General features: G+C 37.0%; 1 protein-coding gene and 1 long non-coding RNA gene across 2 annotated transcripts; both read left to right on the forward strand.

Annotated features, from left to right (window-relative positions):
• Window positions 1-22,875: 22,875 nt before the first annotated feature.
• On the forward strand, window positions 22,876-23,770 carry LOC145804203 (uncharacterized). The gene is made up of 3 exons (XR_014345831.1): window positions 22,876-23,004; window positions 23,214-23,287; window positions 23,725-23,770. It is a non-coding gene; the product is annotated as an uncharacterized LOC145804203 (long non-coding RNA).
• A 6,022-nt stretch (window positions 23,771-29,792) lies between these two features.
• Window positions 29,793-31,756, forward strand: LOC145803694 (uncharacterized). Its single transcript, XM_082897009.1, has 2 exons — window positions 29,793-29,819; window positions 31,238-31,756. Exons 1-2 carry the CDS (start codon window positions 29,793-29,795, stop codon window positions 31,754-31,756), a joined length of 546 nt encoding a protein of 181 aa, XP_082753135.1.
• Window positions 31,757-72,089: the final 40,333 nt, after the last annotated feature.

Raw genomic sequence — 72,089 nt, forward strand, 5'->3', positions numbered from 1 at the left:
GCCTCCCACGTGCCAGCAATACGGCCCCTCATGTATTTCCACCACTGACCCGCACTCCCTTTAAGCTGGAAGGCTGCCAAGGTCACTTTCAACGCTCCGTCCTCGATGCCAAGCATCTCGAACGTCTTACTCATCTGCTCTAACCAGTCGTCCGCCTTCAATGGCTCCTTCGGATCCCCAATAAACTCGTCCGGGTTAGACCGGAAGAACTCCATTTTCAAGAAAGAAGGCCCTGCCTCAACAACCTGGGCCTGAACTGGAGCTTGAACTGGATTCTCAGCTTGGAAAATACCCACAGACTCCCTCAAAGCATCGGCTATCCCTCGGGCTAAAGCGCCCATAGCCTCTTGACCTGCTGGCTCAGCCACATTGGCTTGGCCAACCCCCTCCTGTTGTGCCGGAATATCATCCGGTAAAGGCATCTCCTGCCTACCACGTCTGCCACGTCTACCACGTCTACCGCGTCCTCGTCCTGACATCCTAATAAAGGTAACGAAGAACGTCAGCATATTCATAAGTGTGCCAAAACTAAACACTCGCGTCCTAATACATGGACAACTGTAATTCACTCCACGTAAGCACATAAACACATAAGCACTTACGAATTTCATTTCCGGATAATGATAGTCCCGAGGCGTTACTAGAGTTCCGGTTAGAAACAGCATTGATCAAGTGTTTTTCCAACAAGACTCACAGAAACCCAAGGATCCAATCAACATCCTAGAAACTAAATCCCATACCCAAGTAGTCACATAAACATGTTATCAAATAAACACATAACGTCACAAATAAGTCTCTAACAAGCGAGACAAACCCATTGTGATACTAATCACTTCCCACGTACCCAAAGTATTCGAACCTGGTACGCTTTGATATCAAGTTGTAACGCCCTCAAAATATTAATATTTAAACCCAACAATTTAGACATGCATTGGTATAAAAGATAAATATTCTTCTAATCATCAGAGTAGTTCTTTACAAAAGTATTACATGTTAACAACAAAAGCAAATGCCCTACGGGCTTACAGCTTTCCAAGTTAACACTTGGTTACAAAAAAGAAGAGTACTAACTCAATACATATTAAGTCCTTGGCTTGAATTTACATGTAATACATCAAAAAAAAGAAGCAAATAACGAGCAGTCAGTCTGCCTCTAGCTTCCCAAGCTATGTCCTTGGAGGTGGCATGCTACCTGAACCTGAAAATGATGTCCCATAAAGGGTGAGCCACAGCCCAGTAGAAATACACTAAACCAGCCATGAACAATGACTAAAATGCTAGCAGTTGATAGATGGTCAACACAGATACATCCACATATATCACATTTCGATTTCATGACATTAAGTTCATGTTACATTTCATTTCTCATATCTTTTCCAACTTTGAGTTTGAAAACAAGGCTCAACACCTAGCCAAATAACTTAATGAGATTTAGACTCATCTTAAAAACACTTTCAAAATTTCTGAGGGATACACATTTTAATGCTGTATTAATAACACTTAAACCATTCCTACACTTTGCGAAAGATACACATTTCGGTGCTGTATCAACATAACATAGAATCACTTCTATACTTTACAATTAATAACGATATACATTTTAGTGCTATATCAAATCAATTCAAACACTTCCATAATCAACACTTGATACACATTGTAGTGCTGTATCAATGTCACACAAAATCCGGTTTAGAAGTCTATCCCTTATCTGCCCCTAAACCGTAGAGTACATCCCCTATCTCCTCCCACACAACACATGTATATAAACATAGGTCATATACATTCAATCAATACATAGAATTAATGTATTATTCCAGTTACTATATTCAATAGCATACTCAATCGATTAGTTTTAGTTTGCCTAATCATCATGCAGTGTCTACAACAATCAAGACTATCCTCCACCGATAGCCCAAAGCAGTTATTTCTATACTGAAAATAAATGCACCAAATGGATATATAATCAATATTTCAACTAGGTGAGCTATGAACGAATCAAACTACACCCTTTAATCCTATACACATCCAATTCCAACATTCTCGATTTAATTCTTCTTTCCTTCAAATTAATTATCCCAATTAATTTATCAATGTAATTAGAGCATTTCTCATGATTAACATCACAACCCCAAGGTTCCATTTTTTACCAATAAACCAATATTGATCTCATTTCTCTATGCCAAACATGCATACAAGTTCATATAAACAAAACCTCAACTTTTGTAAAATTACACAAAGGCCCAAACTTTCTCAAAATTACCCACTAACCCCCAACTCATCAAAATGCTAAAATTTAAAGACAAAACTCATGAGAAGGACTAGGATATCCCTACCTCGAAGTTAGAGCTCAAATGGGAAAGGAGAAGAAAGTGAAAATGCTCCAAACACCACGATTCTCGGATCAAAACGAAGCCCTTGACGATCAACACACTTTTTACAAAAGCCGGAGGATAGAGAGACACTCTAACTAGATCAAACCCTAGAGAGAAGGGAGTTTCTAGAGAGAGGAGCTCTCAAAATAACTTTTTAGAAAGTAAGAGAGAGAGAGAGAGAGAGAATGTAAAAAGTGATTTTAAAATGCCCAGCTGCCAACTGATATACGACATTCCCGCTCGAGCAAAGAACACAACGCTCGAGCGTCATGAACAAAAAACTAGGTATGCTCGAGCGCAAGAAGGCCCGCTCGAGCGCCAAGACACAAGAATAAAGTACATCCGCTCGAGCGCGAAAACCAGTCCGCTCGAGCGTAGATTTCCCCTTCCCAGAACTTACACCAAAAAGTACTACCCGCTCGAGCGCCAAAGCACCCGCTCGAGCGCTACCACTCGAGCGTAAAAATCACACCTGCAGAAGTTTTGCAGGGACATGAAAAACTGGGAGTGTGCAATCTCCGCTCGAGCGCAACAAGACCCGTTCAAGCGGAACGACCAAAAACCTGGCAACAAGATTTTAGACCAAGGTTCAAACCACCTGTTCAAAACATGCCCAACACATCCTAAAACTCAAGCAAATGGAATTAAAGGACGACAACAAGATAGACACAACTACCAACTCCATGGAATCGAGTCCGGAATACAACAGAACAGTAAAGGGACAACCGGGATTGCTATAAAAATGGTATTCACAAGTCAAGATAATTATTAATAATTTTGAATTGGATGTTATTGCCTTAATTGATACTGGTGCTGATCTTAATTGCATTCAATAAGGATTACTCCCTACTAAATATTATGAAAAATGTCATGAGAAATTAACTTATGCTAATGGTTGTAAGATGCATATTAAATATAAATTACCCAAGGTTCATATATGTCAAAATAATGTCTGTTTTAAAACCTCATTTGTTTTGGTTAAAAATATGATTGATAAAGTTATTTTAGGAACTCCATTTATATTTTTATTATATCCATTTACTACATCTAGTGAAGGAATAACTACACGTGTTTTAGGACAACCTGTTACTTTTAAATTTTTATCTCCTCCTGAAATGTTAGAATTAAATCAATTAAAAGATTGTTCTATTTCTCATATTATTAATAGATTAACTCGACATTTTAAGTTTCTTAAAGAAGAAGTTAATTATAAAAGAATTGATCACCAATTAACTGATCCAGTCCTCATTTCTCAAATTAATGATTTTAAATTAAAATTAGAAACAATTGTTTGTTCTACTCTACCTACTGCATTGTGGCATAGGAAAAAACATGTAGTTACATAACCATATATTAAGAATTTTAATGAATGACAAATTCCTACTAAATCTAGACCTATTCAAATGAATCATGAATTACTTGAAATGTGTAAAAAAGAAATCAATGAATAATTAAAAAATAGAATAATTAGTCCAAGTAAATCACCATGGTCTTGTCCTGCTTTTTATGTTAATAAAAATGCTGAATTAGAATGAGGTGTCCCTCGCTTAGTCATCAATTATAAACCATTAAATAAAGTGTTAGAATGAATTCGGTATCCTATTCCTAATAAAAAAGATTTGATTAAACGACTTAGTCAAGTTGTTATATTTAGTAAATTTGATTTAAAAAGTAGCTTTTGGCAAATTCAAATTCATCCTAAAGATAGATATAAAACTGCTTTACTATACCTTTTGGTCACTATGAATGGAATGTAATGCCATTTGGATTAAAAAATGCTCCTAGTGAATTTCAAAATATAATGAATGATATATTTAACCCATTTAGTCATTTTTCTATTGTCTACATTGATGACATACTAATTTTCTCAAAATCACTTAGTGAACATTGGAAACATTTAACTGCATTCTTTTACACTATTAAAAGTCATGGTCTCGTCATTTTTGCTCCTAAGATTAAATTATTTCAGACTAAAGTCAGATTTTTAGGTTATGATATTCACCAAAATACTATTTTACCAATTAGTCGCTCCATTGAGTTTGCGTCTAAGTTTCCTGATGAAATTCTTGATAAAACCCAATTACAACGGTTCTTAGGATCACTTAATTACATTGCTGAGTTTTACAAAGACCTTAGGAAAACTTGTCAACCCTTGTTTGACCGGTTGAAAGATAATCCTCCTCCTTGGTCTTCTGTTCATACTTCTATTGTTAAACAAGTTAAACAATATGTCCAGTCTCTTTCTTGTCTTGGTAGTCTTACTGAGAATTCCTTTAAAATTATTCAAACTGATACTTCTAATATTGGTTATGGTGGCATTCTTCTTCAGAAAGTCACTCTTCAATCATCTGAACAAATTGTTCGTTATCACTCCGGTGTCTGTAATAATGCACAATTAAATTATAGTACTATTAAAAAAGAGATTTTATCTACTATTTTATGTATTACTAAATTTCAAGATGATATTTTAAATCAAAAGTTTTTACTTCGTGTTGATTGCAAATCTGCTAAATATGTTTTAGAAAAAGATGTTCAAAATCTTGCTCGTAAGCAAATTTTTGCCCGATGGTAATCTATATTAAGTATTTTTTATTTTGATATTACTTATATACCTGGTTGTCAAAATTCCATTCCTGATTTTCTTACCCGGGAATTTTTACAGGGGGGATAGGGATGGCCACCCCATTTATTACTTACCATAAATCCCAAATTACCAATTACCAAACCCTGATTAAACAACTTGCCTATCGCATTACCCGACTCAAATTAGCCAAAAAAACTACTAAGCGTGCTCAGTATATTAATTACCACCAGATTCAAGCTCGACGTCATTTACTTGCAGATTATTACAACTGTTTGGATTATCATCAACAATATCTTGATCTTCTTAGCAGTTGTTAACCTTTGTTACTAACCTTTGCTTCTATTAAACAAATGTCTCGTCCCAGGCCTCCTTCCAAAGCCCTGGTCTCTTCTAGTCAACCTTTTGTTCCTCCTTTGGAGTTAGTAACCCAATACCATCCAATTGAAAAGATAAACCGTTACCAAGTCCTTGGTAACATTCCTAGACCACCTAGTTACACATCTGCTTTGGCTACTGATCCTTTTGCTTCTTCCAGCCAAGCAGTTACTCCATACCCTCCTAATCCTATTAAAATAGCCCGTTCTGATTATGTTAAATCCACTACTACTAATCTATTCTTCAAAGAACCCAGTCATCCCAAGAGTCAGTCTGTTAATGATTTGGCTAAATCTTATTTTCCTCCTGGATGGCATTTTGTTCCCATGCGTCCAGAGAAAACAATCACCTTTTACAAAGACATCCTATTCAACCATCAATCAATTGTGATTAAACCTATCTATGATCGTACCTACACTAATAAAGTTGTCTACCATTCTCTCTATATCCATAACATTGTTTCCTTAGCTGAATGGGGTTCTCTTTATCAGCTTCGAGATTTACCTGATCACTCCCTTCAATATAGTTATTATGACAACATTGATGCCTGGTTCAAAATATTCCTCTATCAAACTGATACATTTAGTCACTCCTGGTTTCTGCAATTTGATCAAAAGTTTAAATCTGAATTACCTTCATGGTTTCTGCGATGGTGGGCTCATTATGGCGCCATTTCAAATATTTTCCCAGCTATTATGCTGAAACAGGCTAACTATTTTTCAACTGTTTTCTCATTCTCTCCACAACAGAAGAAATTTCCTAAATTGCTCATTTTTATATCCAAATACAAGGTCCCTTGGATATTTAAACGGCACTATGGCATTTCTGATGATGTGGTTCAAATGATACATTTGGTTAAATGGTGGGATAATTACAAAGTTTCTCGTATTGTTGAAATTGTTCAAGCTGAGTTCCCGATTAATGTTTATGCTCCTACACCTGCCATGGTTAAAGCTCAGTAGAACCCAACTGCTTCAATCACCCAAGGAAGCCAACTTCCTACAGTTAACCTTGGAAGCCCAACTTCAAGTTCTTCCAAGCCCAAGTCATCCAAGTCAAAGGTTAAACCAAAGGATAAATCAAAGCCAGCAAAGCCCAGCACTATTAAGCCCAAATCAGAGGATAAATCCAAGTCAAAGGGCAAGCCCAAGTCCAAATCATCTAGAGATGAGTTGCTTAAAATGGCTCGTCTACTGGTGGATCAGGCCGAAGCCCAAACAGACTCTGATAACAGCAATTCAGAAGAGGATTCAGACAGTTCAAACTCTTCTGAAGGTTCAACTACTCAAAACCCATATGGACTCGAGTTTCAAGATGCTCAAGACCCATATGTTGTTTAACTCTCTGCATTGGATTCCATATAGATACAAATTTGCTTCAATCAATACTCTTTTGAGAAAAGCTGCCAATTTGTATTTATATTGATTCCTTTATTAAAGTGTTTTCACTGAAAGTAATGAATAGTAAAAAGTCACTATTCACTTTTACTGTTCATCACTCAATCAATCTGCTAAAAGCTGCATCAACTTTCAGTCAATCAACCGAAAGCATCCGACAGCCTGCTTTTGTCCATGTGCTGCCAGCTGCTCTCCTTCTCAACCAAGTCACATGCTGCATAGTTAATTTTCTTTTCTATAAATTGTAATGGTTAATTCATTTGTGCTTAGAGGTTAAGAAAAAACAGAGCGAAAAAGAAGTGTTCTTCTGTTTAAACCCCTGTTTTCTGATTTACAAGTTATGTATTGCGAAGCAACTCTCTGTAGTTTTTTCCATTAATCAATTGTAAGTTATTTTGATTAAAATTGTATGTTTATTTAGTTATTTTGTGTGCATATTATTCCATCTTGTGTTTATCATTATGTATTCTTCTTCTTCCTACGCATCGCTTCCCCTTTATCATTCTACTGTTAAAGCTATAAAACAATTACTTACTAAGTTAACTCCGTCTGAAACTGCTTTACCTTCCAATAATAAAAGTCTTACTGTATTAAATCAAACCATTGATACTACTTCTAATCCATCTGATTCTGACACTACTGATAATGAAATTAGTCAATTAGCTCAACAATTCCAAACCTCTACTCTTAATAAAATTCATTATCCTAAAGTTAATCCTCAAACTACCAAAAATTGGTATTCTAGACCTACCCCTTCTGATCTTCAATATGAAGAAACTAATCTTTCTAATCAATTTTCCGTATCTGCTAAAAAGTTATATGAATGGAATATTGATGGTCTCAGTGAAGATCAAATACTTCAAAAATTAAATCATTTATCTTTGGTTACCAATAGTTATCTTAGTAACTACCTAGAATATACTCAAGCTGAAATTGTTTTGTTAATTACTTCTGGTTTTACTGGTATGCTCAAATCTTGGTGGGAAAAATACCTTACTGAAGATCAACGAGAATCAATATTATATGCTAATCAAAAAGATGAAAATGATCTCCCTATCTTTGATGAAGCTATTGGCTATTACAAACCTGATGGTATTAATACTTTAATTTATACCATAGTAAGACATTTCATAGGTACCCCTACTAATATATATTCTCGCATACATAATCAACTTAGTAATCTTACTTGTCCAACCTTAAGTGATTTTAGATGGTATAAAGATGTATTCATCTCTAGAGTTATGTTAAGAGAAGACTGTACTAAATCTTTTTGGAAAGAAAAATTCATTAATGGATTACCTAGTCTTTTTGCTCATAAAATTAGAGATGTTCTTAGTCAACCTACTGGTGTTATTGAATATGATAATTTAACTTATGGAGATATAATTAGCACTATCCAAAAAGAATGATTAAAAATGTGTATTGATCTTAAACTTAGTCAAAAAGTTGCTAAAGATAAGCACAAGGCTAAATACGAATTAGGAAATTTCTGTGAACAATATGGATTACCTCCTGTTGCCCCTTCTCGTAGATAAACACATAAATATCCTAAACATAAACATAAATCATCTTACAGATATTCTAATAAATATAAAAAAAATTATTCACCCTCAAAATCAAATGATCAATTCTATACTAAGCCAAAAAAGAAATATTATAAGAAATCACATCCAAAATCTAAATCTAATAAGGATATAACCTGTTATAATTGTGGTCAAAAAGGTCATTATTCTACTAAATGTAAAGAAAAGCAAACGCTCAAAGATAAAGTTAATCAACTTCAAATTAATGATGAATAAAAAAATCAATTATATGAAATACTTCAATTAAACCAATCTGATAATCATTCTTCTTCCGACAATCCTAGTACTTCATCTGATTATCATTCACCTAGTACTGATTCTGATAATAATATTAAATTATATTGTAATGATGTTTGTTGTAAACCAGTTAAACAAATTACTGTTTTTACTAAACAAAATCAAGAAGAATTTGCTCTTATTGAATTAATTAGTCGGTTAGATGATCCAGAATTAAAAAAGAAATATACTGATAAACTTAAATCTTTACTCACCAATCATGATAGAAAACCTAAACCTAATAAACCCATTATTAGTTTATCTAAAACATTAGAAAGGTTTAAAAATAAACAAAAAGAAGTTACCTTACAGGATTTACAACATGAAATCAATCAGATTAAACAAATTATTAAAAATTTACAAAGTAAAGATAGAGCCTTAGAAGATGAAATTATTACATTAAAACTTAATAAAAGTTTAGATAATTTTCACGAAAATAATAATGAATCTCCTCATGAATTTGATCATGATTCTGATCCTACTAATACTGAAAATCTCTTATTTGATAATAAATCTCATCATTCAAATCATTCTGAAGATAAAAGATTAAATCTTATTTGTAACGCCCTCAAAATAACAACAATAAACCCATCAGATAAGACATGCATTTACATATAAACTAACCACACTCTTTTATTCATTAGAGTTTCATTACATAAGTATTACATGTTACTATCAAAAACAAAATGCCCTACGGGCTTACAGCTTTCCAAGTTAACACTTGGTTACAACAAAAGAGTACTAACTCGTTTACACATTAAGCCCTAGGCTTGAAGTTACATGTAATACATCAAAAGTTAAGCGACCAAAGTATGTCCGCCACTAGCCTCCCAGCTATGTCCTTGGAGGTGGCATGCTTCCTGCACCTGAAAATGATATTCCCATATAGGGTGAGCCACAGCCCAGTAGAAATACACTAAACCAACTATGGACAATGACTAAAATATTAGCAATTGATAGATGGTCAACACTGATACAATCACATAAATCACATATTTATGTCTTACAACTTATGAGTCTAAGTTACCTTTCATTTTCCCTTTTTCAACAGATAAGTATGCTAGCTCTATCATCATTTCCACAGATATGTATAAAAACTATATCTCACATTCAGATAAGCATAAAAGCTATATCCACATTCTCAACAGATATGTATAACAACAATATCCCACATTCACAGATAAGCATATAAGCTGTATCCACACTTCACAAAGATAAGCATATGAGCTCTATCTTCACTTCTCTAGACAAGCATATGAGCTGTGTCTACGGAGTTCATCCCCTATCTCCTCCCAATACCTATCCAGTTTAGAGGTACATCCCCTATCTTCCCCTAAACCGCGGAGTACATCCCCTATCTCCTCCTCTACACATAACGTATATAAACACATTGGTTCTATATACAATCACCCAATACATACAATTAATGTATTCTATCAACCGTCAAGTTCCATGACACATTTCATTGATTAGTTTCAGTTTACCTAATCATCATGCATTGTCTACAACAATCACGACTATCCTCCACCGATAGCCCAAAGCAGTTATTTCTAAACAGAAAATAAATGCACAATGGATATTCAATCAACATTTCATTTCTTCATTCTTCTCAATTAATTATCCCAATTAATTAAACAATGTAATTAGGTCAATTCCCATAATTAACATTTCAACCCTTAGGTCCCATTTTCATCAATGATTCAACAATCATTCCATTTTTTTCATGCCAGACATGCATCTAGGTTTATTATGAATAAAACCCCAACTTTTGTAAAATTACACAAAAGCCCCAAACTTTCACAAAATTACCAAACCAAGCCCAACATCTCAAAATACCAAAATTTAAAGACAAAACCCATAGAGAGGAGTAGGATATCCCTACCTCAAATTCAGAGTCCCAAAGGAGAAGACGACAAAACCCAACGTGCTCCAAAACCCGAGATTTTCAGATTAAAATGAAGCCCTCGACGATCAACAACTTTTTGTAAAGGCCAAAGGTGAGTAAATCACTCCTACTAGATCAAAACCTAGAGAGAAGGTAGAGTCTAGAGTGAGAGGCTCAACAATGGTGATTTTGGAAAAGTAAGAGAGAGAAGATAAAGTGAAAAAGTGATTTGAAAAGTCACAATTTCGGGACTTTAACCCAGGTCTCCGCTCGAGCGTAAAACACCCCGCTCGAGCGGCCACTCACAGACTTCCGCTCGAGCGGCCAACCGCCCGCTCGAGCGCAGAATGCACTCGCCCAGCACTTTTGCAGAACCAGGCCTCCGCTCGAGCTCCCAACCCTACGCTCGAGCGGCCACTCACACAGATCCGCTCGAGCGGCCAACTCCACGCTCGAGCGTACAACACTGCACAACAAATACTGGATGGGTGTATTACCCGCTCGAGCGCCAACACCTCCGCTCGAGCGTACAGGCCAAAAATCTGGGCAACTAGTTTTGGTTTCTAAACTCAACCAACCTGAAACAAATCCGCCCAACACATCCTATAACTCAAATACGAAGTAAAAGGATGTAAACAAAATAATAAACAACTACCAACATCCACGGACACATGTCCGGATCACGGTATAACAAGGGTAAACCCGGGATCGCTATATTATTAATAAAATTCATATTCAAAAATAGTATTCAAAAGTTAAGTTAGTCATTAATAATTTTGAATTAGATGTCATTGCTTTAATAGATACTGGTGTTGATCTTAATTGTATTCAAGAAAGATTACTCCCTACTAAATATTATGAAAAATATCATGAAAAGTTAACCTCTGCTAATGGTAGTACAATGCATATTAAATATAAATTACCCAAAGTTCATATCTGTCAAGATAATGTTTGTTTTAAAACTTTATTTGTTTTAGTTAAAAATATGATTAATAAAGTTATTTTTGGAACTCCATTTATATTTTTATTATATCCATTTACTAAATCTAGTGAAGGAATAACTACTCATGTTTTTGGACAACCTGTTACTTTTAAATTTTTATCTCCTCCTAAAATGTTAGAATTAAATCAATTAAAAGATTGTTCTATTTCTCAAACTATTAATAGGTTAACTCGTCATTTACGATTTCTTAAAGAAGAAGTTAATTATAAGCGAATTGATCAACAATTAACTGATCCAGTTATTATTTCTCAAATTAATGAATTTAAATCAAAACTAGAAACAACTGTTTGTTCTACTTTAGCTACTGCATTCTGGCATAAGAAAAAACATGTAGTTATTTTACCTTATATTAAACATTTTAATGAAAAACAAATTCCTACTAAATCTAGACCTATTCAAATGAATCATGAATTACTTGAAATGTGTAAAAAAGAAATTAATGAATTATTAAAAAATAGAATCATTAGTCCAAGTAAATCACCATGGTCTTGCCCTGTTTTTAGTTAATAAAAATGTTGAATTAGAAAAAGGTGTCCCTCGCTTAGTTATTAATTATAAACCATTAAATAAAGTCTTAGAATGGATTCACTATCATATTCCTAATAAAAAAGATTTGATTAAAAGACTTAGTCAAGTTGTTATTTTTAGTAAATTTGATTTAAAAAGTGGTTTTTGGCAAATTCAAATTCATCCTACCGATAGATATAAAACTGCTTTTACTACACCCTTTGGTCACTATGAATGGAATGTAATGCCATTTGGATTAAAAATACTCCTAGTGAATTTCAAAATATAATGAATGATATATTTAACCCATTTAGTCATTTTTCTATTGTTTACATTGATGACATATTAATTTTCACAAAATCAATTAGTGAACATTGGAAACATTTAACTGCATTCTTTTATACTATTAAAAGTCATGGTTTAGTTGTCTCTGCACCTAAGATTAAATTGTTTCAAACTAAAGTCTGCCTTTTAGGATATGATATTCACCAAAATACAATCTTACCTATTAGTCGCTCTATTGAATTTGCGTCTAAGTTTCCAGATGAAATTCTTGATAAAACCCAATTACAAAGGTTCTTAGGTTCACTTAATTACATTGCTGAGTTTTACAAAGATCTTAGGAAAACTTGTCAACACTTCTTTGACCGGTTGAAAGATAATCCTTCTCCTTTGTCTTCTGTTCATACTTCTATTGTTAAGCAAGTTAAACAATATGTCCAATCTCTTCCTTGTCTTGGTATTCCTACTGAGAATTCCTTTAAAATTATTCAAACTGATGCTTTTGATGTTGGTTACGGTGGCATTCTTCTTCAGAAAGTCACTCCTCAATCATCTGAACAACTTGTTCGTTATCACTCTGGTGTCTGGAATAAAGCACAATTAAATTATAATACTATTAAAAAAGAGATTTTATCTACTGTTTTATGTATTACTAAATTTCAAGATGATTTTTTAAATCAAAAGTTTTTACTTCGCGTTGATTGCAAATCTGCTAAATATGTTTTAAAAAAAGATGTTCAAAATCTTGCTAGTAAGCAAATTTTTGCCCAATGGCAATCTATATTAAGTATTTTTGATTTTGATATTACCTATATACCTGGTTGTCAAAATTCCATTCTTGATTTTCTTACCCGGGAATTTTTACAGGGGGGATAGGGATGACTACTCCATTTACTACTTACCATAAAACCCAAATTACCCAATACCGTGATCTAATTCACCAAACTGCTTACCGCATTGCCCGATTAAAATTAGCCAAAAAAACTACTCAACATGCTCAGTATATTTACTACCACCAGATTCAAGCTCATCGCCATTTACTTGCTAATTATTACAACTGTTTAGATTATCATCAACAATATCTTGATCTTCTTAGCGGTTGTTAACCTTTGTTACTATCCTTTGTTTCTATTAAATAGATGTCTCGTCCCAGGCCTCCTTCCAAAGCCCTGGTCTCTTCTAGTCAACCTTTTGTTCCTCCTTTGGAGTTAGTAACACAATACCATCCAATTGAAATGATAAACCGTTACCAAGTCCTTGGTAACATTCCTAGACCACCTAGTTACACATCTGCTTTGGCTACTGATCCTTTTGCTTCTTCCAGCCAAGCAGTTACTCCATACCCTCCTAATCCTATTAAAACAGCCCGTTCTGATTATGTTAAATCCACTACTACTAATCTGTTCTTCAAAGAACCCAGTCATCCTAAGTATAGCGATCCCGGGTTTACCCTTGTTATACCGTGATCCGGACATGTGTCCGTGGATGTTGGTAGTTGTTTATTATCTTGTTTGCATCCTTTTTACTTCGTATTTGAGTTATAAGATGTGTTGGGCGGATTTGTTACAGGTTGGTTGAGTTTAGAAACCAAAACTAGTTGCCCAGATTTTTGGCCTGTACGCTCGAGCGGGGATTTTGGCGCTCGAGCGGAGATTACACCCTTTCAGTATTTTCCTGTGCAGCGTTGTACGCTCGAGCGTAGGGTTGGGAGCTCGAGCGGGGGTCTGGCTCTGCAAAAGTGCTGAGCGAGTGCATTCTGCGCTCGAGCGGGAGGTTGGTCGCTCGAGCGGAAGTCTGTGAGTGGCCGCTCGAGCGGGGTGTTTTACGCTCGAGCGAAGACCTGGGTTAAAGTCCCGAAATTGTGACTTTTCAAATCACTTTTTCACTTTCTCTTCTCTCTCTTACTTTTCCTAAATCACCATTGTTGAGCCTCTCACTCTAGACTCTACCTTCTCTCTAGGTTTTGATCTAGTAGGAGTGATTTACTCACCTTTGGCCTTTACAAAAAAGTTGTTGATCGTCGAGGGCTTCTTTTTAATCTGAAAATCTCGGGTTTTGGAGCACGTTGGGTTTTGTCGTCTTCTCCTTTGGGACTCCGAATTTGAGGTAGGGATAACCTACTCCTCTCTATGGGTTTTGTCTTTAAATTTTGGTATTTTGAGATGTTGGGCTTGGTTTGGTAATTTTGTGAAAGTTTGGGGCTTTTGTGAAATTATACAAAAGTTGGGGTTTCATTCATAATAAACCTAGATGCATGTTTGGCATGAAAAAAATGGAATGATTGTTGAATCATTGATGAAAATGGGACCTAAGGGTTGAAATGGTAATTATGGAAAATGGCCTAATTACATTGTTTAATTAATTGGGATAATTAATTGGTGAGAAATGAGGAAATGAAATGTTGATTGAATATCCATTTGTGCATTTATTTTCTGTTTTAGAAATAACTGCTTTGGGCTATCGGTGGAGGATAGTCGAGATTGTTGTAGACAATGCATGATGATTAGGTAAACGGAAACTAATCAATGGAATGAGTCATGGAACTTGACGGTTGATAGAATACATTAATTGTATGTATTGTGTGATAGTATATAGAACCAATGTGTTTATATACGTTATGTGTAGAGGAGGAGATAGGGGATGTACTCCGCGGTTTAGGGGAAGATAGGGGATGTACCTCTAAACCGGATAGGTATTGGGAGGAGATAGGGGATGAACTCCGTAGACAGAGCTCATATGCTTGTCTAGAGAAGTGAAGATAGAGCTCATATGCTTATCTTTGTGAAGTGTGGATACAGCTTGTATGCTTATCTGTGGATATTGTTGATATACATATCTGTTGTGAAGTGTGGATATTGTGGTTATACATATCTGTTGTAGAGTGTGGATACAGCTTGTATGCTTATCTGTGGATATTGTTGATATACATATCTGAGAGAATGTGGATATAGCTTTTATGCTTATCTGAATGTGAGATATAGTTTTTATACATATCTGTGGAAATGATGATAGAGCTAGCATGCTTATCTGTTGAAAAAGGGAAAATGAAAAGTAATTGGGACTTGTAAGTCGTTGACATAAATATGTAATTTATGTGGTGGTATCAGTGTTGACCAACTATCAATTGCTAATGTTTTAGTCATTGTCCATGGTTGGTTTAGTGTATTTCTACTGGGCTGTGGCTCACCCTATATGGGAATATCATTTTCAGGTACAGGAAGCATGCCACCTCCAAGGACATAGCTGGGAGACTAGTGGCGGGCATAGTTTTGTCGTTTTACTTTTGATGTATTACATGTAATTTCAAGCCAAGGGCTTAATGTGTAAACGAGTTAGAACTCTTTGTTGTAACCAAGTGTTAACTTGGAAAGCTGTAAGCCCGTAGGGCATTTTATTATGAGGTTATCATGTAATACTTATGTCTTGGAATTCTAATGAATGAAAGGAATGCGGTTAGTTTAAATGTAAATTGCATGTCTTATCTGATGGGTTTATTGTTATTATTTTGAGGGCGTTACACTAAGAGTCAGTTTGTTAATGATTTGGCTAAATCTTATTTTCCTCCTGAATGGCATTTTGTTCCCATGCATCCAGAGAAAACAATCACCTATTATAAAGACATCCTATTCAACCATCAATCAATTGTGATTAAACCTATCGATGATCGTACCTACACTAATAAAGTTGCCTACCATTCTCTCTATATCCATAACTTTGTTTCCTTAGCTGAATGGGGTTCTCCTTATCAATTCGAGATTTACTTGATCACTCCTTTCAATATAGTTATTATGACTATATTGATGCCTGGTTCAAAATATTCCTCTATCAAACTGATACATTTAGTCACTCCTGGTTTCTGCAATTTGATCAAAAGTTTAAATCCGAATTCCCTACTTGGTTTCTGCGATGGTGGACTCATTATGGCACCATTTCAAATATTTTCCCAGCTATTATGCTGAAACAGGCTAACTATTTTTCAACTGTTTTCTCATTCTCTCCACAACAGAAGAAATTTCCTAAATTGCTCATTTTTATATCCAAATACAAGGTCCCTTGGATATTTAAACGGCACTATGGCATTTCTGATGATGTGGTTCAAATGATACATTTGGTTAAATGGTGGGATAATTACAAAGTTTCTCGTATTGTTGAAATTGTTCAAGCTGAGTTCCCGATTAATGTTTATGCTCCTACACCTACCATGGTTAAAGCTCAGTAGAACCCAACTGCTTCAATCACCCAAGGAAGCCAACTTCCTACAGTTAACCTTGGAAGCCCAACTTCAAGTTCTTCCAAGCCCAAGTCATCCAAGTCAAAGGTTAAACCAAAGGATAAATCAAAGCCAGCAAAGCCCAGCACTATTAAGCCCAAATCAGAGGATAAATCCAAGTCAAAGGGCAAGCCCAAGTCCAAATCATCTAGAGATGAGTTGCTTAAAATGGCTCGTCTACTGGTGGATCAGGCCGAAGCCCAAACAGACTCTGATAACAGCAATTCAGAAGAGGATTCAGACAGTTCAAACTCTTCTGAAGGTTCAACTACTCAAAACCCATATGGACTCGAGTTTCAAGATGCTCAAGACCCATATGTTGTTTAACTCTCTGCATTGGATTCCATATAGATACAAATTTGCTTCAATCAATACTCTTTTGAGAAAAGCTGCCAATTTGTATTTATATTGATTCCTTTATTAAAGTGTTTTCACCGAAAGTAATAAATAGTAAAAAGTCACTATTCACTTTTACTGTTCATCACTCAATCAATCTGCTAAAAGCTGCATCAACTTTCAGTCAATCAACCGAAAGCATCCGACAGCCTGCTTTTGTCCATGTGCTGCCAGCTGCTCTCCTTTTCAACCAAGTCACATGCTGCATAGTTAATTTTCTTTTCTATAAATTGTAATGGTTAATTCATTTGTGCTCAAAGGTTAAGAAAAAACAGAGCGAAAAAGAAGTGTTCTTCTGTTTAAACCCCTGTTTTTTTATTTACAAGTTATGCATTACGAAGCAACTCTCTGCAGTTTCTTCCATTAATCAATTGTAAGTTATTTTGATTAAAATTGTATGTTTATTTAGTTATTTTGTGTGCATATTATTTCATCTTGTGTTTATCATTAAGTATTCTTCTTCTTCCTGCGCATCGCTTCTGTCACGACCCAAACCCGGCCCTATGGGTTTAGCACCGTAACCGGCCAGTAATCCGAGATTACCGAAGGCCTGCTTAACAGAAATACAGTAAAACAGAGTACAGGGCCTGGCGGAAGCCAATACAGTAATTAAACAATGTCCAATGAGCTGTGACAGTCTGTATGCAAAAGATTTTCCATGCAATCATACATAAAAGGTACAGAACAGTATGAACAATATTCACATCCATTCAAACTAGGGACTCAACCCTACAGAACAGTACAGAAAACATTCCGTCTGTACAAAACAGTACGGTCTATACAAAATTTACAGTCACACAGTACAGGGACCTAATCCCTGTATAACAGTACAGTCCTGTATAACAGTACAGTGAACAGTCAGTCTATACAGAACAGTAAAACAGTACAGAAGGGGGGGGGAAAATCAGACAAAACACCCCCAAGCCATAGCATGGCAACTCGGAACCTCGCAGTGAGGCACAAAGGCTAGCTTGACAAAACTGGAGTAACCCTGACGCCTCTAGCTGCGGTCTGGTGCCTGTACACCTACATATATATATGAGCAGTGAGCTAAAGCCCAGTGAATAACATAAAGCGTAAAGGGGTTTAGAATGAATGTCCTTACAGTAATGAAAACAGTTCAATTCAATCAGTATTTCGGTCGTTCAGTACAGTAAACAGTCATATGTGGTACATCCATTAGCATAACAGTACAGTAGGTCTTGAAAGACCGAACAGTAATGATGGCCATCAGTCAGTAAACAGTAGTGGTTCCACGAGGGAACCGACAGAGATCTCTGTAACAGTAACAGTAAACAGTAGGTACTAAGGATGCCACAGTACAGTTCAGAAATAAAGGACATACATTCATTCAGTAATACCAGTAATCAATTCAGAAAACAGTACAGTTCAGTTGTTCAGAAAATAATCATTTGTGAACATATCTTTACACAATCGTTACTCACAGAGTTTGGGCTACAGTAGGCTAGAGCGTGTCCCCCCAGTTGCCAACCCTACACAGTTAACAGATTGAACACACTAAGCTACACAGTTGGGAAATATCATAACTTAATCCCTAATTTGCCTTGGTGTGTTCTACAACGATATCCTCATCTAAATGTCTTAAACTAGGCCTAAGAATGCCTAGGATGGGATGAGGATGCAAAAAAATACACTTAGAAAACATTTCGCAAACTTTGCTGAAAATAGGGGCTTCGCTCGAGCGAGACTTTCTCCGCTCGAGCGTAAGTCCAAAATCAAAGGCTTCGCTCGAGCGAGGAATCCTTCGCTCGAGCGGTCTGCAAAACAGTAAAAGTACTGGATGCTGAGATTTTACGCGCGATGGTCGCTCAATGGTCGCTCGAGCGGAGCCCTGGACAAGGGTTCTCGCTCGAGCGGGGAATCCTTCGCTCGAGCGAGGAAGCCAAATCTGGAATTTCCAGATCTGCCTCCCAAGCTCAAACCAAGCATTCTACCACTCCAAACTCGACCTCTTGGGCCCAAATTCTGGAAAACATAACTAAATTCAATGTATAACAAGTTTCAAAGCTCAATTTGTGAATTCAAGACCCAAAGGTGAGTCAATTAAAACCACATTCAAACCCATTTTCAAGAACAACATTCAAACATGCATGAATGAGTTTTAAACCAAATTTGAAGCTCCAAAGCTTGCTCAAATGAGCTCATTTCTTTCCAAAACCAGATGAAAACATGGTCTATAACAACAATATGAACATGCATGCACTAATGTCCATGTAATCAACCTCAAAATGCAACAATACCGACATACATGCAAGAAATGATCTTCAATCCATCATTAATGAACCAAATCATAACTTAGCTCTACAAATTAACATGAATCATGCAAGAATGAACTCAAGAACAGCAACAAGAAGATGGATGTCCTACCTTAGTCTTGTAGAATTAGGAGTGAGGGAGCTCAAATATGCAGATACACTTCAATTACCAAGCAATTCTTCAAGTTTCCAAGGAATTCAAGGTGAATTCACTCTAACTCCCTACCTCCCTCTCTCTAGTCGGTGGTGTGCTCAAGATGAGCTGATGAAATGTGTAAGTGTGAGCATAATGAGAATCAAAGATGATCCAAGTAGTGGGCCACTTAAGTGGCAAAAAGGTAATTAAGTCCAACTCTTTAATTAGCTTAATTTAATCTAATTTAATTATACCTAATCAATTTTCAGATACTTATACCATAAAATCACATTAAATATGAGGGTCACGGAACATCAATCGGTTTCTAGTTTGGCCGCCGATAAGGCCTTCAATTAGCAGTTTAAACATATAAACATGAACAGATAATCAGACAATCAAACAGATAGAATGCAATTAACTAACATATACTCAGTCAATTCAGTTTCAATTTCAGTCAGTCAGTTCAGTATTTCATTCAGTTCGATTATCAGTCAGTTATCAGTCATTATTAGTTTCGTTTAACAGTAATCGGTCAGTCATTAATCAGTAAACAGTATGAGGGTTGTTACAGTCTCCCCTCCTTATAAAGAGTTTAGTCCTCTAAACTCGAGTTACCTTCATTCTGGAAGAAAACAGGATTCAGTGGAAACAGTTCAGGATATCGTTTGGCCATGTCATCTTCCCTTTCCCAAGTGGCGTACACGCCACCGTGGTTTTGCTAGTCAACTTTCACTAACGGGATCTCTTTGTTCCTCAGTTTCTTGATTCGTCGGTTTACAATCTGTATAGGCCGTTCCTCGTAAGTGTAGTCATCTCCCAACACTATCCGAGTAGGCTCAATCACATGGAAGGGATCCCGGAGGTAATCTCTTAACATAGAAATGTGGAAGACGTTATGCATATGCTCCATTTCAGGAGGAAGCGCAACTTGATACGCCACCGGATTGATTTTCTCAATGATCTCATATGGTCCGACGTATCTCGGTGCTAACTTGCCTTTGACTCCAAAACGAGTCTGGCCTTTCATTGGTGTCACTTTCACAAAAACGTGATCACCCACTTCATACTCTCTGTCCCGTCTTTTGACATCTGCATAACTTTTCTGTCTACTCTGTGCAGTTTTCAGTCTTTGCTGTATCAGTTTCACTTTTTCAGTTGTTTCATACACAATCTCGGGTCCAAGCAAAGGCCCATCTCCAACTTCTGCCCAGCAGATTGGAGATCTACATTTTCTGCCATACAATGCCTCAAAAGGCGCCATTCCAATACTCGAATGGTAGCTGTTGTTGTAGGCGAATTCAACTAATGGCAAATGACTTTCCCAGTCTCCCTGAAAATCAAGGACACACATTCTCAGTAAATCCTCCAGAGTTTGGATGGTCCTTTCAGATTGGCCATCTGTCTGAGGATGATAGGCACTACTCAGTCTCAGTTCAGTACCCAGTGCAGTTTGTAGGCTTTGCCAAAACCTCGATGTAAACTTCGAATCCCTGTCGGAAACAATAGACACAGGCACTCCATGCAGTCTAACAATTTCATCAATATAGATAACAGCCAATTTGTCCGCATTATAGATTGTCTTGACAGGTAAGAAGTGAGCAGATTTGGTTAGTCTATCAACAATAACCCAAATTGAATTCATACCTTTTCTGGAGCGAGGTAATCCGACGATAAAATCCATCGTGATATGCTCCCATTTCCACTCTGGTATGGGTAGGGGTTGCAATAGTCCGGCAGGTCGTTGATGTTCAGCTTTGACCTGTTGGCAATGAAGACATTTGGATACAAAATCAGCAATTTCTTTCTTCATTCCCGGCCACCAGAAATTCTGTTTCAGATCTTGGTACATTTTCGTATTCCCCGGATGGATAGACAATTTCGAATTGTGGCCTTCTTGCAGAACTCTTCTTTTCAGTTCAGTATCATTCGGTACACACAGTCTTTCTTGAAATTTCAGTACATTATTCTCAAATTTGAATCCCGGTCTCGGTTTAGATTCTCTTTCCTCGATGATCTTCTTCAAGAAATCATCCAGTTGCTGTTTCTCTTTAATCTCTTCAATCAGCGCCGGTTGAGCAGAAATAGCAGCTAAGGTTCCACCTTGTTCTCTCAAAACAATTTCTATTTCAGATTTTTCAAGGTCACAAAGCAACTCTTTCTGTCCTGTAAGCAAACAGGCTAAGTTTCCAATCGATTTCCGGCTCAATGCATCGGCAACGGTATTGGCTTTAGCTGATTTTTGACTTATAAATTAAGCTTCTCCTCCCCCACTCAAAGAATAAGTTGATTTTTGACTTACAAAAAGCTATAATCTGTATTGTTAAGCTAAACCAAACATATAAAAATAGCTTAAATTAAGCTAAAAACTTAAATAAGCTGGAAATAAGCCCTACCAAACAGGGCCTGTATATGGATGTGAAGATTCTATCTAGCAAGTGCTTCTTGTTTTGATTTTTTCAAGATCTTGAGCTTAATTCTCATTAGAGTGAGCTTACTTCTCAGAAGAGTTGGGTCCCCTTTTCTTTCCAAAGCCAACAACTACAAACAATTGTGAGAATATATTGTATATATGGCATAATTGGTTATATTAGGAATTAGTTTGTATTTCCTTTTTCAATAATAGATTTAGGGCTAATTCCTAATATAACCAATTATGCCATATATACAATATATTCTCACAACAACATGTACATAAGTCATCAACAAATTATAACACTGATTGTTGCTGAGAAAAAAAAAGAGTTGAATAGGGAATATATATATAGATATATATATAATAAAATTTAATCTCAAATTTTCAATATTTTGGGTTTTAGATTACAAAGTTCCACCCCTCTCCCTCTCTCGCTCTCCATGAAGCCCTCAAATTCAATCTCTTTCTCTCTCTCTCTTTTTGTCTCTCCATGAAGCCCTCAGATTCAAACTCATCACACAAACCTGGCTCTATTTCATCTATGTCTCAATCTCAACTTGTGGATTTAGCAAGGCATAATCACCAGAGGTTCAGGACATCATTGATGCGGAAGCTCAAGAGGTACCTGACATGTTATAAGCCAACAGAGCTAGGAACCAAAGAAAAATACAAGGGGAAGATGAGAATGGATTACAGCGAAATGAATGAAGAGGAGAGGAGATGAATGAGAAGCTGACATCTACCATTAGCTACTGCAAGGTTAGTGAACATCAGTCTCCTTGGTGTGTTAATATTGAAAAAAATATTTTGGCACTGTTTGGTTGGAATTTCTAAAATATTTTTTGACCAGCCAAAGAAAAATGAAGCAATTTATCTTCTGTTTAGGTTTATTTTCTTTTTGATTATTCTATTAACCAAAAATCAAAAGCATACCATCCTAATTCTTGTTTGGCGGTTTGTTTATTTCATCTTCCTATGTGACTTAATTGCTTCAAACTCTTAATATGTTCTATATGAAAGAGTTGTCAGCGAAATAGACTACATAAATTGCATTCTTAGTTAACTGCAATGAAGCAATGCTTAACTCATATGGTTTCTCTTTATTATTTGATGTTATTGTAGGGTGACGCAAAAGCAAATGAGACTCCTATTGAAGAGCCGAAGACTAGAGCCAAGGTTCTCGATATACCAAGCTCATGCTCCATGGATATTGATTCTCAAACTAATAATCAGTTACCACAAGTGATCAGTAAGTGCGCCCACTGTTTCTTTAAGTTTAGTTTTGGTAAATCAAGAACAATGTTTGGCAACTCTCAGTTATTAAAACCACTAGTATATTGGATTCCTTCGTGCTTTGTTGTTATTTCATTGCATACTGATGGACCGCTGATCTTTAACATGTCAAAAGTGCCAGGGCTTGTTTAGGTAGTTAATATGATCTGACCTGTTCTTGTGCAGCTTCAGAAGAAATTTCAGCTGCTGTCTGTGATGATAAACCTGATCGCTTGGAAATTGCTCGGCTTTATAATGAGGTAAAATTCATATGTTGTGCTATTTAGATTTTTAATGCTCCTTTCACATATTCCCAGATACGTTCATATACTTTCTTATATATTGTAGTGCAGTTTTTACACATATATTGAGACAAATGAATATGCAATAACTAACAATTGTTTCTTTTGCAGGATTTTAAATAGTGCCCTATACATAAAGTTCGTATAAGCTTGTGTTTGGGCTATTATTCCAACATGGGTTAGGGGGTCTTTTGCAGGATTTTAAATAGTGCCCCATACATAACATACGGACTAATATGTATCGGGATTTTAAACTTTTGATATATTTACTAGTATTGTTCGATATCAACTAATATATAACTGTACCGTCAATATCATACATATTTTGCTACAAGTGAGGCTGAAAATTGTAATATAACCTTTCTTCATAACTTTTTTTTTTTTTTTTTTGGCAGAAATTAGATGTCAATGAACCTACTCATGAGCAAACAGAACCTAACACCACTGGTCATTAGGAAGAAAAAGAGCTAGTCAGCAGAGATGGCCAAACAAAGCTCAAAGACAATAGTCAACTCTCAACCAGTGTGTACTGTGTGTTCACCTCAAAATTTGGGCTGCGTGTTCAGAAATTCAACAGTTTGGGCTGCGTGTTCAACTCTCAACCAGTGTGTGCTGTATGTTCACCTCAAAATTCGGGCTGCGTGTTCAGACTTCAAAGACAGTGAGCTGCGTGTTCAACTCTCAACCAGTGTGTGCTGTGTGCTCACCTCAAGATTTGGGCTGCGTGTTCAGAAATACAACAGTTTAGGCTGTGTGTTCAACTCTCAACCAGTGTGTGCTGTGTGTTCACCTCAAAATTTGGGCTGCGTGTTCAGAAAGTCAAGTGTTTGAGCTGTGTATTCAGGCTTCAAAAACAGTGGGCTGTGTGTTCATCATCAAAGTGTGAGCTGTGTGTTCAACATCAAAGTTTAGGCTACGTGTTCAAATTTCAAAACAGTGGGCTGTGTGTTCATCTCAAAGTTCAAGCTGTGTGTTCAGACTTCAAAAACAGTGGGCTACGTGTTCATAATCAACAAGTTTGGGCTGTGTGTTCAGATTTCAGAAAATAGTGGACTGTGTGTTCGCCGTCAAATAGTGGGCTGTGTGTTCATCATAGAAGTGTGAGCTGTGTGTTCAGAAATTTGAGTGCTTGAGTTGCGTGTCAACTTAACAAAATATTGTGCTGTGAGCTGTGTGCTAGAATAAGCAGAAGTATGGTGTGTGAACGCGTTCAGAACGAGCTGATAAAAAATACATAGCAAAAGTATGAAATGCACGGAAAATGCATAATACATTGCAGAAAATGTAAAAGTGAAGTATATACCTCTCGCGCCTGATAAGAGAGGTGGGACTCTGGCTCCCGTAGTAATAGATCTACAGGTGCTCGCTCATTAAAGTCGATGAAGTGGTAGAAAACGGCCCGAGGAAGGATGTGCGCCGGAGGGTCATACTTCTCGGGAATAAATGGCCGAATCCTCAGCGGTAAAGACATAATGTCTGGCTCATCCCCGGCACGGACCTCCGTCCTGAGGAAAATGACCTACCATTTCGAGAAATCTGCAAAAACGAGCAAAAATGAGCAAAATGAGCCAAAATTGAAAAAAGTCAACAAAAGTCAACTCTCAGGAAATGAAAAAATCAACAAAAGTCAACTCCCGAGAAAATGTTCCAAATGTTGAGACAAACTTACCTCAAGTGGCGAAAATGGGGAAAGAAGCTCCAAAATCAAATTTTAATCGGTCCAAAGTGAAGAAAACTGAAAGATTTCACGAAACAACTTTGCGTGGGGCATTGGAAAACGCGTATAGAGCGCAGATCTGAGGGAGAAAATGGTCTAGGAAGGAAGAGGAGCTAATTTTGGACTTGAATTTGTGAGCAAAAAGTGTTTGGCCAAGTATATTTAAAGAAACAAATGCAAAAGTACCAAACTGCCCCTGTTTTTGGATAGGTGGTCGGCCGACCACCTTTTCTAGTAAGCCAACCACCCCTTTCACTAAACCTTGTCGGTGGTCTCCAAACCTGGTCGGTAGCCCTCCCAAGGTGGTCTCCAATGCCTCTTTGAGCTCCCTGCAAATTTTGGTGGTGATCGGAGTCCCCGACACTCGAGAAAGTACAAGGAAAGTGCACTTTTCAGCACGAAATCCCTCCGCGGGAACTTCAACTCCAACTTTCGATGCGTGTTTCATCGTTACTTGCCGAGAGCAAGGTGTATCCTTTTTGAATACGTTGTGACCCTTCCGGGAGGTAAACTGGAGGTCACGATTTGAGTTGTCCTCGTCGAAGCTTGCATTTCTTTGCTCAATGTTTTGTTTTAAACATTCTCGTAAAGTCGCACTTATCCAGCATTGTTATGCATGCCGCTCGCATTGTTATGAACATCGCTTACATTGTGGTGCACGTTTCACCGGTATTGTCATACCTCCATGCTTAACTTGCGTTGTCACGCGCGCTTCTCTCGCATTGCGATGCACTTTCCCATCGGCACCATGTTTGTCTGCATTCGATGTAGTGTTGAACATGTGTTGCTAACTATGTTATTCTTGTCAAGTTTCTCTCTTTTGCAGGCACGATATTGTATGTACGGTTCATTTGAAGCTAGTGCGACCAGACGAACCGTGCAGATATTGTATCTTCTCCGTGTGAGACGTAGCGAGAATTGTGATTCTCTTACATTCTTATTGCATGAAATGTAGTTGTTGCTTTGCATTCTTGCTTAAAACTGTTGCATCTATTGTGAATATTTGCTTCATTACAGTTTACTGCCTTGCATGATCATGAGTTATGTTCGACTTGGTGCATATCATTTTGCATTTTGCCCCCCGCCTGCGGGCATGCCTACGGGTGCATCTTTTTTATCTTGCCTGTTTGTCTAAGTCTTCGGCCTTGTCAAAAATGGGTCATCTCTGGGCTTTGACTCACTCCCGTCACTTATGACTTTCGAGTTCTGTCAAAGAGGGACAACTGTAGACACCCCATTTTTGACCGACCTTAAGACTCAGACGTCACCAACTGAGCGCTCGATGATGTTGCATATTGTGCTTGTTCTGAGGTTGCAAAGTCTCGGCTGAGAGCCTTGCCTCTAGGCTTCGGAACCTTTTCATGCCTTGCCTCGGTTTACGAACCAGGTCCTGTTTTCTCTGTTTTCTCTTCCTAAAGGAAGGGAGAGGTCTCGTAGACCATCTCTTAGTAGTCGTAGGCTACGTTTCGTGGTCGTAGGCCATTTTTTCCGTTTGGAGACCAGTTTCCGGTTTTCGAAGCCGTCGGTCGTGTGTCTCGGTTCGGGATCGCTTAACTACCTCCGTTTGCTCCGATTTTTGGCACACACCTTGTTTCCTCTCCTTAGAGGGACATTGTGGCCCGAGAGACCACCTTCGTGGTCACATGCCACTTTCGATGCTTAATAGTCAGTTTTTGGGGCCCCCAGCTGCGCGTTTTGGCCCCCGAACCTTCGTTTTGCATCGGTGTGGGTTCATTTTTGGCATGGACCCTAGTTTCATTGTTAGGAAGGTAGTAGTAGGGTGGGAAACCACCTTTTCTTCTTGAAGACCACCTTTCCCCGGTTGGCCGATTTTTCTTGACAGGTAAGTGGTCTCCCTCACTTTTGAGCCACAATTTCTGGTCTCCCATACCACCATTGAGTTGCATTCACCTGGGAGACCACCAATATGGGTAGGCCGACCACCTTTTCAACTTGAACCTTTTGACCCCTGGTCGGCCGACCAGGGCAAGTGGTCGGCCGACCACTTGAACTGGTCGGCCAGCCTTCTGCTTTTTTGTCTCTTTGAGTGTTATCCAGCTGTGCCAGCTAGGAGGTATTTGCCCCATCCTCTGAGGATTGACCCTCTTGTTTTGTCTTCTTAAAGAAGCTTGGTCCCTTTTGCTTAGCTTCTAAGAGAAGCTTGACCTTTTGTTGAGCTTCTTGAGAAAGCTTGACCCCTTTGGTCTAGCTTCCTCAAGAAGCTTGACCCTTTTGGTTTAGCTTCCTTTAGAAGCTTGGCCTCTTTGCTCCAAGCTTCTTAGAGAAGCTATGGACCTCCTCTTCTATATGAGGGAGCCTCTCCCTCATGAGCCAAGGTTGAGAAATTTTGGCTAAGGCATACACCTCTCTCTCTATATATATCATTCTTTTTTGGTGTCCAAAACTCCTAGTTCTTGGCCCCATTGCACTACACCTCCAAGCACAACACCTCCATGGTCAACCTAAGCACCTAGGAGCTCATTTTCAGAGGTTGAAGAGTTCCTATTTTGGTCCAGAAGCTGCTGGCCTTCTTCTCTACAAGGGTAAGTCTCTATTTCCCTCTTTGTAGCCTTATTTTGCTTCATAGTTTAGCTCTATTTGCAAGCATATTTAGGATTTTTCATAAACTGAAAAAAGTATTTTTTTGAGCTTCTAAACATGTTTGTTTAAGGCCATTTTTCTATTGGGGGTCATCTACCCCCTTGCATGCTTCATTTCCTCTTGTTTTGAGCTATGCATTAGAACATTTGTGTTGGCCTTGGTTTGGCTTTTTAGCCATTGAAATCCAGTGGATTTTCAGTGGCTAACATGTGTTTTTGAGCCTCAAAATCAGAGAGGGGTGACCCTTTCACCCCTTGTTTTGTTTACTAGCTTTGTTGGCCTTACAAAGGAGCACCTATTTGCATGTTTCAAAGCCATGTTTCAGGCCACTTTTTGTGAGTTTTGTGACCTGTATAGGCTCTTTCTAGAGCCCTTTTTGCCATGTTGAATGTCTATTATGCATGTGTAGAGTAATCATCTTCAAGGCCTTCTAAAGGGGCCTTTACTTGCATGCTTCCTAGACTCATTTCAGGCCCTTTTCAGTGAGTTTTAGGGCCCTCATAACCTCTTTCCAAAGGTGTTTTTGCCATTTTGTGTATCTGTCATACATGTGTAGAACAACCCTCTCATTGGCCTTTCAAAGGAACACTTCATTCTAACATGTGTTGACTGAGTTTCAGTGGGTTTTTGGTCATATTTTGGCATGCCATATTTCTGTTTTTAGCTGGTTTGGTGGCCCCTCATGTGCTTCATATGCATGTAGTGTAAACCATGCTTACTAGCCTATGTTGCATGTTGTTTTGGCCCTTCATTTTAGCACTTTTTGGCCATGCCTTAAACTGATTTTGTGCATGCTTTGGACTGCTTTAACTCTATTTTTTGGTCTCATGATCGAATGATGCTTGTTTTGCATGCTTGTAGTTCAATATCCATGCCTAGCTTTGAGATTTGAGGTCTATTGCATGCATATACTGAGGTGTTTTCATGCTTTGGGGTCATTATACATCATATTTCAGAGCTTATATGAATGTCATATTCCCATGATTTTCACTCTTTAAACGTGTTTGAGAGTTGTGCATAAATGCCTCGTTTTCGGACCATTGCATGAGCTTCGTTTCTTTGCATGTTGAGTCATCATTTTAGGCCATTTTCTCACTATTTCAGACCTGCCTAGGGTCTTTTTGGGGCTGGTTTTTCCATTTATACATTGCTTTGCGTACCTCTAGTGTAACCCGCTTCACTAGTTTCGGTATTCGAGCCATCTTGCATGCATTGTGTGGCATAGTTGCATGATTCGGGACTATTGTACATTATGTTTCAAAGTTGGAAAATGTGTGTTTGCATGCCATACTTTATCTTTTGCCATGCTTAGTTAGAGTTGCATGTTGTGCCTTAGGATCGGTCCTTTGCATCCGTGCATATTTGCATGTATTTCGGTTGTCTCATTTCCATTATATGGCCACTGATGTGAGTGTGGCTGAGGTCCAGTCATATTGGTGTAAGTCCATCTTGCATTTGTATATTATTTAGTTCATGTGCGCATAATAGTCTTCGTAAGTGCATTGTGTATGCCATGTTATGTCACGTGCATTGTGTATGCCATTTTAGCCTAAAGCATTGTGTATGCTAGGTTACATGTTAGTCACATTGTGTATGTCATCTCATTATTTTGTGTTTGGAGTAGGGTTTAGTCCGAACACGGGAAACGAGGGACGTTTCGTACTCCAAGTGACGAAACGTGCCTCGATTCTCAGTCGCCAACACTCTTGACTGTCCATGATAGAGTTGTTGGCTTTATTTGCTTATATGTGCATTCATTTCACATCGAGTCGTGCAATTCGACTTCTCAGCCATCATGCATCGAGATGCATGATTGGTGGCACGAGGATCGAGGACTATACTCCCTTGAGCTTGTGCAAGGACAGGGAGAGTGGTCATGCACACATTTGTTGAAAATACATTGCATTTTCTCTCTCTTGCCTTTGTTGCAGAAAAACCAGAAACCAGAGGTGGAAACTGGTCCGCCGACCAGATTTTTTGGCAAGCCGACCACCCTCTTTGGTCTCCACCACAAAGGGTGGTCGGCAGGTGGTCTCCCATGCTAATAACTGGTCGGTGGCCTTCCCAAGGTAGAGTTTCAGCCTTCTGGAGCTTTATGCAAGTTTCTGAGATCAATTGCAAACAAAGGCAAGGCGAGGCGTCGCGATGGAATTTCCTGACAAGGCGACCCGAGTATGCATGCATCTTTCATCATTCAGAACAGAGCTGAGGCAGTCTATTGCACGTAGCATAGCATGCTAGTTTACTTTGCTTACCTAATTCATTTGTTAAGTAATTAGTATTGTGTAATAATTCGTTATTTATTTTGGTTGTGTAATATTCTTTCAAACCCTCCGAGAGAGGGCCAATTGTTATAATAAGTGTGCATGTGTGTGATGTATGTCTTCCAACCCCACGTCTTTCTCCCTTTTATTTGTCAGCTTATGATGGTTAGTTTAGGGCATGTTTCAATTAGCATACTTATGATAGCATGTTTGCATTCATTCATTTGTCTTGCATGCACCGGGCTCGGCGCATCATACTAACTGCATTGTATTTCAATTCCGAGTTGAATACTTGTTAGTTGTAGCATTTCACATGCCATCTTTAGAATAGTCGAGCCTATTGTAGTTGCATTCCTGCATGTGTTGCATTAGGCATTTCAGCATAGTTAGGATCATGCATGGATTTCTAACATAGTTTCTGTTTTGGCTTGGAGTACTTGGTAAGTGTTTATGCTTTAGCATCCTTGCATATGTGTGAGTGACTGCCATGATAGCATGCTTACCATGAGGCTATGTGCTTATGTGATATACCTGCCTGAATGCCTGTGGGTGAAGGTTGGATTATCTAAATTGGAATAATGCATTGACTGTGAGTTTTAAGCCCACTTGAGAGTGGCAAACCATCACATTTTCTAAGCCCACCTGAGGGTGGCAAATCTACGTCTTAGCCTACTTATGGGTAGCACCATCAAACCATTTTCAAAATAAACAAACATGAGATGTGTTGTTCCAATTCAGGCGATCCAGTATATACTTGTATGCTGTGCGCATCACGTAGTAAATCTAGGCTAATAACCGGAATAAGAATGCATAATGTTTTCAAAACTCGATATCATGGTTAGTAGAGGCCGATCTTTGATTGGGCGAGCGGGGGTGCTCACGAAGTGACCTTCCCCAATCGTACCCAAGTTCCCGAGCCGAGGCAACTTTGGTGATGACGGACACGTGGCCTTCGGCACAAGTCAGGGTTTCCTAAATTCCCCTAAAATAAAATATTTAGGTGGCGACTCTGTATCTGGCAAAACAGTCCATGTTTGGCACTTCTTTCTAAAAATATGTTTTCCAAAACGATTTGCCAGATTTGGACTCTTTGATGATTCATCGGTCTTGCATTGCACTCTGTGATATTAGATACAAGACCGTAACTTTTGAGTCCGAACTGTAGTGAGTCCAACGAACAAAACGGGATTTCCCTCTCGGGACATTCGGGGACGTCTACAGCAAACCGGACTCTGGCCAATATCAGCCTTGCATGAGAAGTCCTTCATCGGATTCTTTGGCCTGGAAAAGTTCGAGACATTGAAAGGAGTCATATCTTTTGATCAGATATGGGATGAGATCAAAAAGAACGCAGAGAGTGACAATGACGTGCCTAGGATTTACATAGTAAGCTGGAATGATCATTTCTTCGTGTTGAAGGTCGACGTCAACGCTTACTACATCATTGACACATTTGGTGAGCGGCTCTTTGAGGGTTGCAACCAAGCATACATTTTGAGGTTTGATGACTCGGCTTTGATGCGTGGGAAGGTAGAGAAAGAAGGGATCAGTTTCGATCAGGCAAGTGAGGATGAAATTTGCAGTGGCAAAGAGTGTTGCAGAGAGTTCATGAAGAGATTTCTAGCTACTATACCACTTAGGGAACTTGAATCGGAAGAGAAGAAAGAACCGGTTTCTTACTTCGCTCTCTACCAGCGATTACAGATAGAATTCAACTTCACCACTTCATTATCATTATCATCGTCTTCATCAGCTTCATCTACCAATTCAACTTCTTCTCTCTTCTCAAATGAGAGTACAAACATAATGAAATATATGACTATAGACTCTAGAAATTTTTTTTGAAAGAGTTTACTTTGAAGAGAGAGAGAGAGAGAGAGCATCAAAAATAACAGAGTGAAACTGAACACTCCCCTTTCTCTCTTCTCTCATTGTTTTTGTTTTTGTTTTTGTTTCTTTCTCTCTCTATGAATGAGAGAAAATATGGGATAATACTAACTTAGAAAGTTGAATAAAGTTAAATATTTGACAAATTACACTTTATCCCTCACTTATGGGTAATTATTATTTATGCTATTAATTTTTTTGATTTATTTCAATCCAACCCCTATTGTTGACATTCTATTAATAGAACAGAAAAGTAACATGTAAGTTATGAATAAAATTCTCAATTAAGAGCTAATTTATTTTTCATATATATAGGAGATATATACATATTTTTCATATCTTATGAAAAATATGTGAGAGGAAAGATATAGACGTGTAAAATTCATGTTTTATTTCTTTTTCTTTTTTTCATAATAGAATGTTAATAGATAGTTGAGATTAAAATAAATTAAAAATTATGAAAAAAAAATATAATACTTGTTAGTGAAGGGATAAAGTGCAATTTATTTATTAATCGAGTATATGTACCCACTCATCCAAAAATTAAAAATAAAATAAATAGAAGGAAATGCTTTTTTTTGAAGTGGGAAGGAAGAAAACAGTGTTGTTCTCAATGGGTGTTTGAGAAGTTGCTATTTTAGTAGGTTATTTTAGTATGTTAACATTTTTATATTTAGGAAGATAATTGGATTTTTTTGTAGTTGGATGTGATATTTGTGAGAAAAAAAGTAAGATAATTATAAATTTGATGTGATATTTTGTCTTATTAATTATTTTAACATATTTTATCTTTTTTAAATTTTAGCGTACATTAAGGTAAAATCTCACTTCCCAGCCCCAAATCTAGCTTTATGCGTTGTGTTTTTATTTTTATTTATTTTTAAAACTTTTGTTTGTTATCTATTTCCCAAATCTCCATGTTGAAATCAACTTTTTGTGAAATAATTTGGTGAGAAATCTTTTTATTGTTGGAAGACATTTTGTTTTCAATTTTATCCCTTAATTTATGTATTGAGTTTTTTTTATCTGTTTACTTTTTTTTTACTATATGTTTAAATTTATATATATTTATTCAATTGTTTTGACTATCTATTCAATTTTTTTTCTTATTTATCCCAATATCTATCCAAATTTTATTATTTGTTTAATTTTTTTCCTGAATTTTATCTATCATAATTCTATATGTTCATTTTTTAAATTTGTTTTCTATCTATTGAAATACACAAACCAAACCCCATCTGTTCAAAAAAAAAAAAAAAAAAAAATTCTAACTGTGCAATACCAAGCCAACATTTAATTTTAGTTTATACTTTTACTTTTAGCATTAAATATTGATTGTAGGTTAGATGTTGACAAATCAAACAATTTAATTAATTTTTATATTACTTTAAATTAAAAATAAATATTTTTTTACAAACGTACCAAACCGTACTTATATCTTATTTTTAAAATTTTATCATACCGATATATTCATATCGTAGTGTTTTGAAAAGTTGGTAAAAAGTTAACTTTTTAGCTTTTTTAGTCTATTTTATCTTTTTGTAGGTAAAAAGTCTGAGAGATGATATGATCTAAAATGAGTAAAAAACTAAAAATTGACCTTTTTCTTCCCCTTCCTAAAAGACTCTATCGTATCAATACCTATACACATACCGCCCCTGCTTCATAAGTGCTTGAATTTTAGTTGAGAGACAAGAGAGATTATGTAATGACTCAAAAAAATAATAAAATAAGATAAATAAAGGAAGGGAATACATGCATGATGATGTTTCAGTGGTGGAAATAAAATAAACAAAAGATGGACATTGATAAAAGGGAAATTGAGTGGTTGGCAAAAGGCATCTCTACAAGAAAAAGAGAAAAGTTACGGATCATGAAAAAAATTTTATGAAAATGATCATGAAAGATTTATGATCTTTGAATTACGTTGATTAGTATGTGGTGCTTTATTCTTAATGTAATTTAAGGGTCACAAAACTTTTATGCTTATTTTCATGAAAGGTTTTTTTATGATACCAAACATCGCTGAAAGAAAAAGGGATAGAGATAATAAAAAATATATAAAAAAAAGGTTAGAATGAAGGAGAGAGACAACATGGGGAGAGAGGGCTTATTTTATTTAAGAGAGAGAGAGAGAGAGAGATGGGTCTGATTGTTTCATTACTTTACACACTATACATACATTTGCAGTAGTTATTATCATCCGTTGATCATTCGACCATGGATGCATCAGAGCTTCTCAGCATTGACCCCTTGGAGCTCAAATTTTCATTTGAGCTCAAGAGGCAGATCTCATCATCTTTCCAATTGTTGAACAAGGCTGATAAACATGTTGCTTTCAAGGTGAAGACAACCAAGCCCAAAAAGAGGCACCTCCAGATATGCAATGCAAGGACAGGTTTCTTGTACAGAGTGCGGTTGCACGCCCTGGTGCTACCCCGAAGGATATTAACCCAAAAATGTTTAACAAGGAGGCAGGTAATCATGTTGAAGAGCTTAATTGAGAGTTGTTTACGTTTCTCCACCTAAACCACCGTCACCAGTTCCAGAAGAATCCGAGGAAAGGGCTTCACCTAGGGCTTCTGAATCTGAAAATGGACATTTTAATACTCCCGAACTAGCTACAGTTTCAAGAGAACATGTTGAGGTTCAGGACAACAACACTGAGATCGATTGCAAGAGGAGTTGTCAGTTTGGCTGCAGCAGCAGCAGTGGCTGCAATTTCCATTTCCTGCGACACTCCTCCGCCGGCTCTTGCGGACTCTTTAATGGTTGCATTTCCTGTTTCTCGTGCTCCTGAGGTGAATGCAGTTCAGAGAACTCTTGTGGAAGCTTGGGGTTTGATTAGAGAGACCTTTGTTGATCCCACTTTTAATCATCAAGACTGGGATTTGAAGCTGCAACCAACAAGGGTTGAAATGTTTCCACTTAGATCAGCAGATGCAGCATATAACAAAATCCGTGGAACGCTTTCCACACTTGGAGATCCCTTTACTCGGATTATCAGCCCAAAGGAATACTAGAGTTTTAGGATTGGTAGTGATGGAAATTTGCAAGGAGTTCATAAATGTAGAACCGAAAAGTGGGCATTTGTTCTTGTTTGGAGAAAAGAAAGAAAAAGAGTTCTAAGTTGGGTATTCATGGGTTTAGTGAGTGTAAGTCATTTTTGACCCTTAGTATTTTGGATCAAACGTAGAAGGCGGAAAAGGCGTCGTTTGGTTCCAAGAAAATTTAATTTCTGTTGCCAAAAAATTGGGAAGCTTCTTGAATTGAGGTAGGGATTTTCTACACTCTAATATAGCTTTTAACTTAGTTATTTGCTATTGTGTATAGATGATGGGATTTGGTTATGGTTTGGACAAATCTAAAATTTTGGTATGAAATGAAAAGAGGGGTTTTAATGAATATGAAGTAAATGAGTATGGGATTTGAATATAAGATCTTGGTATACCAAAATAGTTGATTTTGGATGTTTGGGTCAATATTGGAAAAAGGGAGATTTTTGCCCTAATTTGATAAAATGATTATTTTGTATAAATAATTAGAATTAACATTGAATATGTTATATTGGATGGTTATTTATATAGGTGGTGAAATTGGATCTGTATTATCTCACACCTTTGGAAGTTTTAAATAATTATTTATCTTGAGATTTAATATATGTCTAGAGATAAATGTATTGGGTTATCGGTGGAGGATAGTCATGATTGTTGTAGAAATTGTATGAGGATTACGCGATTTAATGCTAATATATTGATTGGTTGTCATTGAATATGTTCGTGCTATAAATACATTGTATATGTATGTTTATTGGGAGAAGATATGAGATGTACTCCATATATGATTATGTTTATAAATACATTGCATATGTATATTTTCTTGGGATGAGAAAGGGGATGGACTCTGTGGGGAAGTGGTTTGGAAATACTTTTCTGATCTTGGGGGACGCTCGTGATCCTCTGCTAGTCACCTGAAAAGGAAAAAACACTCCGGTCGGGGGTGCCGGAATTAGCACTCCGACGGGCAAGTTAGTCTCTGCACTCAAGATTACCTGTATTCTAAGTTAAGCAAAATAGTTCTCACATACCTTTCTAGAACTGAAGACCTTGTATTTGTAGTATTCTCTTTGGGCCTTGGGGCCTGCCCCAACCCTAATCCTTTACATGTACTTCTATTCAGCCCTTGTTTCATTGGAAGGAATGCTGGCTACTTTATTCGGCCCTTCAGCTGAATAGGGTCAATGCCGAATATAGGTTATGTTCTGGACTGGACTGGTTCACTTCTGTTAATCCACTAAATTTTCGGCTCCCACAATTGTCCCCCAAACACCCCACTAGCATCAATTAATCGGCGTGTTTGGCTTCTAGTCTGGAGGTCAAAAATTCGGCGGTTACTCCTCTTCCCAATGTGTGTCAGGACGCGTACATGTTTTTTTGATCATTGTAACGCTTTTCTGCCCCTTCGTACACTGCCTCCATTTAATGCGATTTGAATTTGTCTCTTCAAATGTATGTTCTGAATACTCAAAGATATCCGGCTCGCCTTCTAGTGCAACTCCTACATTCCGCGGCTTCTGCAACCCTTTGTTTCTCGCTCTTTCCTTCATCTCCTGTAAGTTTTCTTCTCCTTCACTTTTGATCCCCCTTCTTTATCTGCTTTTAGTTTTCCATAATCCTTGGGTTAGCCGAAATGGCAAAACAACTGAAGGATCTCCTTTCTGCGGATTGAATCTCCGGCTTTCGACGCCATTTCTCCATCCCCGATGATGTCCATCTGTCACTTTTGGCAGGCAGCACCACTGATATGGTGAGGGAAGATGAGAGCACCATCGTCTTTCCTCTCCTATCAATTGCTGATGGCGGTGTTCGTTTTACTCTCCACCCACTTTTGAGGGCCGTTCTTGGGTACTGGGGTCTCATCCCTTCCTAGCCTAATATGAACTTCTTTCGCATCATAATGGGGATCGTGGAGATAAATCGGCGTCTTAGAATTAATTTAGGTATTCCCGCCATTCGGCACTGTTATGTCCTAGCCAAATCTACCAGCCGGCTAGGACGCTACTTTCTCAGAGCCAAGGATACTGATCATCACTTAGTGACCATGCTTGCAAGCTCTGGCAAGTGTGTCGATGACGTGATGGTCATTGTCCGCAGTAATTGGAAATTCGACAAAGGTGAAGATCGCCAAGACCCTATGCCAAGGCAAAAAGGCGAACCAGGTGGCCGATAAGATCATTTTGTTTTTGTTATTTACGTATGTATGTATTCGGAACTAAGCTCATCAAATCGTTTTGTTTATGCAGGCAGCGATTTGAAGAGAGTGTTGGTTTTAGACGACGACGTTGTGCTCGCAGACATTAAGACCGCGCTACAGTTCGTCGGCCGTCCAGACCTTCAAAAACAAGGGAGGGCAGCCCACATTCTATTGTGGTACGAGCCAACCTACATGACGTTCTCGGCGGCAGACAATATTTCGATCGTGCGAGGCGACAACCATCTTATAGCCCTCATCTTCCCCAGCTTCAAAACTTGAGACAAATCGGCCTAGAATCATCTGATTCTGAACAGGTGGAAGAACACGTGGCCAAACCAATTGCCGAGGACTAGGACCGGTTCGTCATGGAAGTTGGTGAAACTATTAGTTCGGCCTTCGAGGAAGCTGGATTGAACTCTTTTGACCCTCCGTCTACAACAGGCCGATGGGACGCCTTCGAAGATATTTTTTCTAACTTGGGAGACCTTGCCGGCGATTTTTCTGAAGATATGGCTGGGAAAAATCTCATGCAGATGGCACGAAAAAGAAACGCCGAACACATGGCCGCCCGACAGAAGTGTCACGACCCAAACCCGTCCCTATGGGTTTAGCACCGTAACCGGCCAGTAATCCGAGATTACCGAAGGCCTACTTAACAGTAAAACAGTAATACAGAGTACAGGGGCTGGCGGAAACCAAAACAGTAATTAAAAAATGTCCAATGAGCTGTGACAGTCTGTATGCAAAAAGACTTTTCATAACATATTCACATTCAGAACAAAAACAGTATATACACATATCATATACAATCATTCAGGTTATGGACCAAGTCCCTACCATAACAGTACAATAACTGTCTATACAGTCGATACAAAACAGAGACAGAAAATGAGGATCTAAAACACCCCGAAACAGCCTTAGCTTGGCAGCACTTGGAGCCTCAAGGTGAGGCACGATGGTTGGCTTGACAAAACAAGAGCTAATCCAACACTCCTAACTCCGTTTCGATGTCTGAACGCCTACATATGTATATAAACAGTAAGCTAAAGCCCAGTGAATAACATATGCGTAAAGAGGTTAAGAATGAATGTCCCTTCAGTATTGAAAACAGTCATTTATCAGTATATCAGTCGTTCAGTTTGTGGCTCATAATTCATGCCATAACAGTCATTCAGAAAATATAATAGTCATATGTGGTACATCCAATAGCAAAATAGTACAGTAGGTCTTAACAGACCGAGCAGTCAATGATGGCCATCAGTAATGGTTCCAAACATGGGAACCGACAGAGATCTCTATAACAGTAACAGTAACAGTTCTGTAACAGTAAATTGCTATGGATGCCACGAATACAGTTCACAAATAGGACAAACATTCATTCAGTAAACAGTGTCATTTCATAAAGCAGTACAGTCGTTGTTCAGAAAATAATCTCAATTGAACATATCTTTACAACATTGTTACTCACAAAGTTCTGGGCTACAGATAAGCTAATACGCGTCCTCGGATGCCAACCCTACACAGTTACAGAGTGAACACACACTAAGCTACACAGTTGGGAAATAATAACTTAATCCATATCTTGACTCGGTGTGGTTCTACATTAATATCCTCATTAAGATGCCTTAAACTAGGCCTAGGAATGCCTAGGATGGAATGAGGACGCAAAGATGCACTTTAAAACACTTTTCAGAATTTTTAGAAAACAAGGTCCACGCTCGAGCGTGGCTTTCCCCGCTCGAGCAAACATGCAGACAAAGGTTCCCCGCTCGAGCGGACTGTAAAACATGGAAAAAGTACTGGATGCACGAAATTCACGCTCGATGGGCGCTCGATACCCGCTCGAGCGTGAGACACAAGTCCTCACTCGAGCGTGCATTCCCCTGCTCAAGCGGACTATAAACACATGCAAAGTACTGGATACACACATTTCACGCTCAAGCGTCACTTTTCCCGCTCGAGTGGACTGCATGAATTCAGTAGGTACGCTCGAGCGTGGAATCCCCCGCTCGAGCGTGTGTCCAAAATCTGAAAATTCCAAATTTGAACCTCAAGCTCAAAACTCAATTTTAATGCACCAAAATCGATCCTCTTGGGCTAATTTTCTGGAAAACACTTTAAACCCATAATATGACATGTTTCAAAGATCAATTTGAGAAATCAAAGCCCAAAGGTAGTTCAATTAAACACAATTTCCAAATAAACATCAAGAACAAGACTCAAATGTAACATGCAAGTGCTCAACCAAATTCAAAGCTTCAATGCAAGCTCAATTGAGTCTAAACTTCCAGATTATAACAATAATATGGACATGCCTGCAATAATTTCCATGAAAATAACTCTAAATTTCAAGATATGCACATGCATGCATGAATCAAGCTCCAATTCAACAATTTAATCCAATTCTTGACTTAACTCACTCAATTACCATGTACCATGCAAGAATCTACTAAATTTCATGATCAAGAAGGGAAATTCTCTACATTATGTCTTAAGTTCAAGATGTAGAAGCTCAATATGCAATTCTCCTTCAAATTCTCCAATCAATCCTTGATGAATTCTATTTTCTCCCAATTCCCTCTCTCTCTAGTCGGTTTTGCTCTAGGAAATGAGCTGAAGAAATGTTGTATCAACATGTATGAAGTGGAGAGGGGTTGCCTAGATAAATCCACTAGATGGCAATTTGGTGATTAAGGCCAACTCTTGTAATTTACCATTATTAAATCTAATTTAACATACCTAATTAAATTTCACTTAAATATACCACAAAATTACGTAAATTCTAACGAGCATAAAACATTAAGCAATTTCAGATTCGGCCGCTGATAAGGCTTTCAATTAGCAGTTTAAACATAAAACACGAACAGATAGTTCATTGACAAACAGATAGAAATGCATTCAACCTAATACGTTCAATCAATCAGTTCAGGATTTCAGTCAATCAGTCAGTTAACATGCTTAATCATAGATTAGCACTAATCAGTGGTCTTATCAGTAAACAGTGGCGAGGGTTGTCACAAGAAGGCCATAGCCATCCGTTCCAAACTTGTCCCGACTGACTTTATTGCCCCTACCGTTGTATAAGAAACGGCTCACATTGTTGTGGTCGAGACGGAAAAGGAGGTCGAGCGCTCGATTACGGAAGGGCAGCCGATTTCGGAGGATCGAGGCGGAAAACGAAGTGCTGAGGGCGAGGACGGCTCGGAAGAGGGCCCTATCAAAAAACAGCCACGTTTGGAGGAGTCGGCTGTAGTTGCTCCTTTCGTTATTGAGCCAAAAATGAAAAACATGCCGATCTCCTCCGAAGCGTTGGCTTTGAAAGATCCAGTTGTGGCACTGAGCTTGGCTGCCTCGGTCTCCCTGCCGGCTAACAAGGCGACCTTTCGTGTCGAGCCGAAGTTGGTGACGATAGCATTAGCCGCACAGTTGGCTCTTCTGGTATGTGACTAGCTCTTTGGTTTGGTTTGCATTCGATGTTTCTTGGCATGACGATCCTTTGTTTTGCAGACGGTTGGAAGGATCGCCGAATTGGGCCGCCGCCAGCATGATGCTATTGAAAGGATTGGCCTTTGCAATTTGAAATCGAGGGTCAAAGGAGCAGGGCGGAGTTTGAGGCAATGAAAGCTGCAATGGAAAGTGTGCGGGCTGAGGCTGAGAAAGAAAGGGCCATGACTGCTGATCAACTCAGATCTGACGCCGAGGAAAGGGCAAACACGAGCGAGGAATCGCTCAAGTTAACCAAGGAGGCGTTTGCCAAGCTGGAGGCTAGGTTGGGACAGTTGAAGCAGGCTAAGGAGAAAACCGACTCTGAAGCTTCAGCGGCATTCGAGGCTGGGAAGAACTCCGTCCTTAGTGACTATGTAGAAGAGGTCCTCAAATTCGAGAATCAAGGATTCAAACATGGCTGGCTCAAAGCCCTTGCTGCCGCTGGAGTTACATTGGTCACGCCAATTCCATACAAGCAAGTGGACGTTGAGCCGCTTGAGTCTGACCCTGAAACTTGATTTAGGAGATATTCTAGTTTTGTTAGGTTTTTTTCAATTTCACAGTATGTTTTTGTTTAGTAGATTTCTGTTAGTTTAAGGTAATTTTCATGTATAAATTGGTTACTATCTGCGCCTAATTTATTAATGAAAATTTCCTTTTGATTTCATAATTCACTGTACGCAATTTTTGATATTAACGAAGAGTTCTGCTTTTGCTTTTCATCCGGCGCCGTCGTATGCTCTTGGTGCCGAATAATATTAGTTCATACTAGTAAATCGGTTCATGGGATGGCTGGGACACTCGAGCCGGCTAGATTGATGAATCTATCCTTACCCCAGTTGGTTCATGAACGTTAGATGCCGAATAACACGTACTCATGAAGCACTGATGAATCGGTTCGTGGAGCCGCTGGGGCATTTAAGCCGAATAGATTGATGAATCTGCCCTTGCCCCAACTGGTTCATAAACGTTAGACGCCGAATAACACGTACTCATGAAGTACTGATGAATTGATTCATGGAGCGGCTGGGGCACTCGAGCCAAATAGATTGATGAATCTGCCCTTACCCCAACTGGTTCATGAACGTTAGACGCTGAATAACACGTACTCATGATGTACTGATGAACGGATTCATGGAGCGACTGGGGCATTCGAGCCGAACAGATTGATGAATCTTCCCATGCCCCAGTTGGTTCATGAACGTTAGACGCCGAATAACACGTACTCATCATGTACTGATGAATTGATTCATGGAGCGGTTGGGGCATTCAAGCCGAATAGATTGATGAATCTGCCCTTGCCCCAGCTGGTTTATGAACGTTAGACGCCAAATAACAGAGGGGGAGATTGGGGTACGCGACTCGATCGGTGTCGGGCTGTTGAGGTTTCGATATTAATGAAATTGTCTCGGAGGTGCTGCCTTCGTAGAGAGTAAAAGGGGTGTGTACTTCGTGAACGAAGGTCTTATTTATATGTTTTGATAGCAACTCAGTCCAGTTCTTTGTGGAAAGTTAAACAAATGTGAATGTTGAACATGGTTTTCTTCAACAGCAGAGGTGAAGCAAAGACGTTGGCTGAGCTGGGAAGAAACATGAATCGAAGTGGTGAACCTTCACGCACGGGCAGTAGGACTTCGAGGGATCGGGAGAGACACCAATCTCCTCGTCGTCGAAGCAGGTCTCCCAGAAAGGACAAGCAGCCACTGCGCAAGTCTCCTCAACCTCGTCCTGGAAGGGAATCCAACGCGACTCCTCGCCCGTTAAGTTTTACGGTCTTTGTGGGTACTAGACCAATAACAGAGGCGGATTCGATCATTCGAGATCCAAATGTGGCAGGCGAGTTCGCTTGACAAATCTTTTGGCACGAAGTTCAGCAATCGATGGTAGGTCGGTAGGACTTCGAAGTGTTTCGTGAAGGCGTTCACGGGGCGGTGAAGGGACTGTACACTGTTTATGAGATCGGCATGCATCTCCGAGCCGCTTGTTGCAATATAGAACAAAGAGATAAACGCATTCGGAAGTTAGAAGCTCGCGCCGAGAAGGCCGAGCATGAGCTACGGAAAATCAAGTCCACCGAGCCTCAATTGGCCAACCACCCAAACCCAGTTTTGGAAGAGAGGGTTACTCAAAGGCTGATTAGTCATGCGATCACCGATCGGAACACGGCCAGCATGTTCACGGTTGAGACTGCGAGGACTGCGGCCTATGAACAAGTGCAAAGCATGAAGCTAGTGAGCAAGATTGAACTATGGCTATACAAAGCAAGCATGCATGACCAAATCAACTTAAAATAGAGTTTAAGCATGGCAAAACATAAACAAAAGCTTGCTGGAGTTGAGCCAAAATCATGCTAGAATGATGGTCCAAAGCATGATGCATGTTAGGCTAGTGAGTGGAATTGCACTACAAGTGCAAGAAGCATGCATCAAGTGATCAAACCAACCCAAAACAGACTTATAACATGTTATGAAAGTCACAAAAACATGCTAAGATGGAGCCAAAACATGCCAAAAAGACATGCTACTTTGATGAGCCATCAACACAAGCAAACAAGAGAAGAGGAGGGGGGGACAACCCCCTCCTATTTGAGGCCTCAAAACACACGTCCTACCACTAAAAATCACTGGATTTCAGTGGCTAAAAGGCCAAGAGAAGGTGATCTCAAAGGCCTAAAAGGATAGCACAAAACAAAGCCAAACAAGGCACAAAAGGGGGTAGACCACCCCTAACACCAAAGGAGCCTCAAACAAACATTTCAAATACTTGAAAATGAAGCTTTTTGCAGTTGAAAGTTATGCCTAAAGCATGATGCAAATAGGGCCAAAGACTTAAGAAAAATAAAGTTTAAAAGGGGGTAATTTCTTACCCTTGAAGAACAATGGTAACAGAGCAACTTCAACCATACTTTTTGAATCAAAACCAGTCCAAAGCCCTCAAAACAAGCTTCAAGGTGCCTCAACTCCAAAGCAAAGGTGTTTCACTAGGTGCTTTAGTGCAAAAGTGTGAAGAAAAACCACTTTTGAGCACAAAATGGAACAAATATAGAGAGAGGGAGCAATATAGAGAGAGAGATATATGTATAGCCCAGTTTTTATCGTTTGAATGATCTTATTCGGCACACGTGTGTTTGAACAAGTGCATAAACATTGCATAATCATTAAGATAATTGTGTAAACATTGATCGACATGAGTCGTCCGGAGGCTTGTTCGGCCCAGAGACATCATGCGTCGATGGGGTTCCGAATCCGGAGGCTGTCAACCCATCTAAAATTGCCGTTTAGATAATTAGGCCATTTTAACTCCAAAAAGTCGAAAATTAGTACATGGAGTGGGTGTGGCCAATATCGATCGGCGTTCGTCTCTTGGAGTTCAGTGTTAATGAAATTGCCTCAGGTTCAGTGCAAGGTTTAGAAATAAATTACCTCGATTTAAAACAAATTTTGTTGCGTGGGGTTAGATAAGTGTGAATGTCAAATGGAGTGTTTCTTCAACAGCAGAAGAGAAGCTCGAACTTTAGCTGAGCCCGATACTGCAATGAATTGCAGCAGAGAACCCACCCGTGCGAGAGGTAGGGTGTTCAAAGAACGGGAAAAATGTCAGCCACCAAGTCGAGGCAGATCACCCTGAAGGGAGAAATAGCAACGGGGAAGTTCTTCGCAACCGCGACCGAGAAATGAGGCCGATGTAGCGCTGCGATGATGTTAAAACTCTCCACCTTGAGGGTGATTGTCTCGTCGGTGTGAACATCATGGATTCAAGCGCGGTAAGATCAAAGCATTTCAAGCTGCGGATGCTCTCCGAGCAGCGGGCGTTGATTCGGCGCTGCCGCTGTACCAACGCGACCACTCCCCTTTTTCGCCTTCGAAGTTGAGGAAGGTGAGGACGAAGGCGACGCCGCATGAAAATAGATACTGTAATGCCCGAACGCAGATTGCATTTTTGTAATTACTGTTTAATCGAATAAAATGTTTCATTATAAAAGTTTATATCTCATTCTGAATTTTTATATGCTTAATTAAGCATCTTATTTCGAATGTTGGCACGTTTTGTTTTGTTCATGCGGCTGTGCTGGCTCAAGTTACATATCCCAGCTTCGATGTGTAAATGTTTCTTCGAATTCAGAATTTCACTCGGCCTTTAAGCGTCGCCCGGTGGGACACCATTTGGTACGCCGAAAGGCGTCATAGGCCGATGAGGTTCCGAATTCGAAGGCTTTTTCAGCGCAAAGGTGTCATGCGCCGATGGGGCTCCAAATCCGGAGACTTTTTGACCAATCGTGATATCCACGAAGGGCGCTCCGAATCCGGAGGCTTGTTCGGCCCAAAGACGTCATATGCTGATGGGGTTCTGAATTCGGAGACTTTGGCCAATCGTGATATCCATGAAGGGCGCTCTGAATCCGAAGATTTTGACCAATCGTGATATCCACGAAGGGCGCTCCGAATCTGGAGGCTTGTTCGGCCCAAAGACGTCATGCGCCGATGGGGTTCCGAATCCGGAGACTGGCCAATCGTGATATCCACGAAGGGCGCTCCGAATCCGGAGGCTTTTTCGACCCAAAGACGTCATGCGCCGATGGGGCTCTGAATCCGGAGACTTTTTGGCCAATCGTGATATCCACGAATGGCGCTCTAAATCCGGAGGCTTATTCTACCCAAAGACGTCATGCGCCGATGGGGCTCCGAATCCGGAGACTTTGGCCAATCGTGATATCCATGAAGAGCGCTCTGAATCCGGAGGCTTTTTTCTTATTGAAACACTTTTCAGCTAGATTTTGCAGTGGGTGGGATTACAACTTTTCAACAAGAATCCTTGCATTACAAAAGTAGAATGTGTACATGGAGAATCATTTAGAACTAGGATCACTCCCCACAAGTCGGGTTTGATGACAGACTCTTTCCTGACATATCTCTGAGCCGATATAGAATTTATCCGATAATGGTCGTCTCAGTTAGGACCCAACTTTCTATCAATGAGTTTCTTGTCATTCGGAAGTGCCTCCAGGATCAACTTTCCTGGTGTGTAGCGGTGCAGTTGAACGCGCTGATTATATGACTTGGCAAGCTGCTGCTGGTATCGCCTAGGGCTTCCATGGCTTTTCGCTGGGAAGCCGTCCGACATCGTCAAGGTTGTTTCGATTCGGCACTTCAGTGAAGTTGACCTACGACTCCGTTGGTGTCTTTCCGGAAAAGAGGTAAGATGCTTGTGTGGATTGCTGGGAACCACTGATTTGCTCAATGCCGTGTTCTGTTGGGAAGTGTAGCAGCCGATGATAAGTGCTTGGCACAGCCTGAATAGTATGCAACCAAGTTTGCCCCATGATGAGATTATACGGCGAAGGGAGCTTGACGACCAAGAATTCCACATCCACAGTTTTGGAGCCCGCTCGAACGGGTAGTGTGATTTTCCCCAACGAGTACTTTGGATTTGCAGTGAAACCGAATAATGGATAAGGAGCGAGAGACAGGTCTGATTCGTTGAAATTGAGTTTTATGAAGGTCTCGTAGTACATAACCTCCGAAGTGTTCCCCTGGTCTATGAGGATGCGTTCAATGGTAAATCGGTTTACATACAGTTCAATGACCAATGGATCAATGTGGGGGAGTGTTATACCGATAAGATCGGAATCGTCGAAGATAATACTCGGAGCTTCATGGAGTCGTTTCGTTGGAGTGCGCTGTTGGGGGGCTGACTGAATGGCGTGTACGGTAAGAGGCATTGGAAGGCTGTATATCATATGAATGACGCCGAGCGGAGGTGAGTCCTGCCGAAGGGCAACTGTTTTGATTGCACTCTTTCGGACATGTTGCTGGAGCCGACCATCTTGCACCAATTCCTCAAGGTGGTCTTTCAAAGCATAGTAACTGTCCGTATCATGACCGTGATCTTTGGGATATTCACACCGTCTGTCCTACCTTCTCGTGTCAGGAGGTCCCACCATTTTGGACGACCATTTGAAGAACGGAAGATGTTGGATTTTGGACATAACCGAGCTGATTGGCTCTGACAGCTCCGTATACTTCTTGTCAGCGCGCTTTGTGCGCCTACTATCAACTTGCAGTTGCTTATTTGCTCGGTGTGAGCATTGATCGCTTGATTGATGAGAATCCCGTCTCTTGTCTCGTTTAGCCCGCTGTCGTGGTTCAGGGCTTTGAGGTGGTACGGAACTTATTGGCTGAGCAATTTCAGGAGGGGGCGTTTTGTTAGCCATGTGTCCGGCTTTAACCCGCAAAGCGTCGTCTTCCACTTTGTAGTATTCCTCTACTTTCTTCATCAACCCCCAGACTATTTTGGGGGGTCTTCTAGTCAAGGAACTGCGGAGGGCGCTATCTGGATGTAATCCCATTTTGAAGACGGTGATGGCCATGAAGTCGTTGCAAGCGTCATCAACAAGATTAAAGCATTCCCAATATCGTGCCGAATATGCTCTTAGTGTTTCTCTTGGCAAGATTTGCAATGCCCAGAGAGAGTCGGCTTGTTTCGGTTGGACCTCGTTGGTGATGAATCTGGCCCTGAAGGATTTCTGTAATTGGTGGAAGGTTTTGATCGAAGCCGGCTCCAGTTTATAATACCACCTGATAGCCAATGGTCCCAAACTGCTGGGAAATATTCGGTACATGAGGGCTTTGTCGTCTGCATGCAATGTCATGGCTTACTTATAGTGGCAGATGTGGTCAGTAGGGTTTGATTTGCCATCGTACAAGGTGAATGACGGTGCTTTGAATTTCTTGGGTAGCGCTGCCTTTGCAATCCGTCGTATGAAGGGATCGTGTCGATCTTCATCCGAACTGTTCCTTCTTCGCTTGTGCCTTATACGGAGACTTTCTTCAGAAGAACTGGTGGTTTCAGGTCGTCCCTTCTTTTTGGGCTCCGGGGATAACGAGTCGGAGTCGCTATCAGCGTCGTTTTGTCGGGCTCGAGGTCGTCGACCACTTGCCTTCGGAGATCGTTCCGAATTTAGGCGTACAGCTTGTTTGGACTTCGCCACCTCCAAGGCCAAATCTTCACGAGGACGTTCATTCTCAGCGATCATGTTCTCTAACCTCTGTTCATTTTGCTTTGCATGTTCCTTGATCGCTTGTATTGTCTCATGCTCCGAAGTCGAGGGTGAGGCAAAGTTCAAGGCACGTCTTGTGGCGATAGTCTCCGGTCCAAGCATGTTTGTTGGAGTGAGGTCGTCTCTTTGCGTGGTTTCATCAGTGACTATTGGAGGATCTTCTGTTACGCCTGCAATGGATATATTTGAGTATTCCCACCGACAGCGCCAACTGTGGGGAAGTGGTTTGGAAATACTCTTCTGATCCTGGGGGACGCTCGTGATCCTCTGCTAGTCACCTGAAAATGAAGAAACACTCCGGTCGGGGGTGCCGGAATTAGCACTCTGACGGGCAAGTTAATCTCTGCACTCAAGATTACCTGTATTCTAAGTTAATAAAAATAGCTCTCACATACCTTTTTAGAACTGAAGACCTTGTATTTATAGTATTCTCTTTGGGCCTTGGGGTCTGGCCCAACCCTAATCCTTTACATGTACTTCTACTCGGCCCTTGTTTCACTGGAAGGAATGCCGGCTACTTTATTCGGCCCTTCAGTTGAATAGGGTTAATGCCGAATATAGGTTATGTTCTAGACTGGACTGGTCCACTTCTGTTAATCCACTAAATTTTCGGCTCCCACAGACTCCATTTAAAGCAAGTTGGCCGGAGTGTCCTAGGTAAAAGACCCGAAATTTTATATATAAATGGGTGCCGAATCCTTCAGATGAAATATCCGTAAAATGGCATATTTGAGAAAATATAAATGGATGTCGAGTCCTTCGGACGAAATATCCGTAAAATGGCATATTTGAGAAAATATAAATGGGTGCCGGGTCCTTCAGACGAAATATTCGTAAAATGGCATATTTGAGAAAGTATAAATGGGTGTCGATTCCTTCTGACAAAATATCCGTAAAATGGCAAGTTTGAAGTGTTTATGTGTGTTTTGCATAAATGGAAAAACTATTGAGTTGTAATCTCATATTGGTTGTTGAAAGACAAAGAATTTAACTCATAAATTAAGTAGTGCATATGAATTGGAAATAAATTGAAGAAAAATGGAATAAGATTGATCTTAGTGGCATATGAATATGCAGGCCTTGTGAATACTTCCATATCGGTATTGTTTATATATAGCGATTCCGGTTTTCCCTTTCTTTATTTATTGTATTCCGGACTTGGTTCCGTGAGTGTGTGGTTGTCGTATTCTCATTTCCCTCATTTTCTCTCTATATTTGAGTCTTGGGTTGTGTTGGGCAAGATTGGAACAGGTTGGTTGTGTTTTGAAACCAAAAGTTAATGCCCAGATTTTGGCTTTCACACTCGAGCGAGGCTTTTGACACTTGAGCGAGCCCTTTGTCGTTGCTTCTCTGCTCAAGCGAGCGTTTTGACGCTCGAGCGTGAATATTCATCTCTCAGTATTTTGTTCTACAGGTCATTGGATGCTCGAGCGTCCACTTTCACGCTCGAGCGGGGACCATCGACTGCAAAACTTCTGGAAGTATGCATCCGGCGCTCGAGCGGAACTTTTGACGCTCGAGCGTAAGTCTGTGTCTGACGCTTGAGCAAGGAATCCCACGCTCGAGCGGACCTGTTTGTATATCAGTCCGAATTTCGCCTTTTTGGATCACTTTTTCGGTACCTTTTCTCTCTCTAACTTTTCAAAACCTCCATTGGAGAGCTCCTCACTCTAAACTTCAACTTCTCTCTAGGGTTTGATCTAGTTTGAATGATCTTCTACCTTAGTGTCTTTGTAAAAAGTGTAGAGCTTGGCTTGGGCTACATTTCTATCCAAAAATCTTGGGTTTTGGAGCATTTCGAAATTCTTCATCTTCTCCATTTGGTCTCATCTTTTGAGGTAAGGATAACTACTCATATTTGTGGTCTTTGACATAAACTTTTAGTTATTTTGTTATAATGTTGAAGTTGGGTAATTTTGGGTGTTAGGGTTTCAATTGTATAAAGAGGGGTTTTGTTTTTTGGGCCAATACATATGTATTTTGGGTCTCAAATGAGGTTATTGTTGTTTGTTGTTGATATTTGAGCCTTTTGGTCAATGTTAAGAAGGAGGGAGAAAAGCCCTAATTTTTGTTATGAATTAATTTATATAATTAATTTGGAAATGTTATGGGAATATGAAATTAAGTTGGAAATGATGAAATTAGCTTAATAGGAGATGGAATGGTGGAGTCAGATTTATTAATCGCTCACTTTTGAAATTGTTGATAAATTATCTGTTGATGCATTTATTATCTGTTTAGAAATAATTGCTTTAGGCTATCAGTGGAGGATAGTCATGATTGTTGTAGATACTGCATGATGATTAGGTGAATTAAAACTAATCAGTTGAATATGTCATCGAATATGATGGTTGGAATAATACATCGAATCTGTGTATTGATTGATCGTGTATATGATAATTGTTTATATACATTGTACTGTGTGAGAGGAGATAGGGGATGGACTCCTAAACCGGATATTATTTGGGAGGAGATAGGGGATGGACTCCATTGATACAGCAAATCTGTGTATCATTTGTGAAGTATGGAAGTGTTTTAATATGACATTGATACAGCAAATATGTGTATCTATTGTGAAGTATGGAAGTGTGTTGATATGAGTCGTAATCTCATTTAAATTGTTTGGCCAGGTTCTGAGCCATGTTTATGAATTGAAGATTGGTTAAGTAAAGGAAAGTAAATTGAAACAGGGACACATTTGTCATGAAATTGGATTATGTTGTGCGTTGGTTTGTATGAGTTAAACATTTATCAAATGCTAATGTTTTAGTTATTGCTCATATTATGTTTAGCATATCTCTACTGGGCGTTGGCTCACCCTATATGGGACATCATTTTCAGGTACAGGTGATATGCCGCCTCCAAGGATGTAGATTGGGAGGTTGTAGAAGCTGAAGGCTTCCTTTTTGTGATTATTTTGTGTATTACATGTATATCAAGCCAAGGGCTTATTTTGTGTAAAGAGTTAGAACTCTATTTTTGTTGAACCCAAGTATTAACTTGGAAAGTTGTAAACCTATAGGGCATTTACTTTTGTTGTCAACATGTAATATCACTTGTAAGAATACTCTGATGTTGGGAATATAATATCTCTTTCTTGTATTAAGATGTATGATTATGGGTTTATTTTGAGGGCGTTACATTATATATGTGGTATATATACCTTTGTTAAACCTCATATATTGTGTTAGATTATTTCTACTGGGCTGTTGGCTCACCCTATACGGGAATATCATTTTCAGGTGCAGGTGAAATATTTCCTCCAAGGCAATAGCATGGGTGAACTTTTGGGAAGCAAGGGCTTCTTATTTATGCCTTATATGTGTATGTTTGTTATTTGTAAAGCCGAGGGCTTAAGATGTAATGAGTGAGACTCAATTTGTGTAACCAAGCCATGACTTGGAAAGATGTAAGCCTACATGGCATTTAACTGTTTGTTAAACAGTAAACTCTGATGTATGAAAGCATGTTGTTTCTCATATTTAATCTACATATGACTTATCTTTATAGTATTATTTTGGGGGCGTTACAGATTACTCAAAAGAGGAGTGATTTTCATCCCAAACTAGAGAAGAGAGGGAAGAGATAAATTTTGGTGGAATGATTTTGATCAAAAATGATTTAAGTGAGAGAGAAGAGAGAGAGAGGACAAGTGGAGGAAAATTTGTTTGTGCTCCGTTAATATTGTTTCATTAATCTTACAACCAAAACAACGTGGTTAGGATGTGTTTTCTGCCAATCCCTGGGTTCTCTCATTTATGACAAGTCACCTATGGGTTAAATCTATATATTAGATGAGAGAAAAGGGGTTTTTGGCCCATAAGATTTATGAGAGCTCTAATATCTTAATCTTAATTTCTTAATTTTTGAATTTTAAAAAAAATCTCAGCACTTATTGACATCTCTTAAGCCTTTTAGACTTCTCTTATACACACCATTTTCAACTTCTCTCATACCTATTTAAGTATTTTGGAAATAATAATTATCCCTTAATGTATGAATTTCAAATGGAAAGATAAAAAAAATATTTTATAATCTCTCAATCCTAATCTCTCTCATCAATTTCCAAAAAAATATATATATTAAAACTTGCATTTCTTATTGGATAATATCTATATGTTATATGTTATACTATAACATAACAAAAAAAAAAATTAAAAATCAGATATATAGATAAAATTAATAAATATGATTTTTGTTTGTTCAGTTTAAAATCTTTCTTTTGCTTCTCAATATAAAAATCTTTAAAATCTACCTAAACAAATCTAATTTGAAAATATCTCACACCATCATACTTTAAATCAATGAAACTCACATGTCTATCGCATATCTAACTCATAGAATAATTTACCTAAATAATAATAATTAAAAACAAATAGAAACCATAGATAAATTAAATTAAAAAAAAATAGAAACACACAACTTCATCTTAAATAAATTGAAGGAAAAAAAAAAACAAATAGAAACCACACAAAAATAAAGAAGATAAGAATTTACATATAGATCTCAAAAATATATGACAATATCTAACTTTGAATTATGATTTAATAATATAATTATCTATTTTTTTTATGTATATCTATTAAAATTTTAAATCACTTAATGTGACAAATTAATCAATTTTCAAGTCTTATTTAAAGAATAATCTGATTAGTCATCCCAACTCCTAGACTTCGCAGGCACTGACAGAGGAGCTAACGGATTAGGCGGGGCGATGTCTAAATTGTTGAGGGTAATATTCTACCACTCCATAAATTTATTTATTTTTTATTTTTATTTTTTTCCTATGTGATTTTCTTTCTCTGTTGTTGGTTTGGTTTTGGTTTTAGTGAGATTTATATGTTTGTTTACAGGTTTACATGATAGAAAATAATTATTGGTGATGATGGTTGCAATCGAAGTATCTATGCCCATTCTGTGCCAAGAATTTTGATCGAATTTTATTTTTTTCAATGAAAACCATAAAATTGAAGTAAAAAAAATGGGTATCAATTTTATTTTTTTTTATTGTCATTTTATTTTATAGAAAATGTGAAAATTTAGTGGGAATTCAATAATGTACTATAACATTAGATTTTTGTATAACTAGATAAATTTAAAACTTTTAAATATCATTGTGTTTTTTATTTTTATCCTCTTTCTATCATATTATACCATTATTGCTATATGTTAGTTTGTTAATCATAATTCAATTAATTGAAAATGAAAGTTTAGTATAACTTTCATATATATTAATTAATTTGTTACAACTATATTTGTATATAATAGCATAATATATAGGGATAATCTCTAAAACTAATTTCTATTTGTGTATGTAATTAAAATAGTCTATCTTAAAATAGTATACAGATGAGTTAGATAGTTTCTTTTATCCCCAAAAAACACAATCTATTTTTTTTTATACTTTTGAATTTTTTAAATTGAAACATCAGTTGTTTATGTCCACAACATAAAATTGATAAACACATATCCAAAAGTTACACATTTTTTTTCGCTTTCTTTTATTTTTTGTTTTTTTAATAGGTAGGATATTTACAAATAATTTTTTTTTCATAATCCGACTTATAATGATGTGGTCATAAATGTCAATTTTTATACAAATAAGAGAAGAGAATTAATCAAATTATACATTTCAACAAACCACATACTTAAACTTTCACTATTTCTAGATGTTATTTCACTATAATTCCAATTAACGGAATTTTCAACCCGTAATATTTTTTTTAATCAAATTATAATTTGATAAAAATTTAAAAAGATGAAGCGTTGGAAATTATATTGTTTTTTCCATCAAAATTGATGGGGAAAAAAATTTGGGATAAGAATGAAAGTTCTTTTAAAAATTAATAAAATTTAATGAAAAAGTTAAAGTAATTCATTTCAAATCAAATTTTTTATTCAAATTTAAAATCCAATTAGATTAAAAAAAATTAAAAGAAAATGATGAAAGGTTGGAAATATTCTAAAACCTTCTTATTCTTAAAGATTAGAAATCTGTGTGTATTATATTCATATTGTATTTTTAGTTATGAAATTAAAACCAAAAGAAATATAACTTGAATTATTGGATTAGTAACAGAAATATCATATCAATTATTGTTAAATATCACTTTAGTTCACATTTAATAATAAAATTGTATATTTATCTTAATTCTAACTTTTAAATTTGTATATTTTCATAACAAGAACAGTTATATCTTAACTCATGTAACCTCATTTAATTAGGTTTAACTTTTTTTTTAATTACAAATTATCCAAATTATACTATATATATATTTTTAATTTTTTAAACTAATAATTTAAAAATTTATAAACATAAAAATTAACTTATAAATTTCATGTATCAAGACAAAATATTGAATTATTTCAACATATTTATAATATTTTTAAAAAAAATTTATAAGATCCCACTAATATAATCTATATCTATATATATCTATACTATATATTAAGCAAAAAGGGGTTTTTAACCCCTAAGGCCTATGGGAGTTTCAATATTCCAATCTGAATTTTCTATATTTAGCATTTATTGATTTATTAATTTTTTTCAATTCACATGTCTTTCCACATGCCTGCATTTATTGATTTGGTCAAAATTCCCTGATCAGCATTTAAAATCTCCTCATACAAATAATTATAGATACAATCCATGTATAGTTACTGCAGTACCTTTTTTAACTTCTCCCATACACTATAGTTAGTAATAAGATTGTTAAATTATTTTTATAAAAAATCTTAAAAAACATAATTTATATATTAAAAAAAATTTAAAACAAATACAAATATTTGTAATTATCCCGTGCATAGCACGGGTGATAGGCTAGTATCTGTCTATACTATATATTAAGCAAAATGGGGTTTTAACCCACAAGCCTTGTGGGAGCTCCAATATCCCAATCCTAATTTTCTAATTTTTTTATTTAAAAAAAAAACCTCAGCATTTATTAATTTCTTCCAATCCCTATGCCTTTTGGGAGATTTGGTCAAAACTCCCTCATAATTAAACTTTAATGCATTAAAGACCAGCATAAACAAAATTTCTTTAAAATTTCAACACATATATCTATCTATATATATATTATCTATATCTGTATCTACTAGCCTATCACCCATGCTATGCACGAGATAATTATAGATATTTTAGATTTATTTTAGATTTTTTTAATATATAAATTATGTTTTTTAAGATTTTTTATAAAAATAATTTAACAATTTTATCACTAACCATATTGTATGGGAGAAATTGAAAAAGGTACTGCAGTAACTATACATGAATCGTATCTATAATTATTTGTATGATGGGATTTTAAATGCTGATTAAGAGATTTTGACCAAATCAATAAATGCAGGCATGTGGAAAGACATGTAGATTGAAAAAATTTAATAAATGCTGATTATGGGACTTTGACCAAATCAATAGATGCTGAAATTTTTTTAAAATAAAAATAAAAAATTTAGAAAATTCAGATTGGGATATTGAAGCTCTCACAGGCCTTGGGGGGTTAAAAACTCCCTTTTGCTTAATATATAGCATAGATAATATATAATATAATATAATATATATATTATAAGATGAGAGAAATAAAGTGCTATCTTATTATAATTGAAGAGATCTTATAAAAAAAAACGTGTAGACATGAATGTCCTCCTATTTTATTGTGTTTACAATTATCTATATATGTGAATTGTGATTTTTAATTTTTTTTTTAAATGTCTTCTTTTTTTTCTTTTTTATATTATATTGAAGTTTAATATTTTGATAATAATCATATGTGTTGGACTTTTTAAGGAATTAAATGTGTTTTTTTTTATTTTATTATATTAAAGTTTAATATTTTGAAAATAATCATATGTGTTAAACTTTTCAATGAATTAAATGTCTTTTTTTATTATATTATATTAAAGTTTAATATTTTTGTAATAATGATATGTGTTGGACTTTTCAAGAAATTTTTTTTATGTTTGTTCTTAATGTATTAAAGTTTTATTATGAGGGATAATAATTATATGTGTTGGGACTTTTCAAAGAATTCATATGTGTTGGATTTCAAATTTTTTTTTTTTATGCTTGTTCTTAATGCATTAAAGTGTTATTATAAGAGTAAGGCTTGGGAGTTGGGAGATATTAATAAATGCTAAGATTTTTTTCTTTTTTAAATCAAAAAATCAAGAAATTTGGATTGGAAGATTGGAGCTCCCACAAGGCTTGGGGTTAAAAACCCCCTTTTGCTTAATATATAGTATAGATATCTATATATCTATCTATCTATCTATACTATATGTTAAGTAAAATGAGGTTTTTAACCCACAAGTCTTGCGGGAGTTCCAATATCCCAATCCTAATTTTTTTATTTTTTTATTTAAAAAAAAACTCAGCATTTATTAATTTCTCTTAATCCCCATGCCTTTTGAGAGATTTGGTTAAAACCCCCTCATAATTATTTAATCGTTTTATTTACTATTTTAATGGTTATTCTTTACAATTATTTTTTTATTATGAAAAAAATATGATTGTAATTAGATAGCATAAAAATATTTGTGATTTGTATGATTGAAATTATCTTCTTTTTTGATGTATTTGGTCTAGCCAAAAAAAAAAATTATAATTTGTATTTGGTTTAGCAATTTCTTCTTTTGTGTACTATCTATCTATCTATACTATATATTAAGTAAAAGGGAGTTTTAACCTACAAGTCTTCTGGGAGCTTCAATATCTCAATCCTAATTTTCTAATTTTTTGATTAAAAAAAAAACTCAGCATTTATTAATTTCTCTCAATCCCCATGCCTTTTGGGAGATTTGGTTAAAACCCCCTCATAATTATTTAATCGTTTTATTTACTATGTTAATAGTTCTTCTTTACAATTATTTTTTTATTATGAAAAAAATATGTTTGTAATTAGATAGCATAAAAATATTTGTGATTTGTATGATTGAAGTTATCTCATTTTTTGATGTATTTGGTCTAGCCAAAAAAAAAATTATAATTTGTATTTGGTTTAGCAATTTCTTCTTTTGTGTACTAGCAAAAGGAGGTTTTAATGTCACGACCCCAAACCGCCCCTAGTAGTTTGGTGCCGTGATGGCCAGTAATCCGTAATTACCGAAGGCCAACTTTTCAAAACTTAACACAATCAGAGTATGGATATAGGGGGCTCACAAATGCGGAAGCAATAAATCAAATACAAGTGGTCCATAAGAGCTGTGCGTAGATTAAAGCAGTGCCAAACATTCCAATTAACTTCACAACTTAAATACAACAAGGTAAAAATACATGTTACATCTTGATCAAAAGGCTTCTCGAGCCGACATATACAAAATACAGCTCATACAAGTCAAGAAGCATGATTTTCAAGATTTGCCGACATGCAAAGCAGGCATTGCCGACGTAAATACAAAGTGAAGCCGACATAAGCATGAATCCAAAACAAGCATCCAAAACGATCTAGGCGTCGCCGCCGTCCTGCTCATCACCTACATATATATAGAGGGGTGAGTACAAAACTCAGTGAATGGTACTAAAAATAAAGGTTTGCATGAATAAGGCCGGAGTCCTTCAAACGAAACACATCAAACTTAGCAAGGCAAGGGATGAACCGTATTCATCAATCAAGTATCGTAACATCGGCAAAGCAAGGGATGAACCGTATTCATCATTCAAGTATCGTAACATCGGCAAAGCAAGGGATGAACCGTATTCATCATTCAAGTATCGTAACATCGGCAAAGCAAGGGATGAACCGTATTCATCATTCAAGTGTCGTAACATCGGCAAAGCAAGTGATGAACCGTATTCATCATTCAAATATCATAAGGCTGTACGATCCGTAATCGTTTGGTCAAAAGTATTACGAAAGTTTAGAGTCCTCCAATACAAGGGACTTGTGCACTTAGTACCGCGAAAGTTTAGAGTCCTCCAGCACAAGGGACTTGTGTTACTTAGGCCCGTAGCCCGATTTAACAAGGACCGTATCCTTTTATACTTAGTACTGCGAAAGTTTAGAGTCCTCCAGCACAAGGGACTTGTGTTACTTAGGCCCGTAGCCCGATTTAACAAGGACCGTATCCTTTTATACTTAGTACTGCGAAAGTTTAGAGTCCTCCAGCACAAGGGACTTGTGTTACTTAGGCCCGTAGCCCGATTTAACAAGGACCGTATCCTTTTCAGAGGTGGCATCAACAAGGAGTATACTTGGCACATCAAAACAAGAGCTATTTATTCATGCTAACAAATACTTTTGTCAAACAAGGCAAACAAGGTTTATCAAAACAAGTATAACATAGCTTTATCAATAATACCACTCACCTAGTTCTTCAGTTGCAGACTCAAAGCAATATCAAGGACCTACAATCACATGGCAAGTCACATTCTCAAAGCAAGCTCTATATATACATGCAAATGATCTCGGCATTCTTGCCAGATCCAAGTCAAAGACAAAGCAAAACAAGCTGGGAGCTTAATCACTGCTCCCGTTTCATAAAAACACACCGGGTACTGTCCAGGGCTAGGCCGAGGTCCCGCTAAACAAAGTCAGGAGAAACCTGGGTTTTCCTTTGGAGAATATGAAGAACATGATCATTTGAAAGATGGATGCAAGTTCACAACTTGTTACAAAATCTGAGTTTTCATGCCAAGAGTTCAAAATATGGACCTAAGTACCCATTCAAGAAAGTCATGCAAGAACAAACACAAAAACATGGTTTTCGTTCCAAACCCTTCGATCAAAATGAGACTTTGTTCAAGAACACATGAAAAACCATTTTCTCTTTCTAAAACCAACTTCAAAACGATGCATGACATGCAAAACAAATCCGATTATGCAATGCAACTAGATGATCAGCAAGAACAACCAAAGGAGATCAAGATTCTAACCTCAAAACTCGGATTCAACGGTTCAAACCACAAAGATCAAGCTTGGAAGATTACTCTCACCCAAGAACTCTTCTTCCTCCTTTCTAGAGCTTCTCTCTCTAAAACAAAGATTTGAGACAAGAAATGATTTGTTTCAAGGTCTGTCGGCTGCCTTAACAAACAGCTCGGACACGTGGCATTATCGGGTTGGTTCAGCTCCAAAAAGGTGATTGATAGACAAGACAGCCTCTGACAAATCGTATGCAGCAAGCTCGGGTAAGACACATCGGCAAACAGATGACATCGGCTCAAAACAAGGATCCAGCAACGGGATAGAAAAACATCGGCTAGGGAGGACGACACTTGACTAAGCTGTGCCACACCTTGGCCGGGGTGCGCCACATCTCGGCCTAGGCCATACCTGCCTGCGGACAAGGTTCAAGTGCAAAACATCTCGGCAAAGAATGCCCGAGGTGAAGATGGGGTTGAACAAGATCTCAAGATAGTTCTAAGTACAAGGGTCAAAGACGGACTAAGCTCAAGATGACCTCGGCCACACACACACTAAGCAAGGAACAAAATCATGCAAGCAACTTAAGCAAATCAAGGCAAGATAAAACCTTTAAATTAACATAACAAGCTAGACCATGCAAGAATGTACGCAAATATGGCAAGAGTAAGGTGAGGGTTGTTACATCCTACCCCCCTTAAAGAAGTTTGGTCCCCAAACTTAGATTACCTTGCTCTATGAACAGCTCTAGATAACGGATTCTCACATCCTCTTCCTTTTCCCAGGTGGCGTCTATGCCATAATGTTCTTTCCATTCGACCTTTACCATTGGTATCGATCTGTTCCTCAATCGCCTCACTTGTCGGTCAATAATCCTCATTGGCTTCTCCTCGTAGCCCAAATCTTCATTAACTGTGATCTCGGAATGATCAATTACATGCAGTGGATCTCGGATGTATTTTCTCAACATCGAAACATGAAACACATTATGGACTTGGCTCAAATCTGGCGGCAAAGCAAGTCTGTAGGCAACGGGATTAATCCTCTCAAGGATTTCAAATGGCCCAATATAGCGAGGTGCTAACTTACCTTTCCTTCCAAATCTGGAAACTCCTTTCATTGGTGAAACCTTCAGGAATACATGATTCCCAACTTCGAACTCTATCTCACTCCTCCTCTGGTCGGCGTAGCTCTTTTGTCGGCTCTGGGCAGTTTTAATCCTCTGTTGGATAAGTTTAATCTTTTCTGTTGTCACTTGAATCAATTCGGGACCAAGCAGAGTTCTGTCTCCGACTTCGGTCCAACATATCGGCGACCTACATTTCCTCCCATACAAGGCTGCATACGGCGCCATGCCAATGCTAGCTTGATAACTGTTGTTGTAAGCGAACTCCACTAAGGGCAAATGTGTTCCCCAACTTCCTTGGAAGTCCAATACACAAAGTCTAAGCATATCTTCAAGCGTCTGAATTGTCCTCTCAGTCTGCCCATCTGTCTGAGGATGAAAAGCTGTACTAAATCTCAGCTCGGCTCCAAAAGCCCTCTGTAGACTCTGCCAAAATCTAGAAATAAATTTGGGATCTCGGTCTGAAACAATTGACATCGGCACTCCATGAAGTCTGACAATCTCGTTCACATATAGCAAGGCAAGTTGATTGGCGTTGAAGGTAGTCTTAACGGGTAGAAAGTGTGCTGACTTAGTTAACCTATCAACCACAACCCAAATTGAATCCATACCCTTAGGTGTTTTCGGCAAACCAATCACAAAATCCATGGAAATGTGCTCCCATTTCCACTCAGGAATCGGCAAAGGTTGAAGAAGTCCTGCTGGTCTTTGATGTTCTGCTTTCACTTGCTGACAATGTAAACACTGGGACACGAATTCGGCTATTTCTCTCTTCATATTTGGCCACCAGAAGGTCTGCTTCACATCTTGATACATTTTGGTGTTCCCTGGATGGACAGCAAACTTGGAACCATGAGCTTCCTGCAAAATCTTTTTCTTCAGCTCTGGAATGTCGGCCACGCATAACCTTCCTTCAAACCTGAGTACTCTGTCTTCGATGGTATACCCTGGTCTCGGCTTCGTGTCAATCTCCTCGGCTATTTTCTTAAGGAAGTTATCCTCCATCTGTCTTGTCTTTACTTCATTAACAATAGTCGGCTCTGCTGACATCACGGTTAAACACGCCAAATTTCCATCTGACTTCCTGCTCAAAGCGTCGGCTACACTGTTGGCTTTCCCGGGGTGATATTGAATCTGCATATCGTAGTCTTTCAACAACTCAAGCCACCGTCTCTGTCTCAAATTCAATTCTTTCTGAGTGAATAGATACTTTAAGCTCTTATGGTCTGTAAAAACCTAACAAGTAGCTCCATACAAATAGTGACGCCAAATCTTTAAAGCAAATACTACGGCCGCCAATTCTAAGTCATGGGTAGGATAGTTTTTCTCATGAGGTTTCAACTGACGAGATGCATAAGCTATAACCTTACCCTTTTGCATTAAGACACAACCCAAACCCTTATGTGATGCATCACTATAGACGTGAAACTCTTCGTTACCTGATGGTAGTACTAGTACTGGTGCTGTAACTAACATCGTCTTCAGTTCCTGGAAGGCTGACTCCCGATCTTTAGTCCATTCATACAGTGTTCCCTTCTTAGTCAGTTGCGTTAATGGAATTGCAATCCTTGAGAAATCCTTCACAAACTTTCTGTAATAACCTGCCAAACCCAGAAAACTATGAATCTCGGATACATTAGTCGGCCTCGGCCAATTTACTACGGCTTCAACTTTGTTAGGATCTACTGAAATACCCTCTTCATTAATCATATGACCCAAAAATGAGATGGTAGAAAGCCAAAACTCACACTTGTTTAACTTAGCATACAACTTCCGTTCTCTCAAAATCTGTAAGGCAAGTCTCAAATGGTTTTCATGTTCAACATTACTCTTGGAATAGATCAATATATCATCAATGAAAACAACTACAAATTCATCTAAGCATGGTTTGAAGATTCGGTTCATTAAATCCATAAATGCAGCAGGGGCATTAGTCACTCCAAAAGGCATTACTAAAAACTCGTAGTGGCCATATCTTGTTCGAAAAGCAGTCTTCTCAACATCTTCGGCTTTAACTTTAAGCTGATGGTAACCAGACCGAAGGTCGATCTTAGAAAAGACTCGTGCTCCTTGTAGCTGATCAAGCAAATCATCAATTCTAGGTAACGGGTACTTGTTCTTAATGGTGACTTTATTGAGTTCCCTATAGTCAATACAAAGACGGAGTGTGCCATCCTTCTTCTTAACAAATAAAACAGGCGCTCCCCATGGTGAAGTGCTCGGCCTAATAAACCCCTTATCTAACAACTCTTGCAATTGCAGTTTCAATTCTCTAAGTTCAGCGGGGGCCATCCTGTAAGGTGGTTTGGAGATCGGCTGCATTCCCGATGTAATATCGACAGTAAACTCTATTTCTCTATCGGTCAAGTGGCCAGGCAATTCATCCGGAAAGACGTCGGGAAAATCACTAACAATCGGAATGTCGGCTAAGTTAACATTTCCATTCTGATCACTCAGTATACTACACAAGTAACCTCGACACCCTTTCTGAATTAACTTACAGGCCTTAATGGACGAAATCAAGTATGGTGGGGGCACTACCCCTTTACCCTGGAAAATAACCTCGGCTAGGTTTGGGGGTCTCAGTGTGACACTTTTCGAAACACAATTAATAGATGCATCGTTCGCAACTAACCAGTCCATTCCCAGTATAATATCAAAATGAGCTAGGTCTAGAGGCATTAAATCTACTAGCAGTTCAACATTCTCAATCACAACAACACATGCTCTGTAAATGGATGCAACAATCATAGATCTCCCAGATGGAGTAGACACAGACAACACATAATCAAGGGGCTCTAGTTCTCTATCAATTTTCTCGGCAAACTTAGTAGATATAAACGAATGAGTAGAACCCGAGTCAATCAACACATAGGCATCTTGAGAGCAAATTAGTAACATACCTGACACCACTGCCTCAGCATTCTGAGTGTCTCCTGGTACCAATGCAAACACTCTGCCCTGTCTCATTTGCCCACTCCCAGCATTTCCCTTCTTAACGGAACCCGAGGTATTCTCACCCTTCTTGTTGTTATCGGTTTTTGTCTTAGGGCAATCTCTCACATAATGGCCCATCTCACCACATTCATAACAGGCTCCAGACGTTCGTCGGCAGATCCCGAAATGCTGTTTCCCACAATCCAAACACATCGGTTTAACACTCCCTTCCTGCCTTAGGTTACTAGTACTGCCCATGTTCGTTCTCTTCTTGGTGCCCAGCTGTCCTCGGCGATTGTCATAGTTCTGCCTCTTTCGCTGGTTTTCTCCCGAGCTCTGGTATCGGTTCAGGTTAGCTTCGGCCTGAATGGCTTTGTCCAATACTTCGGCATAAGTCGGCATGTCGAGCAAGTTGACCCGGTCTTGAATCGGTCCACGAAGCCCACACTCGAACTTCCTGGCCTTCATATATTCATCATTGGTCATGTGAGGTACAAACCTTACCAATTCAGTGAAAGCGCGGTCATATTCCGCCACTGTTCTATTGCCTTGCGTCAGAGTATGAAATTCGGTAGCCTTGCGGTTTCGAACACTTAGGGGAAAATGTTTCTTGTAGAACAACTCTAAGAATCGGGTCCAGGCCAAATCCGGATTGCTCCCTCTAACCATCATCCACCACCTACGGGCGTCATCATCTAACGTGAATGCTGCCAACGTCACTTTCTGAGCGTCGGTGCTAGGGAAGATCTCAAACAACTTTTCCATCTCCAAAACCCACGCCTCAGCCTTCATCGGCTCTATACCCCCAGAGAACCTTGGTGGTCTCATTTTCTTGAACTCCCTGATCAAAGCTATCGTGCCATCCCCATATAAGGCTGGTTGCGGGGGAACCTGCGGCACTGGAGGAGGTGGAGGTGGAGCCACATTTCGGCCGTTGGTCTGCTCGGCCTGAGTCGACGTAGCACTAGCGAACTGCTGTCTGGTTTGCCTCAGCTCGCGGGCCAAACCTTCAACTAATCTTTCCAATCTGTCCATTCTGTCTTCGGGCTGATCTCGGCCAAGTGGTGGTCTACCTCTCCTCATGATACTATGAGTATGCAAGGTATGACTTTAAAACAATTAAGCAAATAACCACATAGGCAAGCAACAAATAAGCATATCAAAACAATGCACATCTCACTCAAACAACAAATACCATGATGCAGCCCTAACATCTTTCTAAGGGAAACCCTATGCTCTTCAGGACTCAAGGTGTGTGAATAGCGTATACCGAGGAACTTGTGCTCTGATACCATTCTGTCACGACCCCAAACCGCCCCTAGTAGTTTGGTGCCGTGATGGCCAGTAATCCGTAATTACCGAAGGCCAACTTTTCAAAACTTAACACAATCAGAGTATGGATATAGGGGGCTCACAAATGCGGAAGCAATAAATCAAATACAAGTGGTCCATAAGAGCTGTGCGTAGATTAAAGCAGTGCCAAACATTCCAATTAACTTCACAACTTAAATACAACAAGGTAAAAATACATGTTACATCTTGGTCAAAAGGCTTCTCGAGCCGACATATACAAAATACAGCTAATACAAGTCAAGAAGCATGATTTTCAAGATTTGCCGACATGCAAAGCAGGCATTGCCGACGTAAATACAAAGTGAAGCCGACATAAGCATGAATCCAAAACAAGCATCCAAAACGATCTAGGCGTCGCCGCCGTCCTGCTCATCACCTACATATATATAGAGGGGTGAGTACAAAACTCAGTGAATGGTACTAAAAATAAAGGTTTGCATGAATAAGGCCGGAGTCCTTCAAACGAAACACATCAAACTTAGCAAGGCAAGGGATGAACCGTATTCATCAATCAAGTATCGTAACATCGGCAAAGCAAGGGATGAACCGTATTCATCATTCAAGTATCGTAACATCGGCAAAGCAAGGGATGAACCGTATTCATCATTCAAGTATCGTAACATCGGCAAAGCAAGGGATGAACCGTATTCATCATTCAAGTGTCGTAACATCGGCAAAGCAAGGGATGAACTGTATTCATCATTCAAATATCATAAGACTGTACGATCCGTAATCGTTTGGTCAAAAGTATTGCGAAAGTTTAGAGTCCTCCAATACAAGGGACTTGTGCACTTAGTACCGCGAAAGTTTAGAGTCCTCCAGCACAAGGGACTTGTGTTACTTAGGCCCGTAGCCCGATTTAACAAGGACCGTATCCTTTTATACTTAGTACTGCGAAAGTTTAGAGTCCTCCAACACAAGGGACTTGTGTTACTTAGGCCCGTAGCCCGATTTAACAAGGACCGTATCCTTTTATACTTAGTACTGCGAAAGTTTAGAGTCCTCCAGCACAAGGGACTTGTGTTACTTAGGCCCGTAGCCCGATTTAACAAGGACCGTATCCTTTTCAGAGGTGGCATCAACAAGGAGTATACTTGGCACATCAAAACAAGAGCTATTTATTCATGCTAACAAATACTTTTGTCAAACAAGGAAAACAAGGTTTATCAAAACAAGTATAACATAGCTTTATCAATAATACCACTCACCTAGTTCTTCAGGTGCAGACTCAAAGCAATATCAAGGACCTACAATCACATGGCAAGTCACATTCTCAAAGCAAGCTCTATATATACATGCAAATGATCTCGGCATTCTTGCCAGATCCAAGTCAAAGACAAAGCAAAACAAGCTGGGAGCTTAATCACTGCTCCCGTTTCATAAAAACACACCAGGTACTGTCCAGGGCTAGGCCGAGGTCCCGCTAAACAAAGTCAGGAGAAACCTGGGTTTTCCTTTGGAGAATATGAAGAACATGATCATTTGAAAGATGGATGCAAGTTCACAACTTGTTACAAAATCTGAGTTTTCATGCCAAGAGTTCAAAATATGGACCTAAGTACCCATTCAAGAAAGTCATGCAAGAACAAACACAAAAACATGGTTTTCGTTCCAAACCCTTCGATCAAAATGAGACTTTGTTCAAGAACACATGAAAAACCATTTTCTCTTTCTAAAACCAACTTCAAAACGATGCATGACATGCAAAACAAATCCGATTATGCAATGCAACTAGATGATCAGCAAGAACAACCAAAGGAGATCAAGATTCTAACCTCAAAACTCGGATTCAACGGTTCAAACCACAAAGATCAAGCTTGGAAGATTACTCTCACCCAAGAACTCTTCTTCCTCCTTTCTAGAGCTTCTCTCTCTAAAACAAAGATTTGAGACAAGAAATGATTTGTTTCAAGGTCTGTCGGCTGCCTTAACAAACAGCTCGGACACGTGGCATTATCGGGTTGGTTCAGCTCCAAAAAGGTGATTGATAGACAAGACAGCCTCTGACAAATCGTATGCAGCAAGCTCGGGTAAGACACATCGGCAAACAGATGACATCGGCTCAAAACAAGGATCCAGCAACGGGATAGAAAAACATCGGCTAGGGAGGACGACACTTGACTAAGCTGTGCCACACCTTGGCCGGGGTGCGCCACATCTCGGCCTAGGCCATACCTGCCTGCGGACAAGGTTCAAGTGCAAAACATCTCGGCAAAGAATGCCCGAGGTGAAGATGGGGTTGAACAAGATCTCAAGATAGTTCTAAGTACAAGGGTCAAAGACGGACTAAGCTCAAGATGACCTCGGCCACACACACACTAAGCAAGGAACAAAATCATGCAAGCAACTTAAGCAAATCAAGGCAAGATAAAACCTTTAAATTAACATAACAAGCTAGACCATGCAAGAATGTACGCAAATATGGCAAGAGTAAGGTGAGGGTTGTTACATTTAACCCACAAGCCTTGTGGGAGCTCCAATATCCCAATTCTAATTTTCTAATTTTTTGATTTAAAAAAAAAAACCTCAACATTTATTAATTTCTTCCAATCCCTATGCCTTTTGGAAGATTTGGTCAATACTCCCTCATAATTAAACTTTAATACATTAAAGACCAGCATAAATAAAAATTTCTTTAAAATTTTAACACATCTATCTATTTATATTATATTATCTATATCTGTATCTATATCTATATATCTATCTATCTATCTATCTATACTATATATTAAGAAAAATGAGGTTTTTAACCCACAAGTCTTGTGGGAGCTCCAATATCCCAATCCTAATTTTTTAATTTTTTTTATTTAAAAAAAAAACTCAGCATTTATTAATTTCTCTCAATCCCCATGCCTTTTGGAAGATTTGGTTAAAACCCCCTCATAATTATTTAATCGTTTTATTTACTATTTTAATGGTTCTTCTTTACAATTATTTTTTTTATTATGAAAAAAATATGATTGTAATTAGATAGCATAAAAATATTTGTGATTTGTATGATTGAAATTATCTCCTTTTTTGATGTATTTGGTCTAGCCAAAAAAAAAAAATTATAATTTGTATTTGGTTTAGCAATTTCTTCTTTTGTGTACTATTTTAATATTTCTTTTAATAGTTCTTTTGATTGAAGTTATCTCCTTTTGTGATTTGTAAAAAAAAAAAATTATAATTTATTTTTTTAATATGATTGAAGTTAGATAAATATAAATACTCACAAAGAGAAAAATGTGATTGTAATTAGTTCAACAATTTTTTTTTTTTAAATGTGATTGTAGTTAGTTCAATGATTCTTTTTTTTTAATGAGATTGTATTGTAATTAGTTTAATGGTTCTTTTTTTTCATTTGTTTTTTTTATTATGAGAAAAATATGATGTGATTGTAATTTGTTCAATGGTTCTATTTTTTAATGTGATTGTATTATAGTTAGTTCAATGATTCTTTTTTTTTTCATTTACTTTTTTTTATTATGAGAAAAATGTGATGTGATTGTAATTTGTTCAATAATTTTTTTTTAATGTGATTTAATTGTTTTATTTACTGTTTTAATGGTTCTTCTTTACAATTATTATTTTTGTTATGAAAAAATATGATTGTAGTTAGATAGTATAAAAATATTTGTGATTTGTATGATTGAAGTTATCTTCTTTTTTGATTTGTATTTGGTCTAGCTAAAAAAAATTATAATTTGATTTTTTAATATGATTGAAGTTAGATAAATATAAACACTCACAAAGAGAAAAATGTGATTGTAGTTAGTTCAACGGTTCTTTTTTTTAATATGATTATAGTTAGTTCAATGGTTCTTTTTTTTTAATGTGATTGTATTGTAATTAGTTTAATGATTCTTTTTTTCATTTATTTTTTTTATTATGGGAAAAATGTGATATGATTGTAGTTCGTTCAATGGTTCTTCTTTTTAATGTGATTGTATTGTAGTTAGTTCAATGGTTCTTTTTTTCATTTATTTTTTTTATTATGAGAAAAATGTGATGTGATTGTAGTTTGTTCAATAGTTTTTTTTTAACGTGATTTAATCGTTTTATTTACTGTTTTAATGGTTCTTCTTTATAATTATTTTTTTATTATGAAAAAAATATTATTGTAGTTAGATATCGTAAAAATATTTGTGATTTGTATGATTGAAGTTATCTCACTTTTTTTTTATTTGTATTTGGTCTAGCCAAAAAAAATTATAATTTTATTTTTTAATATGATTGAAGTTAGATAAATATAAACACTCACAAAGAGAAAAATGTGATTATAGTTAGTTCAACGATTATTTTTTTTAAATGTAAATTGGTCAGAAGAATGTCTATACATTTCAGAAGGTTAAAAAAAAATATGTAAGTATAACATTTTTACTTTATAACATTTTATAAATACATAATATATGTATTGTTCATTAATTATAATACTAAGTCTTTGTTTGGCAATGACTTTTTTAGTTGGCTTTTTGGCCTTTTTGACTTTTTTAGCCTGAGACTTTTTTGTTCGTTTGGTATTCTTGATTGGATTTTTGAATTTTTAGCTTTGGAAAAGTGGAATTTTTTTTTTTTTGTCTTTTTGTGATTTTTGGCTTTCTGTGATTTTTTGAATATTTTTTTTTGTCTTTTTGTGATTAGTTAGCCAAATATGATAACCAAACACCACCTAACTATCATGTTGACAATGCAGGAATGCTGATGGAATGCTCACAACAATTTAGATTTTAGTTATTTTTTTGTTTTACTTATTAAGTGAATTTCGAACAAATGTAATAAATTCTTATTTTTATTACTTTAATTATGCAATGTCAACATTTTCTTTTAAAATTGCATATTTTTATGCTAACAATTTATAAATATGTTTGACATAATATAAATATATTTTTTTTAAATTTAATCCCGTGCATAGCACGGGTGATATGCTAGTACTATATATAAAGCAAAAGGGAGTTTTTAACCCCCAAGGCCTATGGGAGTTTCAATATGTCAATTCTAATTTTCTAATTTTTTGTTTTTTAAAAAAAAATTAACCTCAGCATTTATTAACTTCTCTCAACTCACAAGACTTTTTGACTTCTCTCATAATTATTGTAGTACCTTTTCCAAAACAATAATTTGTATATTAAAAAAAATTTAAAACAAATATAAATATCTATATCTATATCTATCTATGTGTGAGAGTTCCAATATTTGAACCTTAATTTCTTAATTTTTTTGATTTTTTTTGGAAAAAAAAAAATCTTAGCACTTACTAAATTATTCCAAGTCTTTTTAACTTCTCCAATACACACACTTTTTTTAACTTTTCACATACCTATTGCAAACAGTGAGTCTCCTTCCTTCTTGACTTCTCACTTCTACAACTTCAACTTCAGTGACCACGTATGCAAACAGTAAGTTTTCTTTTTGTTTTCTCCTTCTTGACTTTTCTTTTTGTTTACTGTTTTAATATTGTAGATAGATATCGCATAAAAATATTTGTGATTTGTCTAGCGAATAAAAAATTATAATTTGGTTTTTTTTAATATGATTGAAGTTAGATAAATATAAACCCTCACAAAGAGAAAAATGTGATTATAATTAGTTGAATGATTCTTTTTTTAAAATGTAATTGTAGTTAGTTTAATAGTTCTTTTTTTTTAACTTACTTATTTTATTATGGGAAAAATGTGATGTGGTTGTAGTTTGTTCAATGACTCTTGTAGTTAGTTCAATAGTTTTTTTTAATGTTATTTAATCTTTTTATTTACTATTTTAATTTTACTTTTGATTTTTTAATATGATTGAAGTTAGATAAATATAAATCCTCACAAGGAGAAAAATGTGATTATAAATAGTTGAATGATTCTTTTTTTTTTTAATGTGATTGTAGTTAGTTTAATAGTTCTTTTTTTTTATTTATTTATTTTATTATGGAAAAAATGTTATGTGATTGTAGTTTGTTCAATGGCTCTTTTTTTTAATATGATTGTTGTAGTTAGTTCAATGTTTTTTTTTTAATGTTATTTAATCTTTTTATTTACTATTTTAATTTCTTTTTTTTAATGTGATTGTAGTTAGTTTAATAGTTCTTTTTTTCATTTATTTATTTTATTATGGGAAAAATGTGATGTGATTGTAATTTGTTCAATGGCTCTTTTTTTTAATATGATTGTTATAGTTAGTTCAATGGTTTTTTTTTAATGTTATTTAATCTTTTTATTTACTATTTTAATTTTATTTTTGATTTTTTAATATGATTGAAGTTAGATAAATATAAATCCTCACAAAGAGAAAAATGTGATTATAATTAGTTGAATGATTCTTTTCTTTTAATGTGATTGTATTTAGTTTAATAGTTCTTTTTTTTCATTTATTTATTTTATTATGGGAAAAATGTGATGTGATTGTAGTTTGTTCAATGGCTTTTTTTTTTTTAATATGATTTGTTGTAGTTAGTTCAATAGTTTTTTTTAATGTTATTTAATCTTTTTATTTACTATTTTAATTTTATTTTTAATATGATTGAAGTTAGATAAACATTAACACTCACAAAGAAAAAAAATGTGATTGCAGTTAGTTCAATGGTTTTTTTTTTTTAATGTGATTGTAGTTAGTCAATGGTTCTTTTTTTCATTTTTTTATTATGGGAAAAATGTGATATGATTGTAGTTTGTTTAATGGTTCTTTTTTTAAATGTGATTTAATCTTTTATTTACTGTTTTAATGGTTTTTCTTTACAATTATTTATGAAAAAAATATGATTGTAGTTAGATAGCATAAAAATATTTGTGATTTGATTTGATTTTTTTTCTGATTTGATTTTTAAAGTACCAATTATTGATAATGATTAGATTATATTTATAAAAAAAAATTGTAATTGATTTTTTTAACTCACTATGTTTTTTTAAAAAAAAATTATTGTGTCTTTGTAACTATCAATTCACTTAATACGTGATTTGATTTTTAACTCACTGTGTTTTTTGTAAAACAAAATGGATTGTACTCATTAGAGTCACATAATGTACCAATTATTGATGATGATTAAATTATATTTTGACCAAAAACAATTGTAATTGATCTTTTTAACTCACTATGTTTTTTGAAAAATAAATTATTGTGTTTTTTAATTATCAATTGACTTAATTTGTGATTGATTTTTTTAATTATTGATGATGATTAGATAGCATTAAAAAAATTATTATTTGTATGATTGAAGTTATCTCCTTTTGTTTATAATTTTATTTTTTAATATGATTGAAGTTAGATAAAAATAAACACTCACAAAAAGAAAAATGTGATTGTAGTTTGTTCAATGGTTCTAAATAATCTTTTTTATTTATACTATACTAGCCTATCACCCGTGCTATGCATGAGATAATTATAGATATTTATATTTGTTTTAGATTTTTTTTAATATATAAATTATGTTTTTTAAGATTTTTTGTAAAAATAATTTAATAATCTTATCACTAACCATATTGTGTGGGAGAAGTTGAAAATGGTACTGCAGTAACTATACACGGATTGCATCTATAATTATTTATATGAGAAGATTTTAAATGCTAATCTGGGGAGTTTGACCAAATCAATAAATGCAGGCATGTGGAAAGACATGTGGATTGAAAAAAGTTAATAAATGCTGATCATGAGATTTTGATCAAACCAATAAATGCGGAGTTTTTTTTTTAAATAAAAAATTTAGAAAATTTAGATTGAGATATTCAAGCTCCCACAGGTCTTAGGGATTAAAAACCCCCTTTTGCTTAATATATAGTATAGAAAGATATATATATATATATATATATATATTGGCTATTTAATCAAATAAGAATTGTTTGTTTGATTTTGGCTGATTTAGGTGACAAGGGAGAAAGTAAAAAAAATATTTTAACAGAAACGGCCATTTGATAAATGAAAAAAAGAAAAAAGAAAAGAAAAAGAGAGAGGGTTGCATTTTTGTATTTACAATTATCTATATATGTGAATTGTGATTTTTAAATGTCTTTTTTTTTTTAAATGCCTTCTTTTTTTTCTTTTTTATATTATATTAAAGTTTAATATTTTGATAATAATCATATGTGTTAGACTTTTCAAGGAATTAAATGTGTTTTTTTATTATATTATATTAAAGTTTAATATTTTGATAATAATCATATCTGTTGGACTTTTCAAATTTTTTTTTATGTTTGTTCTTAATGCATTAAAGTGTTATTATGAGGGATAATAATCATATGTGTTGGGACTTTTCAA

Source organism: Camellia sinensis, chromosome 12 (genome assembly GCF_055761805.1).
Source record: "Camellia sinensis isolate YWXY chromosome 12, ASM5576180v1, whole genome shotgun sequence".
Classification (NCBI taxonomy): domain Eukaryota; kingdom Viridiplantae; phylum Streptophyta; class Magnoliopsida; order Ericales; family Theaceae; genus Camellia; species Camellia sinensis.

Bases quoted from the DNA above. Each gene is read 5' to 3' on its own strand.
- LOC145803694 (XM_082897009.1), top strand. From the start codon at position 29,793: ATGGAATTTCCTGACAAGGCGACCCGA. The intron at 29,820-31,237 runs GTATGCATGCAT...TCTTTTGATCAG, and splicing joins TTCCTGACAAGGCGACCCGA to ATATGGGATGAGATCAAAAA.